Source organism: Hemibagrus wyckioides, linkage group LG01 (assembly GCF_019097595.1).
Source record: "Hemibagrus wyckioides isolate EC202008001 linkage group LG01, SWU_Hwy_1.0, whole genome shotgun sequence".
Lineage (NCBI taxonomy): Eukaryota > Metazoa > Chordata > Actinopteri > Siluriformes > Bagridae > Hemibagrus > Hemibagrus wyckioides.
In genome coordinates this window covers 9,984,648-10,056,085 of record NC_080710.1, presented here as the reverse complement: position 1 = coordinate 10,056,085, position 71,438 = coordinate 9,984,648, and the positions used below count along the sequence as shown (strand labels likewise).

The 71,438-nt window shown below is 41.0% G+C and overlaps 3 protein-coding genes across 4 annotated transcripts; 1 reads left to right on the top strand and 2 right to left on the bottom strand.

Moving 5' to 3' along the window:
• Positions 1-2,985: 2,985 nt before the first annotated feature.
• On the bottom strand, positions 2,986-8,477 carry tubb5 (tubulin, beta 5). Its single transcript, XM_058393486.1, has 4 exons — positions 8,326-8,477; positions 5,826-5,934; positions 5,506-5,616; positions 2,986-5,233 (listed from the first exon to the last, which is right to left on the bottom strand). The coding sequence occupies exons 1-4, from the start codon at positions 8,380-8,382 to the stop codon at positions 4,176-4,178; spliced, it is 1,335 nt and encodes a 444-aa protein (XP_058249469.1). The 5' UTR covers positions 8,383-8,477; the 3' UTR covers positions 2,986-4,175.
• A 3,653-nt stretch (positions 8,478-12,130) lies between these two features.
• Positions 12,131-22,267, top strand: flot1b (flotillin 1b). The gene is made up of 13 exons (XM_058400598.1): positions 12,131-12,278; positions 13,734-13,790; positions 15,506-15,581; positions 17,271-17,361; positions 17,470-17,613; positions 17,787-17,906; positions 18,001-18,096; positions 18,185-18,337; positions 18,464-18,645; positions 18,798-18,843; positions 19,123-19,260; positions 19,350-19,514; positions 20,871-22,267. The coding sequence occupies exons 2-13, from the start codon at positions 13,748-13,750 to the stop codon at positions 20,892-20,894; spliced, it is 1,278 nt and encodes a 425-aa protein (XP_058256581.1). The 5' UTR covers positions 12,131-12,278; positions 13,734-13,747; the 3' UTR covers positions 20,895-22,267.
• A 278-nt stretch (positions 22,268-22,545) lies between these two features.
• ddr1 (discoidin domain receptor tyrosine kinase 1) lies at positions 22,546-70,608 on the bottom strand. 2 transcript variants are annotated; one of them, XM_058400574.1, is made up of 18 exons: positions 70,456-70,608; positions 48,510-48,661; positions 41,059-41,161; positions 37,482-37,710; positions 37,181-37,328; positions 35,822-35,924; positions 34,942-35,128; positions 33,091-33,340; positions 32,526-32,666; positions 30,882-31,057; positions 30,588-30,789; positions 29,059-29,172; positions 28,311-28,603; positions 27,967-28,094; positions 27,646-27,843; positions 27,294-27,558; positions 27,001-27,150; positions 22,546-26,533 (listed from the first exon to the last, which is right to left on the bottom strand). In XM_058400574.1, exons 2-18 carry the CDS (start codon positions 48,607-48,609, stop codon positions 26,393-26,395), a joined length of 2,928 nt encoding a protein of 975 aa, XP_058256557.1. In that variant the 5' UTR covers positions 48,610-48,661; positions 70,456-70,608; the 3' UTR covers positions 22,546-26,392. The 2 variants fall into 2 exon arrangements, with proteins under 2 accessions (XP_058256557.1, XP_058256567.1); XM_058400584.1 differs by lacking the exon at positions 29,059-29,172.
• Between the last annotated feature and the right edge of the window lie 830 nt (positions 70,609-71,438).

Genomic DNA, 71,438 nt, shown 5'->3' with positions numbered 1-71,438 from the left:
AAGTTTGTCTTAGCCACGTAAAGTGCACAGTGTGCAGCTAGGTGCAAACAGAGCATAGACAAGACAGTGCAAAAAAGACAATAAATACAATAAAGACAACACAAAAGAACACAGGACACTTAGCGCTGAAAGGAAATAAAAGAACGTGTACTGGAATGTAAGTGAAATAAAATAGATAAAGTGAAATGATGTAGAAAAAAACGTATTGTGCAAAAATATTGTGCAAAAACACACAGCAGCAGTTGAGGTAGTGCAAATAGAATAAACATAAGTATAACTATAGCAGCGGATGACAGGTAGAGGTAGTGCAGTAAGTAATGAACAGTATAAATTATGTGTGTGTGTGTTTGTGTCCACACAGTCAAGAGAGAGTGTGTGTATCAGTGTGTGAGAGACAGAGAGTTAGTATACAGTTCAGTCCTGAGTGAGAGTGTGTGTGTGTGAGAGAGTGTAGAACAGTTCAGTCCTGAGTGAGAGTGTGTGTGAGAGTGTAGAACAGTTCAGTCCCGGGTGTTGAGGAGCCTAATGGCTTGAGGAAAGAAACTGTTACACAGTCTGGTTGTGAGGGTCCGAATGCTCCGGTACCTCTTTCCAGATGGCAGGAGGGTGAAGAGTGTGTGTGAGGGGTGTGTGGGGTCAGCCACAATGCTGATGGCTTTGCGGATGCAGCGTGCGGTGTAAATGTCTGTGATAGAGGGGAGAGAGACTCCGATGATCTTCTCAGCTGTCCTCACTATCCGCTGAAGGGTCTTGCGATCTGAGACGGTGCAGTTCCCAAACCAGGCAGTGATGCAGCTGCTCAGGACGCTCTCGATGGTCCCTCTGTAGAACACAGTCAGGATGGGGGGAGGGAGATGGGCTTTACTCAGCCTCCTCAGGAAGTAGAGGCGCTGCTGGGCTTTCTTGGTGATGGAGCTGGTGTTGAGTGACCAGGTGAAGTTCTCCGCCAGATGGACACCAAGGAATTTGATGCTCTTGACGATCTCCACAGAGGAGCCATCGATGGACAGCGGAGAATGGTCACTCTGTGCTCTCCTGAAGTCAACAACCATCTCTTTGGTCTTGTCGACGTTCAGGGAGAGGTTGTTGGCTCTGCACCAGGCTGTTAGATGTTGCACCTCCTCTCTGTATGCTGACTCGTCGTTCTTGCTGATGAGACCCACCACGGTCGTGTCATCAGCGAACTTGACGATGTGGTTGGAGCTGTGCATTGCTGCACAGTCGTGAGTCAGCAGAGTGAACAGCAATGGACTGAGCACACAGCCCTGAGGGGCTCCAGTGTTCAGTGTGGTGGTGCTGGAGATACTGCTCCCGATCCGGACTGACTGAGGTCTCCCAGTCAGGAAATCCAGGATCCAGTTGCAGAGAGAGGTGTTCAGGCCCAGGAGACTCAGCTTCTTAATCAGCTGCTGAGGGATGATTGTGTTGAATGCTGAACTGAAATCTATGAACAGCATTCGAACGTAGGAGTCTTTGCAGTCCAGCTGTGTGAGGGCCAGATGGAGGGTTGTGGTGATGGCGTCTTCCGTGGAACGGTTAGGACGATACGCAAACTGCAAGGGGTCCAGCAAGGGTGGTAGCTGTGACTTGATGTGCCTCATGACGAGCCTCTCGAAGCATTTCATCACGATTGGTGTGAGTGCAACGGGACGGTAGTCATTCAGGCAGGAAACCGTGGACTTCTTTGGCACAGGGACGATGGTCGTTGTCTTGAGGCACGTAGGGATGATGGAGCTGCTCAGCGAGATGTTGAAGATGTCAGTGAAGACATCTGCTAGCTGCTCCGCACACTCCCTGAGAACTCTGCCAGGAATGTTGTCTGGTCCAGCGGACTTCCGTGGGTTAACTCTGTATAGAGTTCTCTTCACGTCAGCCGTGGTGAGACAAAGCACTGGGTCATTAGGAGGAGGGATGGTCTTCCTCGCTGTTGTGTTGTTCTGTGCCTCAAACCGAGCGTAGAAGTCGTTCAGCGCATCTGGAAGGGAGGCGTCACTGTCACAGGCAGGTGAAGTTGTCCTGTAGTTGGTGATCGCCTGAATGCCCTGCCACATGCGCCGGGAGTCTCTGTCACACAACACAAATCCTTACGCTTGTCCATTTTTCCTGCTTCTAACACATCAAGTTTGAGGACAAAATGTTCGCTTGCTGCCTAATATATCCCACCCACTAACAGGTGCCATGATGAGGAGATAATCAGTGTTACTCACTTCACCTCTCACTGCTCATAATGTTATGTCTGATCGATGTATACCTTTACAGTATTAAAATACACTAAAAAGTAGTATTTGTTTAGAATTGAAATGCCACCATCCTAATACCATGATCAATAAACACAGAATACAGTAAACAGGTCAGTCTGTGTCTCCTATTGTACTGTGTAACATAGCAAAGGGGTCTGTGCTTGTAACAGTGATGGACATCACAACCCACCATTATTTAAGTTATTTAGGACTTAGGAAATAGGACAGAACCATGTTTGTTCTGCCAAACAGCTAAGGACAGGTTCCAAAAACAAGCCTAAAAAAGCCCACAGTTTGCAGATTCCTAGAGTTATTTTGGCCTTATTCAAGTTGCTTTGCATTAGATCCAGGCCTAATAAAGTCTAAACAGAATGTTGTAAATCTTACTAGCAGCGGTTTAGGAGTGTCCTACTTTATAACTGATCCAGTGTCCTACCCGAGACAAGTAAATCTGCCTAAAGACAAAAGCTGCTTGATATATTCACGTAGTTGATTTTCTGTCTTTTGTTTAAGTCATTGTGCATTCTCTGCTGTTGTTTATTCCTTGCTTGTAATATAATATAATATAATATAATATAATATAATATAATATAATATAATATAATATAATATAATATAATATAATATAATATAATATAATATAAAGTTTACCTTCTAATTTTAAGCTAAACCTATAAACTGTTGTTTTGCCATGTATTTGTCTTAAAGACATGTATGTGAAAGAAGCAGTCGAAAGTAGACAATGTTTTGTGTTTATTTTTATTGTTTTTTTCCCCCAGAGGCTCAGGTCCTTCCATTAGGAAATCGACGTATAAAATGTAAGGGACATTCTTAACACCTCATGATGAAAAAAAAGAAACTAAACATGCTTAAAACAAGTTTTAAAAAGCTTTGGGCTCAGATCCAGGACGCACGTTCTCTAGATTCGTGTTAAAAATTGTAGTGCCTTCTTATTTAACCTTCTAGAATCTGTCCTTTTTCTAAAGTTCAAGTTTTCCCACACGATCTGTTCTACATTCCAGTTCCACTGATGCCATCCAGGCTTTCCCTCTGCAGACGTTGGTTGGCGTCCAGGTAGGAAGACTGAATGACGCTCTCGAATCTCACCCTTGTTCCCACACTCGATTTTTCTTCATGTCGTTCCATAAAACCCTGTGACTCTTTTTGTAAACCATTTGACTGAATACTGTGAACGAGGACATGTTGAAGTGGCATCATTGTGCAAAGTCGTCCCATTGTAGTGCAACACTCACTTTAGGAGGAATACACAAACACTTTTAGAATCAGACTTCAATCTGTTCTGGGGTTTCGTTTTTCCCGTCTCCTGTAACTGATTAAACAGTAAAGCAACTTAAAATGAAAGATGAATAAAAAGAAAAAAAAAAAAGATGGGTTTGAACAATCATATCACCTTTAGGGTATCTTCCCCCATCTCTATCACAGCTTCATTATTGGGCTCGTATGTTTATCTGGTTTTATCCAGCTTGCACAGCTCTGCCTTTGGGGCACTGAGCTTATCGGCCAGATCAGTATGACTGGTTTCCCAAACTTACAGTAGAATTAAATCTAGTCTCAGTGCCAGTTTCTATTGTCAGACTACACTTAATCTGGTTAAGGAAAATAGGCCACATCATATCTTTTCTGCTGTGAATAGAGAGGGAGTGAAGACACTGGTACGATAAAGAAATGAAAGCAGATTTTTTTGTATGAATGAACTATTACTACTCGCGTTTGTATTCTGTGCTCAAGAACATTTGTTCAAGACTTCTCTGGTTGTTTTGGCCCCATTTGTCTAGTGCTAACTTTAACTCCGAGACACTTACGGTTGATTCCGCATGTGCTGTGCTACATTTATCTCCCCCTTAAATACCACTACTCCCTCTGAATCCTGCTCCCACTCCCACTCCCCTGCCCTCACTGAATCTTCTCCGCTTCTTAGGCGACCTCCTCAGCCTCCTCTTCAAACTCGCCCTCTTCTTCAGCGGTAGCATCCTGGTACTGCTGGTACTCGGACACCAGGTCATTCATATTGCTCTCGGCCTCGGTGAACTCCATCTCGTCCATGCCCTCTCCGGTGTACCAGTGCAAGAAGGCCTTGCGTCGGAACATGGCGGTGAACTGCTCGGAGATGCGCTTGAACAGCTCCTGGATGGCTGTGCTGTTACCGATGAAGGTGACAGCCATCTTGAGACCGCGTGGTGGGATGTCGCACACGGCTGTCTTGACGTTGTTGGGGATCCATTCCACAAAGTAGCTGCTGTTCTTGTTCTGCACGTTGAGCATCTGTTCATCCACCTCCTTCATGGACATGCGGCCACGGAAGACGGCGGCTACGGTAAGGTAACGGCCATGTCGTGGATCACAGGCAGCCATCATGTTCTTGGCATCGAAGACCTGCTGTGTGAGCTCGGGCACGGTGAGAGCACGGTACTGCTGGCTTCCCCTACTGGTAAGAGGTGCAAAACCAGGCATGAAGAAGTGCAGACGTGGGAAGGGCACCATATTGACAGCCAACTTGCGCAGGTCAGCGTTAAGCTGCCCGGGGAAGCGGAGGCAGGTGGTGACGCCGCTCATGGTAGCAGAGACGAGGTGGTTCAGGTCACCGTAAGTTGGAGTGGTGAGTTTCAGAGTGCGGAAGCAGATGTCGTACAGAGCTTCATTGTCGATGCAGTATGTCTCGTCTGTGTTCTCCACCAGCTGATGGACAGACAGCGTGGCGTTGTAGGGCTCCACCACTGTGTCAGACACTTTAGGAGAAGGTACCACGCTGAAGGTGTTCATGATGCGGTCGGGATACTCCTCACGGATCTTGCTGATGAGCAGCGTGCCCATACCAGATCCGGTGCCACCACCCAGGGAGTGGGTGAGCTGGAAGCCCTGGAGGCAATCGCAGCTCTCAGATTCCTTACGCACCACATCCAGGACAGAATCCACCAGCTCTGCTCCCTCTGTGTAGTGACCTTTAGCCCAGTTATTACCAGCACCACTCTGACCTGGAAAATAAGTAAATATCTAAACATCAGTAAATTTCATTAAAATAGTCAATGAATATCAATGATTTTTTCATAAACCCAGTTATGTTATTTGGCAAACTTTGTACTTTGAGCTTAAATCGGACTGAGTGAGGAACTGTGATTGACAGGCAGGTATAAAAAACCTTGTGATAGAAAATATAAACAGCAATACATGATACTGTACTTCTAAAATCTATTTTCCTGGATTATGCAAAATTACAATAAAAAGTAAATCATTTCCCCAATCTCACCAAACACAAAGTTGTCGGGTCTGAAGATTTGGCCGAAGGGTCCAGAGCGGACCGAGTCCATGGTGCCAGGCTCCAGGTCAACTAGAATAGCTCGGGGCACATATTTACCTCCTCCATTGAAAAAAATGAGAGTGAGAGAGAGAAAGAGTCAGAGAGAGAGAAGAGAGAACAGCAGTTCAATACATACAGATAACTTACTTATGTAAAACATCTAAGAAATAATGATATTTGTATCTGTATAATAAATATTAATTCATTGTGCATGTTCTGAGTAGACCTCTCACCTACATTACAGTGTGTGTGCTATTTTACAGTTGTACCTGTAGCCTCATTATAGTAGACGCTGATTCTGTCCAGTTGCAGGTCGCTGTCCCCGTGGTAGGTTCCTGTTGGGTCAATGCCATGTTCATCGCTAATCACCTCCCAGAACTATAAAAAAAAACACACAAATCAGTCCACTTATTCATACAATTTCAAAATAATAAACTCATCTCATCACTGCAGTTCAAATGACTGGTTATTTCATGACCGGGAAACATGGGGTAATAAAAAGATGGAACAAATTGACAGCGCAGCATGTGGCTGGGTGAATTCCAATAGCCCCAGCAGTGCAGTTTATGTATTGACTCCAGTGTAATTATTTATTGAATCAAATGCAATCTGTGTGTGTCTGAAATGACTGCTCTGTGTGGTTTGTGGTCTATTTGGGAATAAACCACACACATTTGGGAAGTGTGTGAAGTAGCATATAGTGAAGTGCACTTTATTATCGTTAATTTGTACTTGGTTTTAATCTGAATTACAGACAGTGCACACTGATGTTCAGGCGCCTACTGAATTGCTGTAATTGCCTCCGTTTGGAAGATTAAATGTGCTGGGAATAAATTGAGAAGCCTGTTAAGACAGACATTGAGATATATGTGGCAAAATTGCTTTGAAAGAATGAGGACATGGTGGAGGGGAGCTGTTGTGCAAGTGCAAGCCGAGACCGCCCTCTCATTATTCCGTCAAACCGCAGAGGCAAAACCCGTGCTCTGGTCAGATGCACAAATCAAACCTAACTTGCTCTGTCATTGTATATGCCAGTCAGTGAAAAATCAATAACCGTTCTTTAATGTCAGGATATTCCCACATCTCTGCGCCGCTGCTGCTGCTACGCTCGGGTTAGACCGCATTATTAAACAGGCAGAGACAAACCGTGATTTACCAACTTGCTATTCACCCTAAGTCTACGAGCAGCTGGAGACCCCATTGCTAGAGCCACGTCTTCCATCTGCTGGAGCCCGCCCCTCCCCATGCACATACACTTCAATGACTGAATGTCGAGGCACATCCACGCCCACCAATGCAGGGAATACACTGAAGGCTTTATCTTAAAGGAATTGGGTTGACCGAGCCTATTGAATATCTGAGACAAATGTGACTGGTCTTTATTTTTAAAAACAAATCGAGGAATTTATTTTGGCCATGATGCCCTGCCTTTGGTGATATAAGTGGAACATGTCTGATAATAGAAGATCTAATGTGTCAATGCATTGTCAATGGCATTTTAGGTACTATGCAAATTTTCCTAACATAGGCCACATAAAATTAGAAGAAATTTCTCTCTTTACATATGTCGACAAATGTAGCAGCAGATAAATTCCTAAGCCTGCGTCTCATCGTGGCAGAGATTTACTCCATCGGCTCCAGCTCATTGTTCCGCAGCAAAATCTAAAGCATTTATGCGCCCATGTAAAGTTCATACTAGTCCAAATGGACACAAATGACCACTATAAGTCTTCACCTCCGAGCTGTGATGAGCTTTCTAGGCTGAGAACTATTTTCTTTGTCCATGATTCTCTCGCCCCACCCTTCTCTATTCTCTGAACGAAGAGCAACAGCTTCCACTCAAATATCCACATCCCGAGAAAAACAGGCTATTGTTTCAGCTTCAGCAAGCGATAGACTTCCAATGAATGAAAAAATAAGATATTTCTATAATATTCTGCCTATTAGGTATTAATGTAAAGTACTAGTCGTATTGATGTTCCCCGCTTGCCGGTGTGACAGCTGTTTAAAGGGATGGGTGACGCCCGGCAACAGAACAAGATAAAGATGGCTCAGATGGTTTCACATCCAGCACTGTGTCTCCTTTTACCGTTCCATTTTATTTTCACATCGCTTACTATCTAGGAGGTCAGTTTTCTGTTTAGGATGTGACCGTAGTAAAAATAATAATAATAATAAATAATGAGACATTTTGTCTGTTTGTTTTTTTTTCTCCCCATGTCCACAATAATGAGATTCATGAATTAAATTAATTATATACAATTAGGTGTATTTGGGCTGAGATTTACTATTGTTTAAAAAACAATACATAGTAATATTTTGCAATGTAATGTTAGACTATTCCGAGTGATAATATTCTATATTCTTTTGATGATAAAATCTCATGCAAATTACAAATAGCTGCATAGGGTAAAGCAATTTACATATATACATATATAATACACATATATAATACACACTCCCGCACGCGCACACACCCACACACACTATATATATATATATATATATATATATATATATATATATATATATATATATATATATATATATATATATATATATATATATATATATATATATATACCTATGCATGTTTTATTATAAATATGGAATAGGGTTGTGAATGGGGAATGTGCTATGAGGCAGGAAGGCCACTCCTCTGTAGTCTGGAGCTTTTCATTGTTGCATCTCCAGGCTGCAGGTCACCTCATTACACTTACAGTCTATTCATTTATTATTATTATTTTTATTTTAAAAAGCTGTTCTTACCTTGGCACCGATCTGGTTACCGCACTGGCCGGCCTGGATATGAACAATCTCCCTCATGATGAACGCTTGGTGTAACGGTCTGGGTTTCTCGGATGTAACGGCGTGGCTCCGCTCTGCTCGCTGTAGCCGGACAAAGGCTTTATATGCCTGGATTTACTCCAGCGCGAGACTGGGTGCGCTGTGGGCGGGACCAAACCAATGCCCCGCCTTCTCACTTTCTGATTGGTTAGAATGAGGCAAACGCGGTAAAGATCAGTAGGAGTGGGTTATTATTTGTCGTTCCTCGATATAATTTGTGCCGAAATGTTTCTCCAGGAATATGGTGGAGAAAAAAACAATACACAGGGCTAGATAAAGAGTAGATACAACAAAATTCAATAAATACCCAGTGCATGTTAATTAGGAATGACATCAGAACCCCAGAAAACACTGTAAAAACGTTCTCCTAACGTTAGGATGTGGTTCCCGTTTGGTTATTTTTGGAAACCAAATAACAACGTTCTAGGAACGTTCTCTAATGTGTTCTCTAATGAGAGGTGAAGTGAGTAACACTGATAATCTCCTCATCATGGCACCTGTTAGTGGGTGGGATATATTAGGCAGCAAGTGAACATTTTGTCCTCAAAGTTGATGTGTTAGAAGCAGGAAAAATGGACAAGCGTAAGGATTTGAGAGAGTTTGACAAGGACCAAATTGTGATGGCTAGACCACTGGATCAGAGCATCTCCAAAACTGCAGCTCTTGTGAGGTGTTTCCGGTCTGCAGTGGTCAGTATCTACTAAAAGTGGTCCAAGGAAGGAACAGTGGTGAACTGGAGACAGGGTCATGGGCGGCCAAGACTCATTGATGCACATGAGGAGCAAAGGCACGCCTGTGTGATCTGATCCAGCAGATGAGCTACTGTTCCTCAAATTGCTGAAGAAGTTAATGCTGGTTCTGATAGAAAGGTGTCAGAATACATAGTGCATCGCAGTTTGTTGCATTTTGGCAGCAAAAGGGGGACCAACACAATATTAGGCAGATGTTACAATATTAGTCATAATGTTATGCCTGGTATATATATATATATATATATATATATATATATATATATATATATATATATATATATATATATATATATATATATATGCCATTGGTATACCATTGTAGCAGCAAAATTGGCCAAAGGTAGCAGGTAGCACAAAGCCAGTGGTAGCTCATGTGGCTCTGGGTTAGGCTCCGGTTATTGACTGGAAGAGCAGGGTTCCAGCACCACCAAGCTCCCACTGTTGAGCCCTTAAACAAGGCCCCCAACCCACCTTGCTCCGGGGGTGCTGCATCATGGCTGACCCTGCGCTCTGACCCCAACCATTCAAGGATGGGATATGTGAAGAAAGAATTTCACTGTGCAGTAATGTATGTATGATAAATAAAGACAACTTAAAAATACTGGATTAGGTTTCTGACTAATCTATGTTCAGTATTCAGACTGCCTCAGAGTCTGGTGGATGTAGCATTGATGCTCCAGTACATTCTCCCAGATGCCACAAGTGTAAAAAAAAAGTCCATAAGAGGTGAGGTAGAGGGTTGTCCACAATGCTGGTGGTTCTTAGAGATTCAGTGGTTGTTGTAAGAGGCATCATGTTGAGTAGAGACAACTTGATCTTTTCACTTGATCTTCTTAACTGTTCCGTTCCCAGACCAGACAGTGAGAAAGTGAGACAGCTGGTCAGGGTGCTCTCTATAGTCTTCCTGTTGAAAGTGGAGAGAATGAGGAGTATAGACACTGGTGGGATTTCAACTACTCCAGCTTGCCAACATCTGTAATATCATCAGTAGACTTGATGATGTGATTGTACTTTTGCAGCACGATCATGAGTCAGCAGTGTGGACTGAGAATACAGCTCTGAGGAGTACTGCTGTACTGTTGTTCAGTGTGCTGGTGCTGAAGGTGGTATTACTGCAATCTCCCAGTCTGAAAGTCCAGGATCCAGTTTCAGAGGGACAAGGAGGAATGTCTGGTCATCCTCCCTCTTTTCCACAATGAGTAAAAATTGTTCAGTGTTTCTGAGCATGAGGCTTTGCTATCACAGATATTAGGCAGTAGGCAGTGATGACCTGAATACTTTGCCACATATGCCATGTGTCCTTGGTATTTAGGATGTGACCGTGGATTCTTTGTGCGTAGTTGTGCTTTGTCTCTCTGATAGCCCAGGACAGATGGGTCCTTGCTGTGTGGAGGGCACAGGAACAGAGTTGGCATATTTCAGGAATAGCTCTACTAAGGTTAGTGTAACACAGGTGGGGTCTGAGCAGCTTATTATATGATGTTTCTGGAAATAAAAATGAAAAAGGTTAGTACACTTAGTACAATTTAGTGCAGTTAAAGCTCATTTGAACATTTAACAACAGCAACAGAAAATGATCTTCAGTCACTACCACACCGTTTTTAGTTTATTGTCCATCTGTTGCTGTCTTATGGTTAGACTTTTTTTTCCTTGCATAGAAATTAAATACTAATTTATAGTTATGTGATGTAAAATTCTATTACACATTGAGCATGCAGCTGATATTATTATTTTAATGGCTGTATTTCATTCATATATATCATTATTCCCAAGGATACCTAATAAGCACTTTTATCACAATTAATAATAGGAAAAGCCTAAAAATTATTACATGCTATTACATTGTTATAAATGTCTCCTAACTGTTTTTATCTTTTATGAATGTACTTTCTAATGTTTAATTTGTTTATTGAATGCATTTCTTTCTGTCTTGTTCCTTTTTAGAAACCAATATCTATATGTTTATCTATATATTATATATTATTTATTTATTATTAAAAAAAAATTAAAAAAAAATCCATTTACAGGTGAAATAATAAGAGCAAAAGAACAAAATATGGTACATGCTATTATTTACATTCTTCCCACCAATAAAAAAAAAGATATTTTCCCTCCATATTTTTTCCATGGAGGGAAATATGTTTCTGTAAATGATACAGGACTCATTCAGGTCAAATGTTGCTAATTCACTTGGACATAGGACATACTGTTCTTTGCATGATTTTTTGAATTGGCCGTTATATAAAAAATATACTGCAATGATATTAAAGACACGGCACACAGCATATGTCTTGTGTGGAGATCCTGTGTACTGTCTGTGTCTGTGTCCCCAGGCATTTCCCCCATTTCCTCCAGACTTGCGATTCTAATCAAATCTAGTCTAAGGTAATGTAATTTAACACAGACCAGCACTGTCTGAAATCCTCCTTTTTCTCATGTCGGTTTAGTTTCATTTATTTATTATTGCTTGTCTTTACGACTCCATTATGAAAGCATTTTTTTTTCTTTATATCTTCAGAGTTTGGTGGTGGTAGCAGTGATGCTTCAGTACCTTCTCCCAGATGCTGGAAGGGTAAAGTGCCCACAAGAGATAAGGTAGAGGGTCATCCACAATGCTGATGACCTTAGAGATTCAGTTGTTTGTTGTAAGAGGCATGATGTTGAGTAGAGATAACTTGATCTTCTCACTTGATCTGTTCCGTTCCCAGACCAGACGGAGGGACGGTGAGACAGCTGGCCAGGATTAAAAGGGTCTTCCAAGACAGTTTTACAAGATCTCGGGCTAGTTTAGTTTTTATTTACAGTATTCTCTTTGTGTATGTGTGCTCCTTGTTACTGTTTTAATTCTGAGGCTCGGTATAAAGCCGCCTTGTGATGCATGTCTCGACCATCAGGGGCCATCAGTGAGCTTTTAGGGGTAGTGGGCGTGGTCATGTGTGGCTGTTTTCCCGGACACAGGGCGTGGTCAGCGTGTCTGCTGTTGTGGTGTCGTATTCTCGTGACACACACACACACACACACACACACACAGCGGGAGGAGGGGATTTAACTGTCAACACTCCAGTGTTTCTACACGTTCCGTGATTGCATATTTTTGCTTCTTTTTCTAGCTCTTGTCTCTCGGTAAGTAATCCGTGACCGTCATGTTATTTAAGCTAAAAGAGACTGAAGTTAACGTATAAACATTAATATGGTTAGTTTACATTATTATTACGAGGAGCTCGCGCGCTGGTGTTTACGGCACACTGTTGGGCAGGCAGAGAAACCACACCGAGCGCAGATTGGTTTTGTTATTTTGTAAACATGGTTTTCTTTCATTGTAAACAATTCCCACAATTCGTACACGAGTATTATTGCCATGTTGTACAGCATCGTGTTTAATTAAAGCGTATTTCTTGTTGTACGCATGGCTAAGGTAGCTAGCTAACCCAGCTAATGGGTTAAGGTAAAGGTAAATGCATGCAAAAGTCCTTTATATATAAATAGCGCTCGCTACAGAAAAAAATATTACGTGATAAAGCTGGGATAAATAGTGGAAGTGAAGTGTAAACACTTTAATGTGAATGCTGCAGGGTCTAATAATTTCAGTGGAACTCCGGTTAGGGCCTTGGTTAATCCTAACACGGTTACCTACATTAGCTAACTGTGGTGGTTAGTGAGGAATGAATTACTGTGTAAAAGCTGTGGGCTGTGTTGAGATGAAACGAGGGCACTAATTGAACGGCTTCAGTTAGTTTCTGTTTTACTCGGATTTTTACGGGATGTTGTTTTTTCCTGTAAATGATCTGCCATGTGAGTTTTATGGAGGAATACTGTTATGCACTGGTTTTTGACTGCAGCTGATAGGAGCTGTACAAACAGGAAGTGGAGGGGGAGGGGAGGGGGAGTGATGGCTAGAGGGAGGGGAAGAGGAAACATGATCGATGTCATGTGATTTGGACTTACACGTATTTCACTCTCCCTCTGAACTATGACATCTGATTCTCTCAGGTTCATACTTTAGTTTAAGCCCACCTACACGAGGTTACCAAAAGTTTTGGGACGTCTGACCTTTACCTGCACATGAATGCAATATGGAGTTGATCCGCCCTTTTGCAGCTATAACACTTTCAGCTCTCTTCAGGGAAGGCTTTCCACAAGGTTTAGGAGTGTGTTTATGGGCATTTTTGACCATTCCTCTAGAAGTGCATTTGTGAGGTCAGGCACTGATGTTGGACGAGAAGGTCTGGCTCAGAGTCTCCGCTCTAATTCATCCCAAAGATGGTTGAGGTCAGGACTCTGTGAAGTTTCTCCACACCAAACTCTCTCATCCATGTCTTTATGGACCTTGCTTTGTGCACTGGTGTACAGTCATGTTGGAACAGGAAGGGGTCATCCCCAAACTGTTCCCACAAAGTTGGGAGCATGAAATTGTCCAAAATATCTTGGTATGCTGAAGCATTAAGAGTTCCTTTCACTGGAACTAAGGGGCCAAGCCTAACCTCTGAAAAACAACACCTGAATTCAATGATTTGGAGGAGTGTCCCAAAACTTTTGGTGATATAAGTGTACATTGTGTGTGTGTGTATGTGCATGCAGGTCCTGGTCTGAACATGTTCTACACTTGCGGTCCCAACGAGGCCATGGTGGTCTCAGGTAAGAACACGCTACTTCTTCACAATGGTGCTTTTACTACTGTAATCCTCTGTAAGCACGTGACCTTTAACTTCATCACAAACAGCAGTCTGACTTTATTCTTTATGAATACCTGAATAGCTGCCTTCACACAAACAGGTTGACGTCTGACCTGAAAAACAGACACTTTGAGGAACAGGTGCCACAAATATAAATTGCTGTAGTGTGAGAGCATACTGAAAATCTGGGCTTTCCTTTAATGTAAAACTCAGTGGAAAAAATGTATTTAATTAAAAGAGTGAAAAACAGAATAAGACCTTTGAAAGAGTTTGTAAATACATCATACAAAGAAAAGTAAATACAAAGAAATCATTGTAACTGGTCAGTTACATAATATTGGATAAATAAGCATTACGTATTTTGTCCAAACTCTTAGTCACTTGGTTTAGGTTTAGTTTAGGTGGATATAGAGTCTCACACAAGCTTGGCATGAATCAAAATGATGGCAGGTTGTCATGTATCTGTTCCAATTTTTATAATGAATTAATAAAGATTTAAGGAAAAATAATAAATTGTTAATGCAATTCTTCTTCATAGATGTACAGACTTATGCACTTTATATACACTGATCACACATAACATTATGACCACTGAGAGCTGAAGTGAATAACACTGATTATCTCCTCATCATGGTTAGTTATAGGTGGGATATATTATGCAGCAAGTGAATATTTTGTCCTCAAAGTTGATGTTAGAAGCAGGAAAAATGGGCAAGTGTAAGGATTTGAGAGAGTTTGACAAGGGCCAAATTGTGATGGCTAGACGACTGGATCAGAGCATCTCCAAAACTGCAGCTCCTGTGGGGTGTTCCCGGTCTGCAGTGGTCAGTATCTATCAAAAGTGGTCCAAGGAAGGAACAAGTGGCTTTACTGAACTGAGAATACGTAGGGCATGGAAGAAAAACAAAATCCATTAAAGGTAGATAGAGTTTTCACATCATTTAATAATCCCACAATGACACCCAGTAAGTGTAAATAGAATTGAATTTGTTTATCTGTCAGTTCGTGTTAGTCTATAATATAATCTGTCAGGATGTATTAAGGAGTAACTATCATTTTTGGGGTTACACAATGTCCCATGTAGGAGGAGCTGTTTGAGTATTCTCAATATTTCTCAGCATGTTTAGGGGAAAAAGTGCATTTATAATCTAAATTTTGTACTCACCTGAATCATTTTATTACCTTCCATAATTCGAAGCATCCTGTAGTGGTAAAAGTTAATGGTTCATGAAATTAAAGATACAAATCTTTGTAAACTGAAACAGTAGAAACTTTAACTTCAGAGTCTGATCCTTGTTTTGCATGATTGGGTAATGTGTGTATTTGTTTGACTGGACAGCTGGGGTTGGAATAAAACACTCATTTTCGTCATATGAAGCCTTTTGACATGCTCGCAGGTCTCCCTCCATCTAACAGTTTCTTCACTATCAGTGATGGATCATGGTGCAACTGTTACAACTTAGATTATGTGACTTTTCTTTTTCCTCCTCCTTCAACTGCAGTGATTTCACAACTGCTGCTAGAGATAAAAGGACATTGTGACTGTAGTGGGTTGATTTGTGTCTAATAGAAACATACCAGAGGTTGCAGTTAGTGTGAGGAAAGTGATACAAGTGCTGTATTAAATGTTGAGTTTGACGTATTCTCGGACCTGATCAGTCTCTTCTCTTCCTTCAGGCTGCTGTCGCTCTCCTCCTCTCATGGTCGCGGGCGGGCGAGTGTTTGTGATCCCTTGCATCCAGCAGATTCAGAGGTACAGATTCATACTGTTCTGTCCACTTAAAAATACTGAACAAAAGAATATGTCGTGAATCTGATTATTCAACCAACAAGGAAGGATCTGAGGATACATTGCACTCTGGACTGAATTGTCTCTTTGCAAGCATTCCCCTGAAACCTGGGTCAATGAAACGAAAATGGATAAGGAATGATCCGGAATAATAAAATTAATAGGAAGAGTTTGAATAATTAATTATGAAATTCAACAGTGCGAGTAATAAACACATGTATATATAACACAAAACTACACAACATTTCTGTAGTGTTCCGATGTTTCCCAGTACTGAACAAAGCTTGGAAACTCTTGACTCGACTCAACAGGATATCTCTCGTCTTGGATAGGAATTCTTAGCAAACAATGCTTAGGAACGAAGGTCATAATCGTCTTGTAAACCCTTCCAGCCTTACAAATGATTGCCATGTTAAAGGAAAAGATTTGCTTTACAAATAGAGAACTCAGCATCAGTTATTCGCTTCTCTGAGAACAGTAAAAATATCTATAGTATACTTCAGAGTAATGTTAAAAATTCTGAATAGGAAGGGTGTCTTCCGTAAACACTGCTGTGTTATAAATGTTAGTATAATTGACTGCAATGATCTCAGCACCAGGAGCTCCATCAAACACTTCAGACAGCTTTCATAATCAGATTATTTGCCTTTTTTTGGTCATGAAAAGACCCTTGTTCCTGAATCCCACAATAAAAAAGTTATTTTGTCATTTTTTGATGAGCTGATTAGCTTGTCATACATTTGACTACCATTTATTTGTGCCACATTCATCTCCAGACATGATCCATTACAAGTCAGTGACTTTATGGTTTGTCTAGCCGTCTGTCAGGTTCTCATAATATTCTCTTTTGTATTGATTTTTAAATAACCTCAACAGGAACAGGGGAAAAAAACTAACAATAAAATCCATAACCAGACAAAAAAAACCCACAGCTGTACTTGTTTAATTTTTGTGTGATGTAACCTTGCCAGTGGCCCTCTCCAGCTGAAAAACCCCCAAAAAGACTGACTTGAGAGAAGAAAAATGCAGTACACAGTTTGAGAATGGTCTGTTTAACAGCAGTTGAGGAAGCCATTAGTATTTTCTTGGGAAGAGGATTTAGACTGGAAGATGAGTCACGGCTGAGGAAGAGTAATGCTGGAGATGTAGGAGTGTATTTTTCTGAAAGAGAAGGCAACAGATCTGGAGGCTGCACCGACTTCCCAGTGATATTTGACTGGGATACACTGCCAGGATACATGGATAAAGATAATAATAGCACTTATGGAACATTTTCGACTGTAAATTTCATTTGGAAAGCACAGTAGGGAGAACCTGCACCGCTTAGATCAAGGAATGATTGGTGCATGACGGCAGTGTTCATAGTGAATACCGGCATCGTGTATTACCACATGACTCTTTTGGAAAAACTCAGCATGCATGTGCACAAATAGGTATCCAGATGTTACGCAAACTACCGCTGGAGGTTGTCAGGGGTTTGTTGGTCCAGAGTTATTAATTAGCTATTGTTCTTTAAAGCCACAGAGAAACATGATCGTGTTAATACAATGTTTAGTGTGCTTCTGCATTTTAGGTCATTATCGACCCTCTTGCTTTTGGATTTAAAATCAGACTCTCTCTCTGTCTCTCTCTCTCTCTCTCTGTCTCTCTCAGGATATCTCTGAATACTCTGACTCTTAACGTAAAGAGTGATAAGGTCTACACCAGGCATGGCGTTCCCATCTCAGTGACTGGCATTGCACAGGTCAAATGTTCATACATTTTTCATAACACACACACACACAGATTCTCTTTCCATGCACTTCCCCATACTGTAGCCTGTGATGTGTGGGATTTGGTTTATGCCTTGCAGGTGAAAATCCAGGGTCAGAATAAGGAGATGTTGGCTGCAGCCTGCCAGATGTTCTTGGGGAAATCAGAGACTGAGATTTCCCAGATCGCCCTGGAGACACTGGAAGGCCATCAGAGAGCCATTATTGCTCACCTGACTGTGGAGGTACTGAGACTACTCGCATCACACACACAGTGGAGGCATGTGTTGATATATGATGGTGTCTAAAATGATGACCTTATTTGTATTATTTAGCAACAGTCATTTTATAGCACTTATTCATATTCTCGTAAGTAAACAGTGCGTAAATTGTATGTATATTTCCTGATTTGCTGCAGGAGATCTATCAGGATCGTAAGAAATTTTCCGAGCAAGTGTTCAAGGTGGCTTCTTCCGATTTGGTCAACATGGGCATCGGTGTGGTCAGCTACACGCTTAAGGACGTTCATGATGACCAGGTGACGTCCACGTGCAACACAGCCCTATCTATACACTCGCACTTTTTAATGGTTAAGATGTAAGCTGATGCTGTCTGTGCTGTTCCTCTTTAAGGACTATCTGAACTCTTTGGGTAAAGCTCGCACAGCCCAGGTGCAGAGAGACGCCCGCATCGGTGAGGCTCAGTACAAGAGAGACGCGGTGATCCGGGTACGACTGCTCTTCCTTTTACACCTGTAGTGTTTTCAGTTATTTTCATGAACATTTCACTATATGAAATTGTTGTGTGTGTGTTTAGGAAGCCCATGCCATGCAGGAAAAGGTTTCTGCACAGTACAAGAATGAGATTGAGATGGCGAAGGCTCAGAGGGACTATGAGCTGAAAAAGGCTGTCTATGATATGGAGGTTAACACTAAGAAAGCAGAGTCTGAGATGGCCTATCAGCTTCAGGTACACCAGTCACATAACCCACTTTCCCATACTCAAACCTAATATAAACAATGGATTTGTAAATTAGTTTCAAAACATATCAAGGGTGATGAGAAGTATACTATTTTCCTTTTCCCCTTGCAATAGGTCGCCAAGACAAAGCAGAGGATCGAGGAGGAAAAGATGCAGGTGCAGGTAGTGGAGCGCACTCAGCAGATCACTCTGCAGGAGCAGGAGATCACCCGCAAGGAGAAGGAGCTGGAGGCCAAAGTCAAGAAGCCAGCTGAGGCGGAGAAATACAAGCTAGAGAAACTCGCAGAGGCTGAAAGGTTAGCAAAGCTTTAAAAAAAAAATCAGCGTGCATTTTCTTACATTTTCACTGAACCTCCCTGTATTTGTTATGGCCCAGACCTGCAGTCAACATGGAGCACAACTAAGTGCATAAGTCTTCTTTTTCTTCATTTTCTTTTTCATCGGACAGGCTGCAGTTGATCATGGAGGCTGAAGCTGAGGCTGAATCTATTAGAGTAAGTGTTTACTTTTTATCATGAAACATTCCGTATGTTTTGCAGTCCATGCAGTATAGGCTCAAGATTCTACAAATATTTTTTCAGACATTGCAGACATCTTTTCTACAATCATTCAAATCACGTTTCACATTTACCTTTCAATAAGATACAGATAGAAAGCAGGATTTTTTAAGAGTAAATAGGAAGAAAGGTGGAGTCTGTAAAGGTGAAAAAATCTAAATAAAGATCTCTGTCTCTCTCTCTCATCCTCTCTCTGTCTATCGATCTATCTCTCAGATGAAGGGTGAGGCAGAAGCGTTTGCCCTGGAGGCTAAAGGCCGTGCTGAGGCTGAGCAGATGGTCAAAAAGGCTGAAGCTTTCAAACAGTACAAGGAGGGAGCCATGGTGGACATGCTGCTGGAGAAACTGCCCTTGGTCAGCCAGCTAACATGTTAATTCTGTACCAGCAGAATCAGACCATCAGACTTAGCAGAGTTTAACATTTGTCGTGTTCTTTCTTAAAGATGGCAGAAGAGATCAGCAAGCCTCTTTCATCAGCTCAGAAAGTCACCATGGTGTCCAGCGGAGGATCAGAGGTAGGAGCAGCCAAGCTGACAGGAGAGGTCCTGGACATCATGGTCCGTCTGCCACAGACCGTGGAGAAACTGACTGGAGTCAACATCTCTCAGGTGAACGAACAAACACCACACACACACACACACACACTTAGTCTTAATTAGAAATGCTTATGCACTAAAGGACTGGCTATATTGCAAATCATCAGTAACTAATAGGCATTGCTATTACAAAACCATTAAGATTGAGCCTTATAGCATGCACTCTTGTTGAATAAATGAAGAAATAATGCTGTAACACATGCATACAGGAGCACACACAGTGAAAGACAAAGTGACAGCACTGCAAAAAATATACATCAAGAGATCAAATTTGTCTACTATATCTTATTACTGGATCACAATAAACTAAAAATGTATTATTTTTTTGTTAAATATTTTTACACATTTCCATATTTATACATTTATGTATGTTATTTATTTATTATGTTTTATTGTAATTAAATGAAACCTAATTTTACTATTTTTAAGCTTAAAATTTTATATATTTTTTAAATGTATTTTAGCAGTGTATTCGTTTATTTATTTATTTATTAATTATGTATTCATAAGCTTTTGTTGAATCTAGACAAGTCACCAGTTCTGTTGTTTATCCCTTGGTGGGAATTCTACCTCGACTTCATGATGCGTGCTTAGCCGTGTTTACTTCTAGTAAAGTATTTTGTTTTAAAAAAGAAAGCTTTGTAGCATTTACTCTGTATTTATTCAGTATTTACTCTTCCTCTATATTTACTCTTTCAATGCTTTGATGCTGTTGTTTTTGACTCATTCACCTTTAAACCATTGTTATCAAGAAATAAGAGGATGTCCAATGGGAAAAATGTAACCTTATTTGTATATATTTTGTGGGCGGAGCCTCACAGCTCCTACCTGTCTTCCTGTTTGTTCCTAAGCTCAGTTTACCGCCTATGATGCTTCTTCCAGTGTTCACGTTTTTGTTTCTCCAGGTTCTCCAGTTTTAAAATCCTAAAACATGTCAGTAGGTGGATTGGCTAAAAAACATTGTCCATAGTGACTGAGTGTGTGCTTGGTGCCCTGAGATGAACTGGCGTCTCATGTAGTGTGTATTCACTCTCATACCCAGTGGTGTTGGGATAGACTCCAGACTCCTCATTTTCTTCTTTATAATGGGATGCATTTTAAAAATGAGTATAAAAACCACAACTGCATTTAAAATAATTTCTGAATAGAAACAGAAGAGAATTTAACAGACTGAGAGGATGTATGTGGTTGTTAGGAGGAAATAAACAGCATGGTTAACCTTCAGAAGGGTTAATGCTCTGCGTGCCAAACACCACTTATTTACACAGTACAGTTCAGCTGCTCCGTGTGTTTGTACAGTAGGTTAGAGATGCTCAAACTTTGGTCGACGAAGGCCAAATAATAAACCTGCGTGTTGTGTGTTAACAGGTTTCCTCGACCCGCATGGGCTAAAACGAGACCGTGAAGAAGCAGACAGGAAGCCGTTGACTAATGGATGCTGTTCGCACCCCTCCTCATGTTTCGCTTGCATGCTCTAAATGTTCTAGTTGTTGGAGCCTTATGATAGCTGTAGGCATGTTGTTTTTTTTATTACTACCCTGTATCTATTTTATGTGTTTTTATATGTGAGCATGAGAAACTTTCATTTTGTATGGAAAAACCCGACCCAGGCTCCAAGCCAAGATATTCAGGTAATTACTGTTAGTTGAGTAAGAGTGGGCATCATTCCTATAGCATTACTGTGTTTATTGTAAGCATGCACCTGCTCCTAGTTATTGAATCCCAAAGTGCATTTAACCAGTGTAATCCTCATATACTAACTTTCTAACTGTTACTGAAGCCACTGTCTGTGTGCATACTACTAATGTCTTTCTAAACCTCAATACTTGTTTAAACCGTACTCACCAAGATTCAGTTCTGTTTTGTTACTACAAAACCTTTTCTTTTAGCCAAACTAAGGGAGTATGACAGGATATAACTCCATGCTTATTACACAGCTATCAGTTTTTGTCCCCCTTTAGTGAAATAGTAGCATGTTAAACAGGTATTGAGGTTTGTACAGTCTGACATGTGAACAATGTGCTGAAACCAATGTGAGCGCTCGTCTTGCCTTTACACTGCCCTCCTCTACTCTGTTCCTGCTTTACTGTTCGTTCACCGGGAAACAAACGTTTCGTTCTTAAATGTCTAACATCAGTGACCAAAAGTTAATGATAAGAAAGGAAAGCAGACGAATGAGCTCTGCAGAAATGTTGCAGAGAGCAATTGAAGTGTAACAGAGAGAGAGAGAGAGAGAGAGAGAGAGAGAGATGAGGTGGAGGGGAAAGTTGGCCACATCTGAGTGAAGTCTGTTAAATGTAGGTCAAGTACAGAGAGGGAAATTTTACTCATTCTTCCTAAACCTCAGAAAATGTTTTTGTTAGTACAGAGAGAGAGAGATGTTTAATTTCTCTGTTGAAGTGTAATTTGCTAGCTATTGATGAATTAATGCCTGATCCATCTGCAGTGTCTGCCTCCTGTTTATCACCAAGTGCCTAAATACACCTTTTGTTTCCGATTCAATCTAACCTCTAGGTAGCATGCAAGCATTTTACACCACAATCTGTACAGAATTGTTTTGCTCTTCTTATTGTTATCCTCTCAGTACTGCCACTCGCTCACCTCGTAGTGTCTGTCAGTTCTTGCATTTTTGTTATTTATATCATCACATAGTTAAAGACGTATGTCATGTTGGCACTGTATTGTGGAATATATGACGATATATATAAGAAATCGATTCAGTATAATTGTTCAAGTTATGTGAAAATAAAAACTAAATTCAGTAACTATGCTGGGTTTTTTTTTGTCAGAAGTGATTACTTTATTAAAACTACAAAAAACACTGAACAGTCAAGCAAAGCTCAAAGAGACAGACCCATTCAGAACCATTCACACCAACCATACCAAATATCAGCAAAGAACATTATGTCCCATTGACTATTTACATATCCTCATATCCCTTTACATTAAAGAAACAGGAGCACAAGGCACAGCTGCGAGAACGCTGCCTGAAATCTTGAGTTATAAAAATACAAGTTTTAGTTCAGGATTACAGTGTATCAAAAAAAAAAAAAAAAAAAAAAAAAAAAGGACGTCTGACATGGCAACATAACCATTTGTGTGTCACATTCTTCTCCATCTGAAGGGTACAGGATGTAGGGTTAAGCTGGTGGCTTTAGACACCTCAAACTCCGCCCACCTTTTCTCCCACACCTCACATCTGTAGGTTACACACAGCCTGCACATCTGTCCCATTACTAAATCCACTCACTGCCGAAGTGCCACAAGAGAACAATAATAAAAAAGAGGAGGGAGGGAGGGGGACGGGACTGAAACCAGCATTCTGATCTACTTCTTGTACTCATTCCCACTGAAAATGAACAAAAAGATGTGTAACGGCTCTGCTATCGCCGAGCGTCATATTCTCGACGTCACAGCCGACAGTAAAGTGCAAATAAAGCCTCTTGTAGCGTTGGATGACCATCACGGCATAACAGTCCTGCATCTCTCGATAAACATATTTACACTCCAACTAAACACGGTTTATTGACCATATCAAGCAATTCATAGCAGGTTTTCAGAGATCTGGTCAGTCAGTAATTCATAACAGGTTTTCAGAGATCTGGTCAGTCAGTAATCTCTGCTGAACTCAGCTCAGAACTTTCACATTCACTGGCTATATTGGGCAGTATGTTATAGTTATTAACCAGTAAACGGTGGTGTAAAGAAGAAGGATGGAGTCAATGACTGTATATAAGGTGGAGGATGATTCCTGATTCCTGCACTGTGTTGTTTTGTAGCTCAGGAGATGTGGAAGAGTTCAGCCATATTGAATACAACGAATCTCTACACGGATAAATGAGAAACAATTCCAAGTCTAACTGATCAAATCACCATTGTCAGGGTCCACCAGTTGTGTAAGGTGGGTTTTTTTTTTACACTGGCCATGTTTGCTGTGCTCTGAATCCGAGTGTGATTGTTCCTGTGACTCCTGTGGCGCTGGTTTCAGACTCACATGAAACTCTTGCTGCTATTATATGTGTGCATTCTTGTTTCATTGCTTTTCTGAATACAGCTCACTGTGTCCCACAACACTCACCTACCCCTCATGTTACATGTGTATGGTGGCAACTAATGAATTCATCACCAACTGAAACACACACTCAGGTTACTTCCTGAAAAAGTGCAGGCCCGAGTACAAGCTGCCTGCCTTCACATTCACGGGAATCACAGCACAGTTCCAGTGCAACCGAACTCACACCACCTCCTACAGGGAGGCTCGGGTTCTACACCGCACCGCGCTTCCTTGGTCCACGTGACAGCTTTCACATGATTCATGTGAACCAGTGCTCCGTTTCAGACTACACTAACAGAGGGAAAGCTCCCTAAAACACATATTATTGTTATTATTTGCTTGTTATTAGAATGATGTTTAATTTATTGTTTGAATTACTGAAAATATCAGCTTATTATCCTCGCAAGGTGATTTAGGAAACTGCAATGAAGGTTATTATAAGAGCAGGTGATCGCAGTATAAGATGAGGCTTTGGAGTATCAGTGCTCAAATATGATGATCATCATTCCTCTGTCTTGAGATAGGAGCAATCTCAGTACTATATTCGCAATCTGGCCTTTTCAGTCGGTGTGCCATTCCTTTTTATACACAGATGTCAAGCTTTGTGAAGCTGTCGAAGCTTTTCTGCCAACTGTGTTGAAGAATAACAAGCATGTAGTTGCTTGAGAGCCTCCTAGTGCTCAAGAAGCATAAAACTACAACTCCTACACACTGGATAAAAAAGACCAAGAAAACAAAGCTGATGGAAACCAGGTCAAATATGGGATTCTGGAAAAATCTATTCCATTTTTTTTTTTTTTTAATCATAGCCTAGACTTATTAAAGCCTAGCTTTAATTTATATACAATGGCTGTCCAATTTATTAGGAACATTCATGCAAATACTTAATCAGGCAATCATCTGGCAGCTTCAAATCCACTCCATACAATCATGCCACTAGAATTCGAAAGTTTCTTAAAGTTCACATCAGACATTAACAACTAATTAACAACTTTTTTTCAATAGTTATTATTTGTCCGGTTTGGCTGCCCGCTGTAGCCTCAGATTCCTGCTCTTAGCTGATAGCGGTGGAATCCTATGTGGTATTTTGCTGTTGTAGCTCAATCACACATCCAGGTATGATGTGAGATGCTTTCTGAGATGCTTTTCTGCTCACCCCAGTGGTAAAAAGTGATCATTTGAGTTACTATAGCCTTCCTGTCAGCCTGATTCTCATCAATGAGCCATTTCCACCCACAGAACTGCTGCTGCTCACTGAATGTTTTCTGCAACTCTATAGACTGCTGTACAGGAGAATCCAAGAAGATCAGCATATCTGAAATACTCAAACCAGCCCAAAGCCTCAGAGATCATAAGTTTCCCTCATTCTGAAGTCTGATGTGAATATGACCTGAAGCTCTTCTTGCAGGATTGCACTGCTGCCACATGACTGGCTGTCTGGCTATGAGCAGGAATGCACAGGTGTTCCTATTAAAGTGCCGGGAGATATCCTTTTCTATGTTAGACTTTATACTGTTATTAGTCGTACCAATGTTTTGTTGCTTTTATAGGTCAATGATATAATGATGTCTGATATAATAATTAGCGTTTCTGTAATTGTCCAGACTACTCAAGATGACCAGCTGACTAGACCCATGTTGGAAGCTTCATCCTCAATGCCATCATTATACGAACATCAACGCGGAACCTGACATTGACCTGACCTTCTGGACACGTTCTACCAAACATAACATCTCTACCTGTAAGTCATTAGTGTATGTATGTGTACATGGACACATCTTTAATTAAGACTCTGTGTGTGTGTGTGTGAGACTGGGGTACAACATCAATTACGGCCTGCCGCTGGACGTCATCAGAGAAATTTTGTGGTCCATCACATATATACAGTCATTGGGATGAGCCCCATCCAGCACTGTACTCTGTAAAGCAACAGCTCTGTTTAATCTGGAACAGAAATGAAGCTGTGACTTGATTCCCTGGGCAAAATTTTCCAATGTTACTCATGTCTCATGTCTACATAACTTCACAGCAGGTAACGAAAGGCTAAAATGTTTGATTTTTGGAGAATGTGTCCAAATGGTTATGGAGCACCATGTCTGTGATTTTACGATGTGAAAATAAAATACCTCAAAAAGAAGCACGTAATTCTACAAAAAAAATGAAAATCCCTCAACCAAGCTTACTGAGTCCTGCTTACTGAGTTACTCTGAGAGAAGTGCTGTAGCCTTGTGCTTCGGATTTAGCAATTACACATCAACCACTGAACCCAGCAAAAAAAGGCTTGAGATCGGAATGAAGAACCCCTGAACCCAGCGTGAATACTGAGATTAGACAGAATTCACTCCTAACTACCAGATAAACATTTCTATGCGTACTGCTGTGCTTTCTTGTGCTATGTTTAAGTACATTTTTATTCGCTGGGAAGTTTATGCGTGTAATAACATCAACTAATTAGTTCACAGTCTACATAGTTTTCAGCAATAGAAAAGCCCTCCACCTTGTAGTGTAACATGTTTTTTTTTTTTTATCAGTGATCAGTAAGAGATTTAAGATGAACTGCAGATTTGTGATTAGTTCAGGATTACAGATTAACTAACATTAGGTTTAGGGTGTAGGGATTAGGGTTCTAGGTCTGAAGCAGGGTCAAGCACGAGAACCGAACCAGCAGCATCTCTCAGCCCTGACCTGCCAAAGGTAAATTACGCAAATTTACATAAGAGTGCTTAGCTCCGCCTACTTCTACACCAACTATCACCTCCACCAGCTTGTGCAGGCTACAAAAAACGGCTCTCGTCTGCGAGAAGGAGAGATTCACTTGTCTCGTGCGTCCGTCTCTTTACACCATGTTCATGGCGTCCTCGGTGAGGAAGGAGTGGATTTGTGTGAAAGAGGGTCGGAGTTTACAGTCTCTGTTCCAGCAGCTCAACATCAGCTCGTACAGGCCCTGGGGACAAACCGCCGGCCGAGCCAGATATACCTAATACAGAGAGAGAGAGAGAGAGAGAGGGAGGGAGAGAGAGAGAGAGAGGGAGAGAGAGAGAAAAAGAAAAAGAGAGAGAGAGAGAGAGAGAGAGGGAGAGAGAGAAAACGATGGAGAGAGAGAGAGGGAGAGAGAGAGAGAAAAAGAAAAAGAGAGAGAGAGAGAGAGAGAGAGAGCGATGGAGAGAGTGAGAGAAAGAAGAAAGAGAGAGCAAGGGAGAGAGAGATTGAGAAACAGCAAGGGAGAGAAAGATTGAGAGAGAGAGAGAGAGAGAGAGAGAACAAGGGAGAGAGAGATTGAGAGAGAGAAATCAAGAAAGAGATTGAGAGACAGTGAGACAGAGAAAGAGAGAACGAGAGAGAGAGAGGGAGAGAGATGATTTAAACTTTGTTCTAAATCTTGATATGGGTTAATGAGTTTGTTTTCTGTTGTGTGTGTGTGTGTGTGTGTGTGTGTGTGTATACCTGTCTTCCTTGGTCTCTAAAGAACTCCCCTGCATTGTCGATGACCTGCTCATCAGTCATGTGACCATAGGGCTGCTCCTGACACACACTCAGCATCTCCCACAGAGTCACTCCAAACGCCCACACATCACTGGCTGTAGTGAACTTGCCCTAATAATCATCATCATCATCATAACTAAACTCTAACTCAATTTAAATCATTCAGCTATAATGGCATAACATAAATGAGCAAATAGATTAGTTAATGAGTGATTATCTCATGTCAACACACACCAGTGATCACACACACTCACCATGAGAATACACTCCCAGGCCATCCATCGGATAGGAAGCACAGCCCTCCCCTGGATCCTGTAGTAATCTCCGGCGTACAGGTTACGGCTCATGCCGAAGTCGGCGATCTTAATGTGCCTCTCTCCTGTCCTGTCGTCTCCTTCGCCCCGCTCTCCTCCGACCAGGCAGTTTCGTGTAGCCAAGTCTCGATGCACAAAGTTAAGCGACGCCAGGAACTTCATCCCAGATGCGATCTGGCTCGCCATGGAGATCAGGGCAGGGTAGCTGAAGCACAGAACAAACAGCGCAGTTAGCCTATATCTTACTAGCTGATATGCAAAACACAGATCAGTGATGAATTGCTGGTTGAACCTGATGGTTGGCATGTTGTGCAGTGGCCCGGTCTTGTCCAGTAGCACTCGCTGGGAGAGATACTGGTTAAGGTCGCCACTCTCCATGTATTCAGTAACCATGCACAGAGGGTCACTGCTCACACACACCCCCAGCAACCGGATTATGTTCGGATCTTTCAGACGAGACAAGATCTTCACTTCTTTCAGGAAGTCGTTCCTGCAGGATGGCAGATGGAGGCAGGTTATAGCAACAGCAGTGTGAGTCACATACACATTAACTGTGTAATCTTGTGCTAGAAGTCAGGCTTTATTAAAAAAATAAAGAAGAGCTGAGTTTAACCTGGCGTTTTTTGAGGCATCGGGCCGCAGAATCTTCACAGCTACCAGCAGAGGGCGTCCTTTCCTCACATTGAAAGGGAACTCGAGATTCGGGAGGTCTTGAGGGTTTTCTATCTCACACAAATGAACCTAAGAGGATGTTTGTGGACATACTGCTGTTAAGAGACATCCAGCTACTTCAGACTTTGTGAAAAAAGATCATGCTGGACACTGACTACTGAGCTACACACTGTCGCTGATTCAACATTAATCAACTACTGTTAGTGTTTTAAATATTACACTAAAGCACTGATGGCTCTTTGATAACCGTATTGCTTCTGTGCTGCTCTTGCAGGATTGCACTACCTCTCCAAACTGGCCCTCTCCAAGTTTTTCTTTGAAGAGGAGGCGTTCCCGCTGTAGCTCAGGAAGGGGCGGGCACTCCGTGGGCGTGGCCGAGAGGGCAGGGACGGCGTAGGTGTTATTCCCGCTTACACCCTGCAGGCTGATGATGTCTGCTTCTGCATAATGAGGCACACTGGGCCCGCCCCCTGTGGCTTCTGCATAATGAGCTCCCAGGAGTGGAGGCGGAGCTCCGGGGTACGGGGGCGGTCCTTCCTGAACGGGCAGCGCTTTATCATCCATATCTAGACTGCATGCTGCACAAAGGCAGGATAATGGAGAGAAAAAGGATGACATATGGTGCAAAGTGAAACTTGTTAGCTCTAAAGAAAATTATTTTAATCAACAGTTCGTTAATATTTAATAACTGTTTAAACCGTTACACGTGAACATTGAGTTAACATTCTCACAGACCACTGCACAGTAGTGATTAGACAATGTACATGCTGTTGAAGGTTATGGCTTTTTATGTTTCTGTGATAAGGGGATGAGATCATGGTGTACTGTGTAGTAATCTCTCAACACACAGAGATGTAAGGTTTTTACAGACACACCTGGGATCTTCATATTCTCTTTGTACTGTGACACATCTCACTCAAACACTTCCTTTCCCTGAGAACCCTTTAACTGTCCTCCCTCCGTCCGTCCGCTACCTGGACGGTTTCTCTATTTATCCGTTACACTGTGAGGCAGAGACGTGCCTCGCTCTTACCCTGGGGCAGGTTTTGGGGTTTAACAGACTCTCTGGAGCAGTTTGGCAGCCTGTTGGGGCCATATCTCAGGTCAGACAGGAGAAGGTGATAGGCTGGGTTGTTTAACAGCAAGGCTGGTCAGACACACACACACACACACACATATAGACATACACGTTCACAGAACACGGTACAATACCACAATGCATGACACACAAAATACAATGCAACACAAAAACAAAGCAACAAACACGATTTAGCAAAACATACAAGCCACGACACACACACACACATAAAAAAACACAAATAAGGTAATGGTTAGGGGAGATGGGAGGCAAGTAAGGACATAGATCAGATGCAGGGCCAAGACAAGGAAGCAGGCAGGGTTACTGTTATTCATACTGCAGGCAGTTAATCAACATTTCATCAGTATATTCAGTCAACACATATACACTCACTCATAATGATCCTGATATACTGAATGCTCAGGATATCAGAAATTGTGGTGGTGTGTGTGTGTGTGTGTGTGTGTGTATAGACACATCTAATAGCAAACAGAATGATGCTTCTTTTTTTTTAAAAAATCCCTTCATCTTTCCAGCAAAGACAGTGAATCTTTGTATCTTGATTGTAAAGTGAACTTTGGTTAAGAAATGTTCATTTCTCTGTCTGTCTGTCTGTCTGTCTCTCTCTCTCTCTCTCTCTCTTCTAATTTGGTCTCCTTTACACTAAAACAGAAGACATTCTATAATCACACTGAACATGAAATAAACCCTGGAATGAATCTAGGCTGTGTGTTTATGTGCATACTTAACCCAGAACAGGTCTCTCTGTTAGAGTCAGTGGTCATTCTTCTAGAAATGCTCTAGACCTTGTATTGTTCTGCTGTTATATACAGCCCCTCGGACATGTTCAAAAGCGAGATTTAACACCACAGCTATGCAAAAATGCACGATATATGAGCTTGGATGAACAGAAAACATCCTTCTAAATTCTGATGAAACCTAAGCCCCGATGTTGGGTTTCTGTGTCTGTGCAATAAGACTGATGATTTCCACCATCAATTAAGCAATATGCTAACTCTGCAGTCTGCTGACAAACTAGAAAAGTCTGTCATAATTCTAAGATTTCTCTGTTGCACACTGGCTGCTCCCATTCCATAATATCTGTGTAATAAACAACTGGCTGTCCAAATTGACTATGATGTCCTGTTTATGATGCTCTAATTTATTAAACGTTAGGCGTAGACGCTGATCTCCTGAAGTAATATAACTCATCAAAGTTCAAGCAGAGGAAAATGAGTTTCTATTATACCTTTAAATTTTAATAGACAACACCAGCTCTTTAATGCCTTTTTTAATCTATAATAAATGTCTCCTAATAAATAATTTGCACAGATTTATAGTTCTAAAATAATTATAGATAGCTTCTTTAATACACTTTTGTCTAATCAATTATATGTATGAAATGTTAAGATTTTACAGTCGGAAGAAAAAATCAATACACAAGGGTTAAATTTTCTTCTGCTTCTTTTTCTTCTTCTACTCACCTGTGCTGTCCCGCTGCTCTCTCGGGCGTACCACAGTGCTGGGCTCCTGGTACTCTCCATCTCTCTCGGGGTCATCCGGGAAAGTGTGTATGCGCTGGTAACGACTGGAGTATGTGTGTGTGTTTGTGTTATTGATCACCACGTTCTCTGTCGGAACCGACAGGTGAACTCGCATCTCGTCGCTGGAGAGGCTGCCCTGGGCCTGCACACACACAGACATGTGTTTTAAAACAATTATTTTACAGATACCTCTATCAGGCATACTAGAAATCTACCTGGCTACGAAAAATCTACCTTGCCGAGAAGCTTCTTCCAGTACTGCCTCCATAGAATACCAACGATGACAGCCAATAACAGCAGTATAATGCCCACTAGGCAGCCAATCAGGATAGCAGTGTTGCTGCTGTCATCCTTAGCCACAGGTAGCCCTGCCCTTGGAGTGATGGCAGCTAATTCATCCCCAGCATCACCTTTAAAAAAATGGAGAAAAAAGCATACATATGTATAACTGCTTGCATTTGAAAACAATGTTTCGTGCAGTTTTATGCTACTCCATCACAAAGCCAGTGAGAATGAACTCAGAATGTTTGCACAGTGAAGCAATCAAAACTCTACCTCTTCTTATCTCCCCTGTGCTGTGACTCAAACCAGCTCTGGCTGAACGCGGTGCTTTCCTAAACTAAATAAACACGGCCAGCCGTGCCTGCACATGTCTTTATACATTTGTATGTGGGACAGAAATCTAATATGAAGAGAATATCAGTAACCTAACACATCCGGGTAGTGTGACAGCGGTTTTACAGACACATTAACAATCCAGAATACTTCAGACTCTTGAGTGCTATTGTAGTGCTCTGACAGCCAAATCACAAGAGATTAATGGATGCTAAAAGTCTCTAGCCGACCACAGTTATGTACACAGCTTTATCAACACACGGCCCATTTCTCCTCCTCATTTCACCTTCAGCCTCTTTCTGCCTTCCTCTCGCTTTCAACAATAGCTTAGTTGTCTCGAGTGGAAAAGATGACAGCTGGAGAGAGAGAGAGAGAGAGAGAGAGGGGTATGAAGGGAAAGTCTGGGCATTCAGCCACCCAACAGACGCGTGTAGTCTATCAGCTCTCTGATCCTCAACAACCTATTTTTTGTGGGTGTGGGGTTGCACTTGACTGTAACGTGACTGTACACAACTCCGCAGTATTACTCTCAACTTTCCTCTTCTACATCAGATATGGCACAGCATGCCTGACTATTCCAGTGTTCATTTCTGTGCTTCTTCTGCTTTCTCCCCAGGATTAATAGGCCATATTGTGCAAATATGAATCTGACCATCAGATTATTATTGAAACAATATCCATCAGATTATATCCCCCATACAATTTAAGTGTATTAACTCAACAGATAAAACACAGCCCAAGGCTTAGTAATGATGGTGTCATTTTTACATCGCTACGCTTGACGTAACTCAATAGTGAAAAGTTACAAGAGAACTATAATTAGAAACAATAATAAGAAAAGGCAGAATAACATTAGGGTGCCTACGCACTTCTTTCATACTACTTGCCTTCATAATATTTGCTATATTAATAATAAGCTTTAACGCTCATGAACTAGAATTTTCTAAACAAGGAGACAAACAGTGAGAAAGAAAATCCTAACTGTCTGCAAAAGGAAAGGGAACAAAGTAGTATAAAGACGAATCCCCCAAACGGCTTCAAACATTAAGCCATTTTACTAACATTCTAAATGTATTGTTGAGCTAAATGCTTGTATAAGCTGAATACGCCAACACCTTGTGTAGCGAGGAATTCATTTTGTATTGATTTAGCCTTAAAAATCGATGCCCTGGCTATTGCATTGTGGGTCTGTGTAGGTACAACTTTAACACACACACAGACACACAGGCTTATTAAGATTGTACTATTAGAACTCTGACTCACCCGCCTGGTGCCTGCTGGAATTGGTAGTGCTGGGAAAGATGGAAGAGGTCAGAGGGGGCGAGGTGACGAGAGGAGAGCGAGAAGTGAGGGAGGGAGGAGCCGTCGCTACAGATGGTAACGGTAAGCCACTATCAAAAGGCTCTGAGAGGGGGGAGAGAGAGAGAGAGAGAGAGATACAGAGACCAAAACAGAGAGACAGAACGAGAGCGAGAAAGAGAGAGAGAAACAAAGAGACAGAGAGAGGAAGAGATACAGACAAACAGCACAATTACTGTGAATTCATAATGAGATTATGAGAAATCATTTTATGCACAACATTGTGTGTGGCGTTGTTACAAGTATATGTAAAGTGTGTGTGTGTGTGTGTGCGTGTGTGTGTGTGTGTGAGAATCCGAGTGTGCTGTGGCGTGTATGTGTACAAGTGACATTGTGGTGAGTGACAATTTGGCCGCATGGTGTGTGTGTGTGTGAATGGTATGTACTGTATGGGAGTGTGCACATGCGAGCTGTGTGTGGCATGCTTCTGCTGTGTAAAATATGTGAGGCAGCATTGTGGTGTGTGTACCAGAGTAAAAGTTGATCTCGCTGATAAGCAGCCAGCGGTCAGAGAAGGTGAAGTGGCAGCGGAGGATGTGCGCAGGCCGGCCTTCCAGAGGCAGTGTGACCGTACGTGAGGAGGGGTCACGCAGGTCGCTCAGGGGCACGTGCATGCTTAGAGGCGGCTCGCTCCACGGGCTCAGCAAACTCGCCTTAAACTCGCACAACACCTTGGAGAAGACGCGCACGCCCTGCGTGTGCATGTTATTACTGTGGACCTGCCAAACACATACACGGAGATACGTACAGGGATTAGAGCACTGGAAAAATACCAGCAGGCAGCAGGAGTGCAGTACAGAGAACCCAAACACTGAGCATTGTGACAGGCTGCTTTTAAACATGATTAACTTTGATCCGTTTGTTAAAAGCCCTGAGTTCTTGTATTGCACGTGGGAGTGGCAGAGAAAATTTCATGACCACAGAAACAACAATGAAACCTGAACATTGGAAAAAATGGAGAGGGGGGAAAAAAAGGCGGGAAAGAACGGAGGGACCGAGGTGATGGAGGAGACACGAGGGAGAGAGCTGATGAGATGACGACAGCAGAGAAAAATCAAAACCAGACGTACTCACATCTCTGCCTGGAAGTGAAGTGGGAAAAAAATAAAAAGGCGTGAGGAAAGAGGAGGGAAACAGACGACTAGTGTGACAGGTTAGTTATTAACCCTGCGTGTGTGAGGTCAGTTTAACTAAACAGGTTCACACACGTATATATACACAAAGTGAAGGTTCATTACAAAATAAACTGATCACATAACCACAAGTTGTTAAAATCCTTTTTTTTTTTAGATGTGTATGAGAGGCAGAAAAACCCCTGTAGACAAGGTGAAGTGCAAATTCTTAGGACTGAACTCAGGAATCTGCTGGGAGGGAGCTTTAAATCTCCAGGGGGAAAAAAAACAAACAACTGAGTGAATCCCTCTTGCTTTGTCAGGCTGTTGGGCAATATCCTGAGTTCAAATACAATAATCCCAAAGGCTCCAGGGAATGTGGCTGTGCATAGATCATAAGAAAATGGTCAAAAGAGGAAGCAAAGCTGTGAGAGCTGAATGAGAAATAAAAAAAATTCAACAATAGAGTAGTATCATGGGAATTGTGAGGCTTGTGTGAATGGACAAAGAAAATGTCCAGTTTTCGTGAGCCTGTGCCCAGTGGAGCCTTATACTGTCTGACATAGCTTTTTTTACTGTTGCAGCCTCCAGGTTCAGCATGCTGTGTGCCCTGAGATGCTTTTCTGCTCACTGTGATTATAAAGAGTGGTTACTGTAGACTCGAGTTTCCTGTTAGCTCATATCAGCCTATCCAGTCTCCTCTGACCGCTCTCATCAACATGGCAGAACTGCTGCACACTCTACTGGGGATGAAAATCTCTGGAGAATCTGCCAATTTCTGGCATCAATGACGATTGCACTGCCAATGTCTCTGATTCACTGATTGACATGAAGAAAGACCTGAAGCTCTCAACCAGTATCTGCATGATTTTATGCACTACGCTGCTGCCACAAGATTGGCTGATTCGGTAATTGCACAATTGTTCCTTATAAAGTGGCTGGTGAATGTATGTGAGCAGTAGGAATGCAGGGCATGTGCATTCAGTGATATGATCAAAACTGTATACAACACATACACATCAGATAAAAACACAAAGACTTAACAGATATGAGAGATGTGACCCCCAAATGATAATGCAGCCTTTATGTAAAGGTGTGTGTGGTGTGTCAGTGAAAAAAAATGATCACACACTGAATAGTTTCAATCATGAACATAATCTGACCCCTATATACATCTTCTCTTTAAACACACACACACACACACTCACCTGCATGGTGTGAAAGAGGCGTGGTTTCTCAAAGTGGAACTCTATATCGACTGTGGGTTTGCCCAGTGCTTCACGGCTCCAGCCAACATAGTCGTAACCCGGCCAGACCCGTAGCTCCTTAGTTTCCGCAAAGTCATCTCCTCCTAACACCCCGTCACATAGCTGACCCAAACCTCCAAACAACACCCTGTGGTGAGAGAGAGAGAGAGAGAGAGAGTGAGAGAGAGAAGCCAAGAATAAATGTGAAAGCCAAACTTATACACTACCAAAGGGAATTGAGTATACACAATCTTGACACAAAACATGGGCAATTCCCATGGACACATCATCCAGCGAGTTAAACACATACACACACAGCTGCAGCACTCACATCTGGCCTGGGTCAAAAAAAAAAAAGCCCTTAGCTCAGCTAATGCAAACATCTCAGGCCCATTAAAAACACATCTGGGAGTGCTTACACCTCACAAGTACCAGCTCTGACACACACACAAACTGACAGTCCATGATGACAGTGGGTGAGGAAGCTGTATTTAAAGAGGCTCACATTTATCATGAGGTATGAAACCACACAGGATGAGGAGAGACGGAAAACTGAACATTAGGTCAGTGTCTATTATATGAGTGAGAGTGAGGAAAGTGAATGAAACCGCATATGGTCATACAGGCAAGTGTTTCAGACCTGGATTTTTTTTTAGTCCTACTCATAAAGCAGTGTGGGTAGAGGTGCAAAACAACGCGCGAAAACTTGCTGTATTACAGGATCCAAAAAATCCAGCGCCTTTCGTAGCAGCTTTGTAATATTGTCCAGCTGCTGTTTGAAGTCACCTCATCCATCACTACCTCATTTGTGTGTATGTGTGTGTGTGTGTGTGTGTGTTACCCTGCTTCCACGCTGCCGTCATAGATGGAGTCATTGAGATAAACAGGAGAGCCGGAAAGGTACATAATGTGACCCATTGGTGCAGTGTAGGCCTTCAGTCCATCTAAACCAAGAGAACATTACACACACACACACACTCCAGTGAGCGTCAAATACACAAGTGCACACTATGCAAGTATCTTGTAATATTTTAATATTTGAAACACTAAACTGAACAGAAAGTCAGATCAGTGTTGCAGTCTGTATCCTACACGGTCCAGTGATGACATGTCTGAAATAATTTAACAGTATAGATATTTGAATGGTAAATTCAGGCTTCTAAGCCAGTGTAGGGGTAGATTGGTTGCATCTCTCTCTCTCTCTCTCTCTCTCATCCTCTCTCATCCCATGAACTTACATCTGACAACCCGCTCCAATCCCCATGAGACTTAAAGCTGACAACCTTCAACAGTTTTTTAGTCCTGATGTACCTCTAAATCGCACACCACAGCAGTGCTGCTCACTCAGCACCAAAATACTCCCAGATGTGGTGTTCCTTTCCATATTTTCCCCCTGACTTAATGTGGACATCGAATACCTGAATAGTGATTTCAGTATTAGAATAGCTTATTCAAATATCCGTGCACGCACATGCATGCTATGCTTTTATTTTACCTAATAGGGTCAGACCCAAGTTCCGGTTCTGAATCTGGTTACCCTTATTGCTCCCTTCTTCCTTTTTTCCAGTTATCATCTGAGCTGACTTATTATCATTTGACCTGGACTACTGTTGAAATTTCTTTTAACGACAAATGGCAAAGGTGTCATTAGAAACATTTTTTTCTGTATTGCATTTTTCCCTTAATTTAGTCATGGCTATTTCCCACCACCAGCGTTTTTCCGGATCATACGACATGTACCAAGTGAGGAGGGTGAAGTCCTCCAAGTGAAGGCAGCTTTTTGACCTGTTGCACACTTGGAAGCAAGCAATACCCATCCTATTCCAATTCCATGATTGGCTAGTGTCACTGTGATTGACAGGTGGAGCAGAGCGTGCCACCCCTCCCATCCTCCTACTGAGCACAGCTGTGGCTCGAACTCACAATCTCTGGACAACTCCATCTGTTATTCATTCGTTTTTCTTTGGGGCTTCTTCATGGTTTTATACATTATTCTTCTAAAATAGTAGAAAACCGTACAAATAATGAAAGCTGATCTATTAGCAAGTGTGTACAAATGTTTGCTTGGTGCCGCAGGGTAACATAATGATGTTGTACACTCGACCTAGTTATCTCTTGCATAATGAAGACTTTTAATCCTTGTGTTTTTCCTGAATTTGAACGTTTGTGCTCTTTGGTGGAATAGTGTTAATAAACTTACCGCTCCACAAACAGCCATAGAGCTCGACCCTTAGACACACACTCATCATGCGGTCAGCCAAAGGGTAGAACCGGACCATTCGTGCTATGATTGGAGGACCCAGATCCTTTAGAACCACTTCATACGTGTTTTCATTGCCCAAGATCACCTGAGACATACACACAGTAGAGAAGGGTCACTTAAAGGTGTATCAAAGTAGTGTACACGGATTTCAGCATGTTAGACGTTACATATAGCATATTAAGATAGAGAGTAAAACAGAGGAAAAAACAAACAGAGATGAAAAACATTTCTGGCTGACCTCCTGGCCCCAGCGGTCCTTCCAGGTGATCCATTTTTGGCCATCCCGGGAATAACGGAGCCGGTAGCTTCGTGCAAACTCCCGTCCGTGCCCGTCGGCATGGCGACCCTGCGTGCCCACCAGTGACAGAAAGTGCAGCTTGTGCAGGTCCACCTGCAAATACTCTGATGGATTGGGAAAGACCGGACCTAATGGACACCACGCACCGTCCCCCTCTCCTGTGCTGAGCCTGAGAAACACAGAAAGAGAGTTTCATTAGCACATGTATACCGATGAGTAGATATTTCTGATGATCTCAAGGTACACAGTTTCCTAGTTTCCTCTGCAGGAAATCTACTACCTTGTATGGAAGTAGCTGAATATTAAAAGCAGGGGTTCTGTAAGCTCCAGACACTTCTTACATATAACATGCTGAACATTACACATCAAACTGACACACAGGATCTTGCCAGTCTCCAGCTGGTCTTTTGCAATGTTTGTCAAATGATTTTATTGTGATTTTTGGCCAAAATTAGTGTCTGGCTTGTGAGATCTGTCTTCAATAAAAATGCCAAAGTGCCAAGGACGCATATCAGTAAAACAGGGAATGCTGCCAGTTATATTCACTCATATTCCAAACACTCAGAGGCCAGATGCAGGTACGCGAAGAGGCACAATGCACAACGCGCCCACAATGGATCTGTCATTAACGTTCAATTTACTAAAGCTGTAGTTCAACACATAAACCGTGCTAATAAATGTGTCACACATGAAGCGCAGATTGCGGTTTCAAAATGGTCGCCCACAGAGCTGTAAAAAGCTCGGCACTAAAGAAAAATTGCAAACTTAGTAAGGAGATATAAATCTTAGAAAAGTCTGAACAACTGAAAGTTGTGTGGAGACCATCAGTGCAGAGGATACGCCACTGCTCACCAACTGGTTTTGTTTTAATAAAAAGAAAATAAAAAGTGATGCTCTCCCTCCCACACAGAGATGTGCCACTTGGGCAGCATTTTAGGTTAGGGCGCCTGCAGGTGCTCTAACATTTCATTTACAAATATGTAACTGCGGCAAATATTTCTGCTTAATTACTTTCATTTCTTTGTTGGATGTGAAAAAACTGCATGTGTTCCAGATGTAGACTTTGTGCTATGAGCAGCGTTGCCAGATCCTGGGTAGCATGAAAAAAGCAGCACAATAAAAAAGCATTATTATAACATACAGAACCCTGACGATGTACACAGATGTACGAAATTATTGGAAGTGCATAGCTAATGTCTTCTTATTTTTTGTTATACGCTAAAGACATTTAGGTTGAAGATCAATCAGATGAATCAGAATTTCAGCTGATGTTTCCTGATATTTACATCTAGATTAGAAATTTGTTTGCACTAAACCAACAGTCAGTGCCATCACCAAGGCAGGAGGTGAAGGTATCACAATCCGTCATTCAAAGAAGACATTACGAGCAGAAATATAGAGGACACACCACAAGATGTAAACCACTCATCATCAGTAAGAATCAGAAGGCTAGGTTTGAATTTGGGAAGAAATACAGAAACTTGCTACAAAGGGTAAGATTAACTTCTATCACAGCAAGGGAAAATCCAATGTGTGAGAAGGTAAGAATCTGCTCATGATCCAAAACATCTGAGCTCTGTATGTTTACACTGTCTTGTCTTTGCACTGTTTGCACCTGGTTGCACACGTTGCACTTTATGTAGCTAAGACAAACTTCCGTCCTAGCTCTGTGGTGTTGTTCTGTTTGTAATTATATGTTGTATGTTGTTTATGTAGCATCAGTGTCCTGGAGACACGTTGATTCATTTCACTATGTACTGCGTCAGCTATATGTGGTTGAAATGACAATAAAAGCTTCTTGACTCTTGACTCATCTGTGAAACACGGTGATGGTAGCGCCATGGTTTTCGGCTTCCACGGCTGTTTCTGGAAGAGGTTCACTAATCTTTATTGATGACGGTAACAGCAGAATGACTTCAGAAGTCTACAGAAACATTCTGTCTGCCAATTTACAGAAAAATCCATCCAGTCTAATTAGGAGGAAGTTCATCATGCAGCAAGAAAATGACCCCAAAACACCCTGCCAACAGAAACAAAGGACTTCATCAGGGATAAAAAAAAAGGAAGGTTTTAGACTGGCCAAGTCAATCACCAGACCTTAACCCAACTGAGCAGCATTGTACCTCATGAAGAGGAGCCTGGAGGGAGAAACTACCTAAAACCAACAACAACTTAACGAAGTTGCAGAACAATTACTGCAAACAATAAATATTGCAACCAAATATTAAATGTTATTTATTTTAGTCACTGATACATTTCCAATTTCTCCAAATCTTTTGTGCTGACAAACACACAGGTATGAGAGTAAGAAGTGCACTTTGCATGTAGCTACGTGAAAAGTGTTTTAAAAAAAAAAAAACAAAGCATGTGTTTATGCTTGCAAAACATTTTTCCCTGTAACACATGAGCACACATTGAAACTGGGCACAAACAGCTTGAGTGCATAAGACTTTCTTAATGTCTGTACGGCTCTGCTGAGGCATGACTCCTGCCTGCAGATGATCTGAGGCTGAACTGCAATAACAATCCTGATGGAAACCCAGCTACACTTTACTTACCCAAATGCCCCACTCATACAGATGATGGATTTCCTACAAGCTGCCAAGACCTCACACTACCATACCATATGTACACACCTGGTGTGAGAGTCTGCTGAGGATTATGATGTGCTAGGACCGACAGAAACATATTAAAGGGGCTATTAAGAATGTGTCACTGAAGTGGCAATTCATTAGGAAGCTGCTGAAATCTGAGTGATAACTAACTGAAGCTTTCCATATAAGTTCCTTCTTGCTCACCGCTGCATATATTAGTAAAGTTGTCTACTAACACTATAGTATACTACTGCATGCTGGAGGGAATGTGAGCAAATGTGGACGAGGGACGAGTGTCACTGGGATATGAAATGATTAGCAGGATTTAATCTACAGCTTCATTTCTAGAGCTTAAATCAGCCTTTCCCTGGTATTTAAGTTAGTACTTACGATACATAACAGTGCATCAATAGGAATCTACTGAAAATACAAGTGAGAGTTGTTCTGTATCCCACACCGTAATACACTACCTCACTGGTGGAGACCCTGAGAACCTTCCAACAACCACATGATCCCTGTAAGGCTCGCCTGCTCCATGTAAATACCCCTGGCTGTCTTACACTCAATATGAGCTTAATCACAAACACATGACCAGCATGTTGGCCAAGGACACACACACACACACACACATACACACACACGCTGGCCGGGTTCACAGACCCCCACCCTCCCACCCGCAGACCAGACTAAAAGATCTCTCTTAAAATAATAAAGGAGTGTGCGTGCATTTTTTGGCTTGTGTTGTGTATCAAGTAAGTCTACCCCAGACAGGCAGTGCAGTAATGCCATTACCTAATGTGCTATATCAGGACACAGTTCATTACTAACATCTCACGTAATGCAATAGTGTCGCTTAACGTGAGTTATAGAGAGCACAACACCCACACACCCTTACTTGCATACACACACACACAGACGCTTACCTGCCATGTTTAGCCTCTGTGGAGTCAGACCAGGCGCTGGATGCTGAGATATCTGAATCTGGGATCGTTCCATCCTCCATTCCCAGTGCATAACGGCACGTAGCTGTGTGTGTGAGAGAAAAAGAAATGGAAAAAACAAACAAACAAGGTGGTTAATATGATTGTGCCTTAATCAGATTATCTTTGAGGGAAAAAATATTTTCTCTTTTTTTTTTGTTCCAGTCCTCAACATGGTAAGATCTGCACTGCCAGGTTCATGGTCACCACATACACTTGCTCTATTATTCCAAGTTATTTGCTGCTCTCCCAGACAGTCGCATTATTGGACCATTTTTTCCAATAACAGAGAAAAGGCTGGCTTTGAGACATACAGGCAGATGCTGCTCAGCCTCATGATGATGATGATGATGATGATGATATTTTGATATTCAGATTTTCACATTCAGCCTTATCCAAGTTGCAAACAATGACAAACATATCTTGAATCTAGACAAAATGAGCTACAATTTCTTATTATAAGAATATAATAAACCTAATATCAGATCTAATAACAGATCTGATATTTACATTTCTGGCATTTGGCAGAAGAGTGTTTTGAAGTGTCTATCAATGAATACATTAACACTGGTTCAATAGGTCACATACTTAGCCTAAAAACTGTGTTGGGAGGGTTTTTATTTTTTAAACCAATCTACAACACCACATAAAACAAACAGGGAAAATAAGAGCTGGTTTAAGTGTTTCAGGAAGAGGTAGGTCTTCATCCGGCGTTTGAAGACGGTCAGTGACTCAGCTGTCTGGACATCTAGGGGAAGTTTATTTCACCACCTCGGTGCAAGAACAGAGAAGAGTCTAGATGTATGCTTACCTTTTTCTCTGAGAGATGATTAATCCTAGGTAACTATTTTTAAGCTTTTTTTTTTTTTTCATATTTTCTTGTTCCATTGGCTCGAGTTTTTGGCTAGTTTTAAGCCTTAACTTTAAAAAAGAAGCTGCCAATATGACAGTATAATATGACATAGATAGGTTTAATAATCTTACATTTGGTTTACTGTAATCTTAAATTAAGAAATAGTTTTAAGATATTTATGTGTACTGTCAAAGAAATTTATTTTTGCACCGTACCTTCAAATCTGTTCAGAATCTGACCAGTATAATTGGTTTCAGACTCCTCATAACTGGAGAGTTTGGACAGCATGTGTTGGACAGCACACTTTCATAACCGTGTTTACTTCAACATGATCGCATTCATTTCAGCAAAAAACAAAAAGACAATAGACTCTGGACCATTAAAAAATGTTTTAACAATTGATTTTTTTTTTTTATGATTGTTGTTGTTGTCGACGTTACGCCACATGGCAACTGTTGTCACTGTGTGACTGACGTGAATCTGATTAAATTCATCTTTTTTCCCCCAATGATATCCGATCCACCATTTTATACTGCCATTCGCCTGACACTCAATCCTCTGTAATTGTATAAAATAATCGCATTTAAAAAGAATTGAGATACCTATCCTGGGTATGGATTAATGGGCTTGAGTTTGGTTCTGCACAGCTGAAACTAATTCATTGGCTGTGTTCATTTCGGTTTCGTACAACAATTTCATGAATCCGAAGCAGATTTGTTCTTACATCATTCTGAGATCATCTGTTCAGTGTGCTGTATAAGGAGCGCAGTGTGGTCACATCTGATTTGTGAAAGTGTCTACAGAATATGATGTACTGCTCCCTTAGCTCCCTTATCTGTAAACTGTAATCTGTAGCAGCAGTTCGATGACGCGTCTACGCTCAGGAGCACACGGAGAGTGAGAAAATAATCTCAGTGTTTCTCTGAAATCCTTTTTACAGAGACGTTACTAGCAATAATGATAATGATAAAGGAAAGTATTCAATCAGTAGCAGGTGTCAAATGTGATAAGTGCTACCATTTGGATGAAATACACCGATCAGGCATAACATTATGACTACCTGAATAATATTCTTGGTCCCCCTTTTACTGCCTAAACATCCCTGTCACGTCAAGGCATGGACTCCACTAGATCCCTGATCCCATAACAATAAGGAAAGATTTACTGACAGGATTGTCCAAAACATTTCATTTTCCTTCCATTTCTTAGTTCTCAGTGGCTAAAGCGGAGGTCACGCTAGACTTGCAGCATGCGAAATTTCTTAAGAGATCACTGTGAATATGGATCACAGGATGGAGCGACCCTTCTATAATCAGTGCTTCCTTCATCTCAGCTTTTCTGAAAAGGTCCAGCCATGATGAGTCGATGTTCTACTGGTCTTCACATGAGACGAATTCGCATGTAAAAAAGCTTAGACCTCTGGAAAGCGGTCAAATGCGACACGTCTTCGCACTGAGCTCACACAGCGTTCGCAAACAGATAGATAGAAGTCGATACAACAAAAAGAGCAGCGCTTGCTAGTTGGTGTGATTTGTTATATAATTGGTTTGATATATAATTAGTTCCATAACTGTTCATAGTGCCAATAGATTCATGAGGTAATCCGTGCATTCTTAAAATATTCATAATGCAATTTAATACAATAAAACCTAAGCAGTGTGTGTGTGTGCATTCATAAGGAGGGAGGGGACTCAGTTGCTCTCCATGAGTCACTGAATAAGAATGTTATGGATGAGAGACAAATTCTGCCCCTGCTGTGATGCGCACACACACACACACACACACACACACACACACACACACATCTCTATTTCATTACATCATCACTCTGCTGCCAATAAAACTCTCTCTTCCAAACACGCACGCTGCTCAGTCCTGTCCCGTCCCCCTCTCTCCAGAGTTCTTGGGGTGTATTCCAATTCAAGCATGGGAAAAGTTCTCCTTTATTACAAATTACAACATTAAGGTCATAGTAAAGAATTTTGTTAAACTGGACACAAAATACAGGAAACAACCTGATTAATCATACTCCTGTCTTTAGCGTGAGGTGAGTTTGGGTTGTATAATATAAGCGCTGCTTAACTTTGCAATTGGCAGCAAAGGTTTTTGCTTTTAGACTCTGGAGCCTCTCTGGTGTCTCTTTCTCTGTGTCCACGCTTTGGACGTTGTCAAGGTGAGGATCTATGGGGCGTGACTGATTGAGAGTGTAAAAGCGGGTATTTGGGACATCCTTAAGGGCTTTATCGCATTCCCGGATGTTGGCTGGTTTGTGTGATTTCATGGTGTCTCATGGTTGAACAGAGAGTCAGAGCAGAATGTTATTACTCACACAAACACTAGCATGGATTGTTCCTATGAGCAGGAAATAATAAATAATGATTGGTGGCAATGTGATGGACTGAGAAAACATAAATCTGATTTCCCCTTCAGAGGCATATAAAGTTTAAAGCCACTGCATCTCTGCACTTTATCAAAACTGAAAGTACACAACTGGGGATGACTTTTTAGTCTTACACCACTAAATATTTACTACACTACATGCACTCACTACACAAGAGTGTATTGAAAAGGACGTTATTCATACGAGTAACTATTTTATATATATGTACACACCAATCAGCCATAGGATTATGACCATTAACCTATATATATTATCTGTCTATCTGTCTATACATACAGCTCTGGAAAAAAATAAGAGAGCACTGCAAAATAATCAGTTTCTTATGTTTTTTTTTAATCAGTTTCTTATGTTTATGTTTTTTTTTTCTTACAGGTTCATGTATTGGTGAGATGAAGAGTTTTGTTTCATTTTTTGTGAACTGCTGACAATATTACTACTAAATTCAAAATATAGCTATTGTTATTTAGAGTGTATATTTAAAGGAAATGACAACACATCAAAATAACCCAAGATCATGCAGTATTTGCAGAGCTTTAATAACTCAAATAAAACAAAATGCAAATAATTTGTAAACAAGTTGTGTTAATGCTTTGGCTAAATAACATAAAGAAATCAGTATTTGGAGGAATAACCCCGATCTGCATGCGTTTTAGCTCCATGCTCTCCACCAGTTTTTCACATTGCTGTTGGGGAACTTTATACCACTCTTTTTGCAAAAAAGCAAACAGCTCAGCTTTGCTTGATGGTTTGTGACCATCCATCTTCCTCTTGATGACATTCCAGAGGTTTTCAATAGGGTAAATCTGGAGATTGGGCAGTGGTCTCTTATTTTTTTCCAGAGCTGTATATATATATATATATATATATATATATATATATATATATATATATATATATATATATATATGTATGTATTAAATATTAAAACCACCTGCCTAAAAACAGCTCCACCTGCAAAAACAGCTCTGATCTGTCGAGGCATGGACTCCACTCTCTGTAGGTCTCTGTAGATGTGCTGTGGTATCTGGCACCAAAACGTTAACAGCAGATTGTTTATGTAAGTTGTATGGTGGTGCCTCCATTTATTAGATTTGTTTGTCCAGCATATCCCAAAGATACTTGATTAGATTTGGAAATTGGAGGCTGATTTAACAAATTTCTCATGTTCCTAAAACTATTCCTGAACTGTTTGACTGTGTGACTGGGAACATTATCCTTCTTAAAGAGGCCACTCTCATTAGGGATTACTGTTGCCATGATGGGGTGTGTTTGTCTGCAGCAATGTTTAATTAGGTGGTAAGTGTTAAAGTAACATCCACATGAATGCCAGGACCCAAGCTTTCCCATCAGAACATCACACTGCCTCCACAGTCTTGCCTTCTTTCCATAGTGCATCCTGGTGCCATCTCTCCCACAGGTAAGTGATGCACACACACCCAGCCATCCACATGATGTAAAAGAAAATGTGATTCATCAGACCATTGCTCCAAGTCTGATGCTCACATACCCATGGTGCTTTCTGCGCTGGACACGGATCAGCATAATAACTCTGACCAGTCTGTAGCTATGCAGCCCCACACATAGCAAGCTGTTATGCACCTAACTTTTTCCATCATAGTCAGCATTGACTTTTTCAATAATTCGTGCTACAGTAGCTCTTCTGTGGGATCTTTCTAACCAATGTATAACCTGGAAAACTCCATAAGACCTGCTGTTATTGAGATGCTCTGACTCAGTTGTCTAGCCATCACTATCTGGCCCTGGTCCAAGTAACTCAGATCCTTTTCCTTCGAGAACAGACTGCTCACATGCTGAATAAAATATATCCCAGGCCTTGACAGGTGCCACTGTACCGAGATAATCAGTGTTACTCACTTCACCTGTCAGTGGATTTAATGTTAGGGCTGAAAAATACTTTTATGCTGCGTCCCAGTTCACATTCACCTACTTACACTATACACTAACAGTATGTAAGATGAACACCAATTGCATATCACCCCTAGCTAAAAATTGCTATTAGAACTATTTCACAGTATAATGACCTGAATGCTATATGGGTAATCTTACCTATGCTCACACAGTGCATTATGGGACTGACTAGACTGACATTTCTAGCAAGAACTGCACGTGTACCCTGGAGGGTTCTTCTCATGTAGAACCTGTTAATTTCAATAAAGCAGAGTTGTGACAAATGTCAATAGAAATCAAATTGAAATGAACCGTGCTGAATTTTTTTGTTTCCCTTGGAACTTCTCCTTCATGCACATATCAGTGCAGCACTATTATATTCAGATGAGCTAAGGCAGGAAAGAGGAAGGTACCTTCTGCTTAAAAAGAATGAAAACAATGAAACAGTTCTCATAATATTCATTAAAGCTTTCTAGACTATGCAAGGATGGCAAAATCCTTCCGTTTTCCTTCCAAGCCGTACACGGGTACATCCACAGGTCATTCTTTCTTGTTAAGAAGATCTCTTTTTGAATATTCTGCCAACATATTTCTTTCAAAGCTCCTTTGGTAGGATTAGCATGTCAAAATAGCAGGAGTATTTTCTGCTTTGGAAAACTTTGTCCTTTTATTCTTTCCTGTTGAGCAAAATCTATTCGTTTCATTTAAACTGTCGATATCTGGCAAACACACATACACACACACACACACACACACACACACACACATAAACTGAAAGACAGATACGCTGACACACATACACAGAAAGACAGACAAACAGACACACACAGACAGACAGACACACTAAAAGACGGACAGACATACACACAGAAAGACAGACAAACAGACACACACAGACAGACAGACACACTAAAAGACGGACAGACATACACACAGAAAGACAGACAAACAGACACACACAGACAGACAGACACACTAAAAGACGGACAGACATACACACAGAAAGACAGACAAACAGACACACACAGACAGACAGACACACTAAAAGACGGACAGACATACACACAGAAAGACAGACAAACAGACACACACAGACAGACAGACACACTAAAAGACGGACAGACATACACACAGAAAGACAAAGACGCACACACAGAAAGACACACACACACACACACACACACAGAAAGACACACACACAGAAAGACACACACACACAAACAAAAACACAGACAGACAGACAGACACACAAACACACAGAAAGACAAAGATGCACACACAGAAAGATACACACACACAGAGAAACAAAAACACAGACAGACACACAGAAAGACAAAGATGCACACACAGAAAGATACACACACACACACACACACACACAGAAACAAAAACACAGACAGACACACAGAAAGACAAAGATGCACACACAGAAAGATACACACACACACACAGAAACAAAAACACAGACAGACACACAGAAAGACAAAGATGCACACACAGAAAGATACACACACACAGAAACAAAAACACAGACAGACACACAGAAAGACAAAGATGCACACACAGAAAGATACACACACACAGACACACAGAAACAAAAACACAGACAGACACACAGACACACAGAAAGACAAAGATGCACACAGAAAGATACACACACACACACAGAAACAAAAACACAGACAGACACACAGAAAGACAAAGATGCACACACAGAAAGATACACACACACACACACACACAGAAACAAAAACAGACAGACACACAGACACACAGAAAGACAAAGATGCACACAGAAAGATACACACACACACACAGAAACAAAAACACAGACAGACACACAGAAAGACAAAGATGCACACACAGAAAGATACACACACACACACACACACACACACAGAAACAAAAACAGACAGACACACAGACACACAGAAAGACAAAGATGCACACACAGAAAGATACACACACACAGACACACAGAAACAAAAACACAGACAGACACACAGACACACAGAAAGACAAAGATGCACACAGAAAGATACACACAGGAAGGATAAGCAAACCTCACTCTAAAATCTTTAAATGAAGCATGAATTAAAAACAGTCACTTTAAAGTGGGCCCTTAATTTCCCCTCATCACACACACACACATCTTGAGGCCTCACGCACACCTTTTGCAAATTCATTGTGACACACAAGTAATGGCAGTGCAGAATGAATGCCTCTTCTTACACGAGTCAAAATGCCACTCATGGTCCTGTGCCGCCGTCAAGGAGAGCGGGAGGGTGCAGAGGAGGAGGAGATGCAACATTGGCTGCAGCCGTGTTGCCATGGCAACAGCAACACACCCGGTTACCTGTCTGGAGTGACTACCCCAGACATGCCTAAGGGGGAGAAAGAGAGAGAGAGAGAGAGAGAGAGAGAGAGAGAGTGAGAGAGAGAGTGAGAGAGAGAGAGAGAGAGACAGAGAGAGAGAGAGAGAGAGAGTGAGAGAGAGAGAGAGAGAGAGAGAGAGAGTGTTAATACCAGTCCTTGACATCTTGAAGACTTGTATCCATGTAGCATGAGTTTTTTTGCTGTACACACACTGGCAAGATGAAAACAGGTTCACTGTGTTAACAAATTTAATTATTTTGGATGATTTGGAACCCAACCCAAGGAACCCATATGTTCTACCCACTTGGCCTCATGTCATGAAGAAATGCCCCACATCAGTCTCACTTTTTCATAATGGGCAAGGTGATCCAACAACAGAATACTGATATTATGTAAGGATATTATGCAAGGATATTAAACATGGCAGGGTATGCTATTAGAGGAAAATAAACCACAGTCAGAATGTTTACATGACTGAATCCAACCTGATTGTAGATTTCAAACCTAGAGTTTATATTTGAATCCGATTGAGAAAATATTCAAATTCAAACATTTATATCAGATATATTTTCCTATTTACAGGATTTCTAGATCTACACCAACCCTTTTAAGGCTGATCAAAATTTCAGGTCAAGCTCAATCAAATGGGCGGCCCTATACATGTAGGCTTTTCAATCCTAATGAGCAATCAATCCGATTACAATCAGATTATTTGTCTGCATGTAAACGTTATTGAGGTGGTGTGATACACCTGGATGAAACGTGTTACCATGCCAGTACCTTTGGATCATTTTCCTTTATACCACAGCGTGGTTGAATTCACCGATCCGATTAGCCAGAACAGTACAGTTATACACTGACCAGGCACAACATTATGACAACCTGCCTAATATTGTGTTGGTCCCCCTTCTGTTGCTAAAACAGCCCTGACCCATCGAGGTCTGGACTCCACTAGATCCCTGAAGGTGTGCTGTGGTATCTGGCACCAAGATGTTAGCATCAGATCCTTTAAGTCCTGTAAGTTGCATGGTGGGGTCTCCATAGGCCCTACCTCGCAACTTACAGGATTATAAGGACACTTATAGGACTTAAATAATACTTTTAATAGTTATTGACCACTGCAGACTGGGAACACCCCACAAGAGCTGCAGTTTTGGAGATGCTCTGATCCAGTCGTCTAGCCATCACAATCTGGCCCTTGTCAAACTCGCTCAAATCCTTATGCTTGCCCATTTTTCCTGGTTCTAACACATCAACTTTGAGGACAAAATGTTCACTTGCTGCCTAATATATCCCACCCACTAACAGGTGCCATGATGAGGAGATCATCAGTGTTACTCACTTCACCTGTCACTGCTCATAATGTTATGCCTGATCAGTGTATGTTAGTATTAATATGCTTGTTGTATCTATAGTTCTAACAGCTCACACATAGTGACTTGTATGGTACATGCCCCACATACATTTCAATTAAAAAATGCACTGTTTAATAAAGTAAATCATATCAACATTTATTTAGTGTTTATGAAAAGAGACTCCTTTTTAATGGCTGTGCCACACATCCTACTGACTTTTACAAGGATCTGCAGAGCAAACAATCTACATGCAGGAAACTCGAGCTAACCAGAACCAGAACAAAGCGTGGTATTTAACAAAGCAAACCCTTCTCGGTCTCGAGTGTCAGCTCTTTGTAACTGAGTAACAGAGGACTTTGCACTTTCCACTTTCTCTGTAACTTTCCAAGCTGTGCTTCTTTGTCTTATTAACTTCAAGAGAAAAGTAAAAAAAAAAAAAGAAAAGAAAAAAAAGAGGAACTGGTGAGGGAACAACTGTTTAAAGCTATAAAAGTAATGCAATGTAAGCAAACATGTCTTGCAGATCTTCCAAAACCATTAAATATAATCATAAATATATACAGTTTCAATATAATTGGTTAGAAATGTGTTGTTTATTAGTAAATAGAGAAGAGTAATCACTGGCAAATGTGTTATTCTGTGGAATCAGAGGAATAAAAAAAGCACGGTACTGAGGCGTAACACACCACCATGCTGTGAATTATTTCAATAATTTATATCCATATTTTACGGTTATATTGTATCGCCCATTATGAATACACAGGGAACCGATTAAGGGCATGTTTTCTTACGTTTAGTATATCTGGGGACAATAAATCACCTTAAACCGTGACCTTAATTCACTCCTGTTTTAAATATATTCATGAACAGCAGAGACTCGGTGCCACTTGCTAATGCACTGCATATTAAATTCCCATTTACTATTCCAACGATAACTAAATATATGAAAATGAACGTCTGAGGCTTCTTCAAATATAATAATAAGTGATGCATTGTTTTCTTACTGCTTTTGAGGACCAGGCTAATAACAAGCTCATGTGCTTAATATGAGCTTAAATAATTATACATTTAATTACATTATATTAAATGGCTTAAGATCTGTCACGGTGTCTTCCTACACTACAAGTAACCTGATGGAAAGTTTTTAAAGTGCTTAAACAGCATCTTTAACAGAGACGTGAGTGCTGTGGATTTCTTGGACACAAAGGTATACCCGAGTGTGGAGCAGTGAAGCGAGCCTGTAGTGAAACTGTAGCACTTCTGTTCAGTGAGAACTGAGCACTTTCTCATTGCACTCATCTTATCACTGATACAGCCCTTGTGTTTGGTATTAAAATATGATCTTAAATTGTAAAACTCATCACAAGCTTAAACACAGATATCTAATCTGTTCAGTATGGACTGCTGAACAGAGAGTTTTCAGACCTGTAGATCTGTGCTTTGTTCCAAAACGGCGAGATAAATTGTGAGTGCTGCATTTTCTCTTTGGCTCGGTTCACTTTCACACAGCAAAATTTCTAGAAAATGTGTTTATGGAAGTCAGATGTAATTAAACTACTGCACCTTTTCAACCTGTTCTTATGTTCTGGGGTTTCACTCATGGAGCTGCTCCAACAAAGAGGATAGTCAGCAGCTCAGCCAGATTATTGTGACTTTCCTTATAACTGTAGTTTTATTATTTATTGGTTTCAGCATTTTATGTTTAATTTATTTGTTTCAAATTTTTGTTGCTTTATTTTTGAATTGCCATGTGCTCACCCCCTGAATCCTTTGTCACCAAATATCTACCAGACACACTAACTCGGGCTTCATGTTGCACGCCATTAGCTAACCAAACAAGCTAAGTAGCACGATACGTAACGCAGTACCTATCATGCATTGTTAAACTGATGATTGTGGTCTCACCAAAAGTGAACAGTGCCAGAGTTTTTGGTGTGGGTATGAGTATAACTGCCGTGTTCATGTATATCTAAAGGAATCAAACCAAGTGACACAACGCAGCAGGTTCTGCAACAAACACTCCAGGTGTGTAAACACACTAATTTTGGTATAAGTATTAATTCAATTCAATTCAATTTATTTGTATAGTACTTTTAACAATGCCTCAAAGCAGCTTTACAGAAGAATAGAAAAATGTATCCCTAATGAGCAAGCCTGAGGTGAGAGTGGTGAGGAAAATCTCCCTGAGATGATATGAGGAAGAAACCTCATAGAAGAGGAACCAGACTCAGAAGGGAACCTCATCCTCATTTGGGTGACACTGGACAGTAATTGATGTAAATTTTGATAATGTCCTTTTTACAACAGCAACCAAGAGCTCTTGAAGTGTTAGTACTGGTATCGATAAGGACAAATCCATGAACTTGCACTGAAAAATTGTATAAATGCATCCCTAAAACACCTGTTAAAATGTGATGTAGGGAACAGTATTCGATACAGATCACTACAGCAGGAGTACAGTACTCTTCGAATAGTAAATAGGAGGATTAAAGAGGTCATGGCACTTTTCATCTCATTTAGTTATATAATAAACACTGCCTGTCTTATTACTTATGTTAAAGACGTAGTTGAGAAAAAGGAAAACATTCCTTCTGAGTGTGTGTGTGTGTGTGTGGGGTTCACTCGAGCAGCAGGAACAGGTGATACTGTCTCGCTGCATTCAAACTTGCAGCCTTTAGGCTTTCATTTAAACCCCCTTTAATTCAGTTGAGCACCGCGCCCTGCCTCCCATTAGCCTAAGTAGGAGGGTTCATTCATCCTCCTGCGGCATAAACACAACTCATACACACATTACACTGTGATTACACAGCATACCATCTGCTCTCTTGTCTCAGCCCAGTAGCCTTGACGAAAGCAGAGGTTCTGTCACAGAGGCACTAAGCATCAAGGTGTTTCCCTATTTACAAAAACCAGTCAAAACAAGCCAAATAAATCTGGGATGTGTGGAATGTCCCAAAGAGAGAGAGAGAGAGAGAGAGAAAGAGAGGATGGGGAGAGGGAGGTGACAGTTGTCACTGTGGAGAGTGAAGGGTTTGTTGTGGAGTCTCTGAAGGAGACAGCTGACGCACAGCTGTGCAGACACAAGGGCATACGGAGAGAGAGAGAAACAAACTGAAGGGAGGTGTGGAAAAGAAGCGCTGATCACTGTTATAGGATACACTGAGAAGGGAAGCATGTACAGATCCCTGCTTAATGGACTTTGGGGTGTTAGAGTGTGAGTGTGGGTATGTGTATATGTGTGTATGTGTGTGTGCTTTTGTGTGTGGATGGGTGTGTGTGTGTGTGTGTGCAAAAGCAAGTGCAGCTGTCTTGTGCCAGAGACAGGCGGTGGCCAATACACACACACACACACACACAGGATGCAAGTGTCTCCAAAACCGGGAGAACAGAGAGTGAGAATATGTGGAGAGCAGGAGCCTCATGATTCAGTGCTGAAATGCAAGCTGTGCATTTATTACCGTTGGCTCGCTGAATCTGCACACATCCGTTAACAATATGGTCAGCTATTGAGTAACCCTAGCAACCCATTACCATTCTCAATGGGCCAAATCCACAAAACACAGACAAGGATTAAACTCTATATTCCTTGATTAGCTTCTCTTTTTTTCCTATTAGACAATTAAGCAGAGAAAGACTGAGAGAGAGAGTGTGTGTGTGTGTGTGTGAGTGAGAGAGAGAGAGAGAGAGAGAGAGAGAGAGAGAGAGAGAGAGAGAGAAAGCATTAGCATGAAAGAACATACACAAGACAACCTACACAGAAAAAAACAACATTTGAAAGAAACTTGATGAGTAGACATGATGGAAATGAAGAGTGAGGCTCCAGCTGGATAAGAAGCTAAAGTAAAGTGATGAGACAGGCTTGGAGACACTCGAGCTCTATTTATGAGTCAAAACTCTTTTGCCTAAAAACACACGGCAACAATACAATACAGCTGTAAGAAGACTCTGCCAAACAGCCTCCACCTATGCAGTGTCTCAGCGCCATGAGGCCCACTGAGGGAAGAGTTTCAGGAATGATCCAGGATTTGGAACAGCTGCAGAAGTGCGCTCGCTTCAAACACAATACGCCCAGCACATCGCGCTTCTGTGTTGTCTAGTCACTTCTGAGGGAATTTCACACACAGGTTTTATTTAGCCATGAAACCTTCATTAGCCAAAAAAGCTGGAAAAATGCCATGTGAACCCACGCTTGTCCACGAGTTGAGTACACACTAGGGCTTTCCCCAACTAAACATAGCCTTGGTCAACCAAAATGTCAGAGTAATGAAAAAGGTTCTGCATCACAGCAAAAGTGTAGTACTGAGAAAAAAAATAAGTAGCTACAATTCTCCAGTGTAGGTGCAGCTTTTACACCGAGCACTCAAAATCAATTAGGTAAAGGAAACTGACCATGGCAGCGATTACTACACTACACTACAACTCAGTTTAACATCATTTATACCAAATATGTGCAGTAGTTTTTTGTTTTGGAGAAATTTGTTTTGGAGAAATGGGTTTAAAATGAAGGGAAGAAGTCTGAGGTGTCAGCGCTTTGTAACAGACAGAGTGCTTTGCAAAGTCTCTCAGCGACCGAAGGGGAGTTTACGATTTCTGTTTTTTCTGGAAAATAACAAGAGAGAGAGAGAGAGAGAAAGAGAGGGAGAGAGGGAGAGAGAGAGAGAGATGGGGGAGGTAGGGAGAAAGAGAGAGAGGGAGCGAGAGAGAGAGAGAGAGAGAGAGAGAGAGAGAGAGGGAGAGAGGGAGAGAGAGAGAGAGATGGGGGAGGTAGGGAGAAAGAGAGAGAGGGAGCGAGAGAGAGAGAGAGAGAGAGAGGGAGAGAGAGAGGGAGAGAGAGGGAGAAAGAGAGGGAGAGAGGGAGAAAGAGAGGGAGAAAGAGAGGGAGAGAGCGATAGAAGGGGAAAGAGAGAGAGAGAGAGAGAGAGAGAGAGAGAGAGAGAGAAAGATAGAAGGGGAAGAGGGGGGAGAGAGGGGAAAATAGAGAGGGAGGGAGAAAAAGAGAGAGAGAGAGGTGCTGGTGTGGAAATGACTGAGGGAACTAACTTATCTCCTGCAGCATTACATTTTTACTATTAATTGCTCAAAAGTGTGATGCGTCATTCGTTAATAAATAAAACATCATAATCATATCATGTGCATCACAACACTGCAGCATGAATTATTTATATCTAACTGCATCTTCAGTTTATTATGTGTTATATTCTTAAACGGGGCTCTACTAAACTCCCCCACAAATACTCTGTAAGCATGTAACTGTGAGTGATGGAGCAGGAGTTAAAGCTACAGGTAAAGTACTGATATTCACTTTCTGTAGGACGAGCTAACAGACATGGGCATGAAGCATCCTAGACACAAAACACAAATCATCCCACTGAATCCTACCTTATAAAAGTAAAGAATTTCATAAACAAACACGAACCTGCATCTGACCAGTTAGAGTCTCAGTGATAATGAATTTAACACCGCTTCCCCTGAGGCCATCCTGTTACAGCTGCTTCATATTTACTGAAAGGGTGTGTTCAAGGTTTAGTGTGTTTAAGTGATGATGTAATGGAGCTCAAAGTAAAGGAAAAAAAAATACTGAACACTAATACAAACCCTATAGCTGAGCGAGTGAAAGAAAGAAACCAGAACAGAGGGTAGAGTTCATTCAACATGACTAGCAAGGATAAAAGAACAATTTTTTTTTTTTTTTACTTTTTACTCCAAGCGCCTTTTATACACAGCCTCCTGCATCCAGAGCAGCAACAATCCCTGTGTGTGTATTAGAAATAAACACATTAAACACACAGCGAATGAAAGGAATTCATCTGACACCTCATGTCTACTCAAATCAGCCCCAACTGCAGAACAGACACAATCATAACACACTTCTCCTCAGCAAAGAAGCAGTGTCTGGCTCTAATCGGCTCTGCTTTATTGTGGGATAAAAAAACCTGGCTTATTTTTTTGTTATCAGCGTTTGGAAGAGAATTATTACATCTACTGTTGCATTTCATCAAGTCCTTTTCTAAACTGGCACGCTTTCATCCTTTTGTCTGCGAGCCATCAAATCTTTCAGAGAGCAAAACAAGCACTCGGAGTTCCCTGAAGCCGATGAAACTCCTGCTGACATCCACACCCAATTACAACAGATCTTGGCGATCTTTCCATGTTATGCTACTGCTTCTATATTTCAAGCGGTTAAAACTACTAAAAGATTTCTTCAAAGCGTTAAATACAAAGCAGATATCATCTAGCTTGCTGAGTAGGTAAAGAGGAGTTCGGTTCTTATCACTATAAAAGGGCTTTACACAGTTAGTTCACTCTGATTATAAACACAACCCTGGGTTATCTCTGTTCAATAAACAATAACAATAAATCCTGGCGATTCATAATCTCACATTTCACACTGTACGTTCCTAAACCCTCGCTTAATCTTCTTATTATTAGCATAATTGCTGCGTCAACAACCATGTGTGAATAACAGCTGCAGTAAAGAACAGGAATCTGAGCCTACAGTGTGCTCTGAAGATCAGAAAAAGAGCATGTGAGGTGTTCGATGAGCCTACAGGGTTCCCTACCTAAGCTCTGTAGGCACTTTTTAACCGGCAGCCCTTATGAGGGATCAGTTCTGGCGGCTGGTGGAGTGAAGAGGAGGCTGTGTGATCTTTTGACCTCAGTGACTAAAGGCCCTGGCTAATCACTACCTGGTGATGAACATGAGTCAGTAATGTAACTGTGTGAATCACTATATGCTTGTTGTTTTAGTGTTTTGTAATCCATTACTACAATCACAGCAGCATCTACTTAGCTTGAAGTGATCACACAAGCGTTTGAGGCCTTAATCAGGCTCACAGAGCAGCACACAGGCTAATCACAGCCATCGTCTTTCGCTGTCACAGTCATTATCTAGCTATCTAACTCTAGAAAGTCTTTCGACGCCACAGAGATACTTGGTGGAGTTTTATAACAGTAGCTTAACCGTATTTTTACAGAAAGCTAACCTGAAGCTGTAACCTTGTAAACTGAAGCTACTTACAATCACAGCTTTACAAATTTACTATGTAAAAGACAACATTACACTTAAAACAGTGATGTAATATTTGGGATACGTTTTGATCTTACATTTAGGAGCATTTTTATTGCTTGATTTTAGACTGACTTTATTATTTAGCTCTATTATGTGATCCAAGCCAATATGTGAAAAATATATCCTACCACGATATTTCAAGACATTTCCACAATGCAACAGGAACCAATGAGAGTAAAGTAACACATAGTTCACCTGGTATGAATGCTGCATGGCTATGCACTTTGTTAGCCATAATTTAAATTGTGGGGGAGGGAGGGAAAATAATAATAATAATAAAAAAACACCTAAAAAAATGTGGAAAGCATCATCAAAAATATTTTTCAACAAGGCATAAAAAGATAACCATGATATATCAGAAAACTGTATCTTAACAATTTATCACATTATCAATATATCATCAAATTACTCAGAATTTTTCAACTAAATAATATGAATAGATATGTCCTAGTACCGAAGGGGAAAAAATAAAAATGAGATAAATTACTTTTTTGAAATAATAAAATAAACAAATAAAATAGATTGCTAGATAAACAAACAAATAAGCATGTGTGAGAGTATAAAGCTCCCACAGGAGAAATAAAGATACTCCTGGAAATATATATATATATATTTAATATTTAAAGCAGTGTGCAAGATTAGGTCTGGAAAAATGTTTTAAATATGTTGCCACATACATATTATATGTGTACATTATGTATGTATAGTCATACTCCTTAAAATGTGACAGATACAAACGTGTGTGTGTGTGTGTGTGTGATGCCACAATTGTTCAACCAAGTGTGCTGCTATTATTGGCTGTTTCCGTTTCCCTGAACAGCAAGACACCTCACTCACCTTTTAACCCCAGCGCTCTGACCTTCCCTGGAGCTTCACATTCCTGCTTCCAGGATCATGCACTGTTCTTCTCACCGATCTTTTATGTAAGAAAACATTAGTTTAATGCCAAGCTGTGACTCCAGTGTGTGTCAGTTCTATTGGCGTGACTCAAGTATCCGGCCGAGCTGCCCATCTCTAGAGATTGTGTGTGAGTAGCAGGAAGACTAAGAGTTACTCACGTTTGGAGCAGAAGAGAAGAGTGAGCGCATGGAATAGCGGAATAATACGAGGAAGCCTGACTCATTTCAAAAAATGCGTGAGAGGGAAAAAAAATATAGCTGTACTGAAAAAAAGAGAGACAAAAACAAACAGCACTGACTGGAGACTGCTTGAGTTGACTTTCAATCCTGCATTCACCTGTCACCTGCTCTCACACAGGAGATGATTTATCACAGCAGTCCTGCCGAGTGCAAAAGAGGCAGCGATTCATATTCCAGCCGAGTGTGTTTGTATTTCCTGCTGATTTATAAAGCCACGCTTTCTATTTACCCATGTGGCTGCTTGATCAGATACGCTGCTAAGAAGAACGATAGGAACTGGAAGAAGCATAACAGATGGAAGTGAGTGGAAAACACACTGGCGGTCATATTTCTAATGTAAAATAGCTATCACACAAATATGTGATACATCCCAGGCCCAAGAAGAGAGTTGTAAAAATGAAAAAAAAAAAAAAAGGTGAGTTCAGATCAGGTTGTGCAGGAACTGCTTCTGCTTTCTGGATTGTAGAAACCGTAACATGTTAAATAAAGGAAATGGCTGTGAGAAAAACTGCATATGGACCGATACTAACCGTCAGTATTCACCACGGGAGGAAAAAAAGGAGTTTCGGATAGAAACGGGTCTGCGCTTGTCCGGTAATGAGTTCTCACCTGCTTACTGACAGTTCCCACAGCACACCTGTGCTGCTTTTAACGGAAAGCTAAATTTATTACTATTCCCACACACCAGTGTTTCAGCTGACGCACACAGAAATTTGGATTCCTCACTTGCAAACTCCTGACATGGTAACACACACACACACACACACAACTGGGTATTACTGTTGGAGTGTTAAATTAAACACATTGTCACACATTCTGTAATGTTTCTAACAGGAATGTAACGATACAATGAACCATACTGGATTATTCTATATGAGGCTCTTGATGCGGTACGTCTCAATATCAAACAATGCCCAAAACTGCTAGATTTTATAGTTATGTTGTCTTTATTTGTCACCTAAACATTACTGCACAGTGAAATTCGTTCTTCACGTATCCCATCCTTGGAGGTTGGGGTCAGAGTGCAGGATCAGCCATGATGCAGCACCCCTGGAAAAAGGTGTTGCTCAAGGGCCCAACGGTGGCAGCTTGGCAGTGCTGGGGCTTGAAACCAGATCTTCCTGTCAACGGCCCAGAGCCTCAACCACTTGAGCTACCACTGCCCCCATATTGTATGTATTATGTTAGGGGTGCTTAGTACTTAGCATGTTTGTCTCTTCCCTGTAGCCATGAGGTGTTTGCACAATTTCCCCATGTTTCAAAGGTTTCCTCCTTGTACTCCAGTTTTCTCCCCACAGTCCAAAGACATGCTGTAGACTGTATGACCGGCATCTCTAAATTGTCTGTAGTGTGTGAGGGTGTGTGAGATTGCGCCCTATGATGGATTGGCTTTCAGAATATTCCCAAGTCAAGCAGCCTTCATATGTCATGTATACACAGTAAAATTGAAAGTATTGGAGGGTTGGGGTCAGAGTGCAGGGTGAGCCATGATGCAGCAACCTATCATGGTTGGGGTTTGGGGGCCTTGCTCAAGAGACCAAGGGTGGCAGCTTGGTAGTGCTGGAGCTTGAACCCTGGTCTTCTCATCAACCCACCTTGTCATCTACCACCTGAGATAGACTCCAGGCTTCCTGTGACCCTGTGTAGTATAAGCGGTACAGATGATGCATGTATGAATGTTATGTGTAAATAATATTTATACTTAATTAAGTCCAAGTCGAGTGGTGATCTTCCTCAGAGAGGCTGGGAGCAAAACCAAGTAGTGATAAGCAGGATGGTGGTACTCTCTCCCCCAGTCAGTCACAGTGGCACTAGCCAATCGTGTGTGTTTGTTACACAGCCCTGTGATGCAGCATGAGCAGCAGTTTGGAAAGATGCAGTTAACGGAGACTGCACAAATCTCAGTGGAAGCACATGATAGCTGTAAGTATTGGACGCGCATTTAGGGATAGAGAGATCTGCATGACAGTAGAATGGGAAAGAAAAAAAAAGCCCAGTGTTTCAGACATGCCCACTTAAAGTCACATAAGTTTGATTAGCCATGTCTAGCTTTGAGATAGCGTCAGTCAGGAAAACACTGCTGTAGTGAGTGGGAAATACCCGACACTGAACATTTAGCTGATGTTTGTTATCAGCAAACATCTGGACAACTACAAGTCACACTTAAAAAAGATTTAAAAAAGGTTAGAATACTGTGAAAGATAACAATAGCTGAGCAGCAGATCTGTACTTTTTTGTTCACTGATATGAAAGCGTGAGACAAGCCGTCATGGTTTATGATAGAGTAAATATACAAATAAGAAGGTTGCACCAGGGTTTAGGAACGCACAGTGTGAAACGACAGATAAGAAATAAGCAGGATTAACTGTTAACCCCAGGTAAAGTATGAGCAGTGTGTGAAACCTGAAACAAGATTACCCAGAATTCTGTTTAGCCAGAGTTTACAATCACCCATAGTGAACTATTTCAAGTGTATAAAGCTCTAGATTCAGATAAAACTGTATAAAAAATCTCATGTATTCTATCCAATCCAATTTCAGTTTTTATATATTAGGTGTTTATATGCAGGGATAAAGACAGAGAAAACACTGCAGGAACAAAATGGGGACTGCTTGCAGCTTATAAGCGCATTATGACTAAACATCACAGCAGTGTAGTATTTATGCCACCTGTACGGTGTAGGTAACCCTGGCCTTTGAGGACAGATGAAGTATGTGGCACGACTGTGTGATTTTCACAAAGACTGGTGAGAAAACTGTCCATCCATCTCTCTCTCTCTCTCTCTCTCTCTCTCTCTCTCTCACACACACACACACACACACCCAGTAACACACAAACACACAAAGCACCGTGCTTTGGAAAATATGAAAATATATGATATACGTTTACTGCCTCAGGCTCTAACTGATCTTGAAGATATGATTGTGTTTGGGCCTAAAGGTACAGAGAGGGGAGTGTTTGTGAGAAGATGGTGGAGAGGTAACTGGATTTATTAAAAAGAAAAAGAAAAACCAGTTAACAAGATAAGTCATGAGTCCGTTTTGAATCAGAATTCATTATGGAAATCTGAGAAGTAAAAAAAACCTTGTATGGCTTTTTAGGTTTATAAAACATTGAAGTTGTAAAATCTCTGAGAGGAATTAGGCTTTTGCAATCATTTATTAGTAAAAAATAAATGAATAAATAAATTAATAAATGTGTAAAATAAAATCAGTGCCATTACTTTTTGGAATTTTATCTGTAAATTTTATCATGCTAAGAGATGTTTTGAAATGACATGCTTTAAAAACAGACCAAATATCTGGTTTATTACAATTTGTTAACTAATTCAAACTGACATGCTAGAAACACTTCAGTAAGAGGGAGGAGTTTTGCCATTATCATTACTATACATTAAATACCGTGGTCTTGTTTAAATAAAATTATACTGTGTTTAAATTTGCTATAATTTCTTGTTATAAATATGAATATAGTCCTAATAATCATAATCATAATAATAATTACAATAACTTTCAATTTTCAATCCCACCTTACTTGGATTGAAAGAGCCCCACTGGTTCCTTTTCAAAAAACCCTTTACTTTTCGCCCCTCTTTATATACATGTAAATGTCTGGAAATCCATCCATCCATCCACCACCTATACCCGCCTAATTAGGGTCACGAGGATCTGCTGGAGCCTATCCCAGCACACATTGGGTGAAAGGCAGGGGTACATCCTGGACAGGTCGCCAGTCCATCACAGGGCCACATATAGACAGACAACCACACACACACATATGCCTCATGATTCACTGTAGTAGATAGAAGAACATAAAAGAGAGCTGTTTACATTTTACCTGAAAATTAGTGGCAACATTTCTCAGAAAATATTTGCCATAGCCTATATACTTAAAGAAAAGCTTGACGTCATTTCCCCGCAGGCTTCAGCAGCATGTCAGAAATATAGAAGAAAAAGAGCTGCTTAATGACCAGCATTCCTCCTTTTTATTTCCAGGAAGAAGTGAGCACGGATGTTCCTGCTGCTTTTCATTGGCTCCTGTTTGTATTAACGTCCACCTAGCTGAACTCGACATTCATCTGTGCCAGAAGTGAATTTCTTTCTTTTTTCCCCAGAACGTCGCATCCTTCCTGCTCCGAGATAATGGGCTTTTTCAGCAGGTAAATATTTGCATTTAGGCTGATGGTTCCTAGCTTGTGAGTGGCTGGTTGCATGAGAAATCAATGCCTCTATATCTTGTGTTCATTAAAAAGAGAGTTTGTTTGTATTTGCTGGTATTTGACCGACTGAGTTCATTAGGAAACAAAAAACAGACGAGGCAGGAACACACGTTACGTGAGATGCTGGAGAAAACAATGGTATATGTGTGTGTGTTGTGGGGGGGGGGGGAGTTCAAGCTTTGGGTCCTGACCATGAACCTAGTGGATACATTCATTTGATAACATGCAGTACTGCAGATTGAGGTACACCTAAACTAACAGATTGTATAAATTGCTCTATCCATCAGGTCACTGTGTAGGTGTACAATTACAGACTGTATGCTGCATGTCAGTCCATTGCTACTCCATCCAGCAGTGACATAAACCACCATGGAGGATATTATGTGGGTGTTGGATTATATACAGAACAGCAATCACAGTGTTGTTTATAATGACGATAAGCGCAGTGTGAAAAGCCCTCAACAGACTTTCTTACTGTTTTATGTATAAAAAAAATTGAGCAGCCGACATGCTCTGATTTTTCATCTGATTTCTACAATCCAGAATTGGAAATGATTTCATTGCTTATTGAGTCTTACTTAAACCAGTGCTAACTCAGAAACTACACTGACCTGTAAGTTCCTCAAGAGCCCTTGGTTGCTGCTGTAGAAAGGACATTATCAACAGTTATATTATTTACTGTCCAGTGTAACCCAGATGAGGATGAGGTTCCCTTCTGAGCCTGGTTCCTCTCAATGTTTCTTCCTCATATCATCTCAGGGAGTTTTTCCTCACCAACATCACCTCAGGCTTGCTCATTCGGGATAAAATAATAACTTTAAAATAATAATTTTTATTTTTCTGTTTCTATACTTCTGTAAAGCTGCTTTGAGACAATGTCCATTGTTAAAAGCGCTATACAAATAAACTAAATTGAACTGAAACTATGCTAATATCACCTGTTTTCATTTGATCATATATTGTGATATTGTTTGACTGGCTGCCTAATAAAAGCGAGGCCTGCGCCACAGATCTGTCAGAAGCTTACACACCCGCCTGCACGCACAACCGCCTGACATTGACAGAGATGTTCAAAATTGACTCGGCTCACCACCAGAATGGTGACAAAACTCTTAATAGCCATCAGAACCACTCTTTATTAAAGAAGTAAAATGTACTGCAGTGTGAGTGCATCAGGTACAGCTCTGGGGTTTGTTCACTCCTCAGTGTCGCTACTGGGAGAAAAAGGTGACCTGTGCAGGATCATCATCATTCTAAACCCTGCGTTTAAGCCAGAGAAGAGGAAGGTTTCACACTGGTCATTTAAAGCAGGCTTTTTACACAGGATTGTGAAACTCTGCTCTAAAACAGGACTAGCGGCGATTCTGCAGTGATAATAAGTTGTACAGTGTGAAGCGTTAGAATGTTACAGATACACGCTTAACAACAGACCAGCATGTGCCTTATATGTGCTTCGTACACAACACAATCATACAAATCCTGCGTATTGTGTAAACAGCCGTTGAAGGGAAAATTTAAGGGACAAAATAAAAAATAATGTCAAGTGGTAATGGAAAACTTGTCAAGAGGAAAGAGGTTTATTTTAGGACAAACTGGATGCCACAGAAAGCAATAATAATAAGAGTATTTAAGAAACTGACTCTTGTGGAACTGAACACCTCAACTACACAACAAACTTAAAAATGCCTGCTCATTGCTGTGAAATGACATGAGCTATTATTTAACACGGTCACAGCACTGTATCGATCCAGTCATGGTTGTTGACACCGTAAATATGCAAATATGAAGAAGGTCCAGGGTTTAGGAATGTACAGTATCAGATTATGAGCATAAGCAGATATCCCAGGATTAGAGTTTACAATCATCCAGAGTGAACTATTTCAAGTGTGTACAGCATTATTCTGAGCTGAAATATCATCCTGAAGAAAAGGACCAGAGTTATTACCTTTTTTTTTTTTTTTTTTACAGTGTCTGTATTTCACTGTCTCATACAGCTAATAATAAGAGTGAGTAAGAAATCGGTACAGTGTACTGCTTCAGTATTTCAGGGTCATTATTAACCTCAGCACAGCATTAAACACAGTCTAAATCAGGTGATGAACATTCACCACCGTAATGACGTCACAATAACTTCAGAAATTTGCTGGGTTTATAAGTAAAAAAAAAGAAAGAAGCTTTTTATACATTAAAATGTAGATTATCGGGTTATCATCTTCGTGAGAAAGCAGTCTTCTACAAATTTGTGACTAATATCAATTCCCAGCTCTGACTGAGACCACACCCTGCATGAGTGCGTGTGTATGTGTGTGTGTGTGAGTGTGTGCGTGTGTGTGTGTGTGTATGTGTGTGTGTAATTGTAAACACTGAAACAAGAGCACCGAATGTGAGATTTTCTTCCTCTTTGATAATATGTAGGTATATCACATTAATAATCATTAGATTGCTAGAAGGTTGTGGGATAATTGAATAACCATCAAGCTGACAGTGTTTTTATCGTCTCTGGATAAATGTTCTTTGTTTTTATGACAAAATCAGCAAAAATGTAATAATGAAATGAATGAGGATGGATGGCATGGATCTGTCATATATCACGTATAGCTCCTACTGAGCAGCACACACATAGCTGTAATAATAACGTGAAATAACACGTCAGGCACTGTCATAAATCTACAATAAAGTGTACAGATGCTGTAGATCATTTTACAAATATTATGAAAAATATACAGACGAAATGTTTTAAGCCATTGTATCAGTTATTTTATACACTTTCGAAAGGGAGGGAGGGAGGGAGGGAGGAAGGGAGGAAGGAAGGAACATAATCATGCCACATTTTGACTAATCTTACCTCGTGCACCTTCAGCTCTCGTGAACAAGACTGAGTGGTGAACATACCCGAGGCACTGAAGCACTTTTTCTTGTTTTATTTATAACATCCATATGATAGCACAGTTCATACCTGCTTAAGAGTTCAGTAGATTATCTACATTTCACACAAGAGAGCAATGTAGCCCCACAGCAATAAATAAAAACATAAATAAATAAATAACCCAGACAATATGCCAATGACAAGTACGCAATAATGCTGTAATTCTATTTTTTTTTTCCTTCACATGAACCGTGGTATTTCTATACAGTGGATTTCATTGTTTTCTTTAAGCAGGTTAAAGTTTTTACACTGCAATATTACTAAAGACAGCAATATGAGCATTTTCATTTTCTTCTGTTCTGTTTTGTAACGCTTGTCAGTCAAATAAACCATGTGTCTAATTCATGCTACACAACTTGTGTCCAATACCAAAGCTCAAATGTTCATCACGTGACATTTGACTAGATTCAGTCATAACCCAAATCCTATGTAATATAGCTTTTCAGGAGTTTCACAGATGTTCTGTTACAGATTGTGTACTCATACTGACTCTCATGACCCACTCATCAATGCGTGTATGGGGTTTACGCAGTAACCTGACAATCTGATTGGATAATCACTCCTGAAGCCTTTCAATTGCTTCATATTTTACATGGAGATGTGACATGGAGATTTTAAACATACAGAAGTGGAGCTTAATGCTGTGTTTGTGTGTGTGTGTATATATATATATATATATATATATATATATATATATATATACATATATGTGTGTGTGTGTGTGTGTGTGTGTATGTGGCCACAGTGAGCTGAAGAACTGCAAGAGCAGAAATTTACTAAACTCAGTATAGAAGGATGCCTCTGAGCTTCAAGTAAGGCTTTAGCTCTTCATGCGCAGCACTAATCTGTAATTATTAACTCAGGCTCTGTTGTGCTACAGAGAAAAGGAAATGTTCATGATTACAGAGTTTACTGGCTTTAATGCGAGGCTCGTGTGGCTACACGTGCAATAAGTTCAAACAATTTCAACTGTCAGATACGTCGACGCACGGAGCAGTCAGTACTGATAAGGTGGAGAGAGAAGAAGCGCTGATGGGTGAATGATTTACGGCAGCAGCACAGCAGAGGCAGGAAGCAATCGAGGAAGCGAGGGAGTGTCGAGAGGAGGACAAGAGATAGAGATAGAGCTAGAGCTAGGATGAATTATGACGAGAGACAATGCACTAGGAGATCATGAACTGCATCAACCTGAGAGGAGGAGGGCAGAGACTCATTTAATGCCTCTTTACGATGTAGATATGAGCCCGAGAAAACTGCTACGTAAGAAATGACTCACTGAGAGCGCTCTGAGAACATCTACACTGCTGAAGTCACCAAGGTCTCTCGCTCTTTTGAGCCTTTGATTTGATTCTGTAAGTTCCACACTGTCGTCTGAAACAGGACGCAGGAATGACATCTGAGCAAACCAACAAACCTTAGCGTGCTAGCTTAACATCGAAAACAATAACAAGTTTAATGGCATCCTTTTACTTACTCTTACTGATGAAGAATCCTCAACTGTGTATAAAGACAAAATCATGTTTTCGCTGTCTCCAGGTTGATATCGGAAATGCGCCGATCATAACACCATGACCTTGTAGAAATTCCACTCTCTTTAGAATGAAAAAATTCAGACTATTATTTTCGCCAGCCATGCAGTTACTAGAATAAGGAACGATGTGCGGACATCCAAAAACACACAGATGAAACACATTTGCAGCTAGATCACTGCGACTCTGGAGCAAGACCCGCCCCCCAGGTTCTGAAGAGAATTTAATTGGACGGTTACAAAAATCTGCACAAAAATGTGAATCTAGTTTGTTTCCAGTATTGACAAAGCAAACTAAAAACAGAAATAGTGTTGTATCAGTGTCCATAAGTCTAAGGGACAGGTATAGAGGGCTCTGAGACACCCATTTTGATTTCAGGGACACTTTAATCACCATAAGTTAATGAAATTAATGAGACCACTTATGGCCTTTTACAAGATCTGGAACATATAGGGACAAAACTATGACACCATAACAGATCCCAATATTTTCAGCTTAAAAAGACGTGGCGTTCACACATACAGCGACTCAGAGTTCATTATCAATGAGAGCTGGCGACTTACAGCGGCATGAGCGACAGCAACCTTTGGCGACTAGATGTGGGCGTGTCCAGTGACACAACAAAATTGAGAAAAGTTCAAGTTAATGCAAATACGGAGCGACTTGTTGCAGTGATGACCAATGGGAGTGAAGACAGTCGATGGCAAGTGATCCAGTACACTTCTTCTTCTTCATCTCGTACGATGAGGATGCTGATACACCCTGCTGAATTTTATTCACAAACGCCAAATCTCCATCCAGAATGTTTACAACAGCAAGAAAACTGATTTCCAATGCTTGTTGTTTCACCCACTCACAACTGTTATTACTATGGCAACCATAAGTAAGAACTCCCACAAGTGACAGCGACTGGAGACTTCTCAATACACTGTGTGAACGTAGCATAAAGCGTCTGACAAGGAAAAAAATCTGAACTTCTTGCTCTTTAGTTCTAAGCCGTTAAAATCTTATATTATAATTCAGGAGCTGCTATGAATCACGCAGCAGTGAAACCAATAATAAAAGTATGCAGCTAAGAGAGAGGAATGTCTATCCTGAGCAATTAAGAGACTAACTAAACAGCGTGATATCATTAAACCTCAGGTTTTCATTTACCACTCTTTCAGGTTCGGTTCCTTTGCTCAACTTATCTTTAACACAATCCCTCTTGTTCTCGGTGCGCTGACCTCCGGTGACCTGGCCCTGAGCCGGTCAATGAGGCAGAAGCTCCTCACACGCAGCAGCCACCTGCACTTACTCATAAACCGTCAGCCCGTCTGCTGCACACGTTGTACTCTTGAAGAAGCCACTGAACGGGATAGAGACAATGCGAGTGCCTATACGAGTGCTTTTCACAACTAGGTGCTATTATTACGCCTAAGTGATCCCTTAAGAGTTGTAAAAAAAACAGTGACTGGACTCACACACGGCTCCGTCGGAAAATCACTGCCTCCTTTCCTGAGAAGTTCTGGAATTTCCCCAGGAAAATCAGTGCAGTTCGGATAAATCGTGAGACACTCTGCTACACGGTGATAATGTTACTACACGCTAATAAGGCAATGTCCTGGAATCCCGGATAACCATCAATGATCACATTAAGGTTTAAGGTTTAATCTTCCAGAATCTGAATGTTTCTTATTAGTTTCATTTAGTAGTTGCTGAATAATATGCTTTATACCACAGCATGGACTTTTTTTCTATAACAGCAGCTCTGACAATCATCCCGACTGAAACAAAACAAAGCTGCATCCCTATTAATGCACTTGTTCTAAAATATTATATTATTCTATTGTATTAATCTGTAGTATTCTATAGTAACAGCTCAATGATAGGTACTCGAATGAAAGCCAAGCCAGGTAATCTATACCTTATAATCATTGATATGGTGATTTTTAGTGAACCATTTATTTAACATTTATAGAGGGTGTCAGTGCTGGATGTTTTCCACATGTTTTACTGTTTCTTTTGTCTTATTGACTTCTAAAGAAAAAACAAAGAAGCTCCAAACAGAGTGAAAAGAAAGTTATATAATGTTAGAGATGACAGAAACTAGCTATTCTCACAGACATCGCACAACTTTGTGACAGTTAGATGTTCGACATGTTGTCCATTAATCCATTACTAATCGTTGCTGTTACTTTGTTGTAAAGTGATCAACTTTGGGCTGGTTAAAGTGGTGGCATCTGGATCTCATCAATCCGCATCACACCAGTTTCATCAGTGCTGATTATTTTCCTAAACAACAGCACAGGTATGTTTTATTTGTTATTTAAAGTAAGTGACTGAGTAATGCACAATGACTGTAAGTATTACTTAAATGATGTTGATAAACATTAGGGCTGTGCTAATAATTTTGTGTTTACTGGCATCGTCAGTGTTAGACTGGTTTGGTCTGGAGATCCACTGATATATATATATATATATTACACCAGAAATCTGTGTGATGACTGACACAATCCATAATGTGTTACAGCAAAGGTCACATGTCAGTACAGAAGTAGTGACTGATGCTAAGAGCACGGATATCGGTTCAGTATTTTTATTTTTACTGTGTGTGAGCCAAAACGATTGTGTTTGCTGGGCAGTTATGGCTCAAAAGTTAAGGTTTCTGGCTAATGATCAGAAAATTGGGGGTTCAAGCACCAAGCACTTCCAGTCTTCCACTGTGGGACCCTTGAGCAAGGCCCCTAACCCTCTATGCTGCATGGATGCTGTATCATAACTGACCCTGTGCTCTGACCCCAACTTCCTAACAAGCTGTGATATGCAAAGAAAGGAATTTCACTGTGTAATGATGTATATGTGACAAATAATGGCTTTTTTCTTCTAAGCTATAAAAATGTCACAATTCTTAAAGGATTTATTTGTGAGCTCAGAGCTCACGAAGTCATCAAATACCGCGATCAAATGATATCGCGATGAGAATGAACGATATATTGCTCAGCCCTAGCCTGCCTAAAGTCACACTGGTTTTGGTTACAGGTGGATAAGACCTGTGTCTGCGTCAGTCACTACAAAGCCATGCTCCATGAATTATGACAACTATATATGAGAGGTTTTGTGAGAGGAAGAGGAACTTTTACAGTTTTACAGGCAAACAAACAGCGCAGGATCTTCGTGGCCGCCATCCAACACGTCCAACACACACACACACACACACACACACACCGAGACACACTGACGCCGAAAAACCGGGCAAGATTTAAACCACCACGCTCCTCAGTGCTTCAATAATGTAAAAAGATAAAAACTAGTAACAAATGAGTATAGCAGTCTGTAGTTCCAGGAAGTAAACTTTAAAATCTAAAAGAAAAATAATAAAGACTCCGAGTTCATTTCGGCACGTGTGATCTCTTTTCTTATACAACAGCAACAGTTGGAGGAACAACTGCTCAGTAGATCCCTAAATCCGCTGAAGGAGTACATAACGAGTCTGATGAAGATATTTATAATCCCGAATTACACACATAATCAGACTAACTGTACGCGCGGATAAAAATAGTGATCCTGTGTTCTCATTACTTACCGAAAAGGCAGGCAAGAAGAAGCTTTGGGATCTGGTCGCCGCTTGAGAAAGTTTTTCCTGTTGGTCCTGCTTTAATCCCCAATTCTTCAGTTTAGTGTATAAGATCAGGTTAAAATCCAACCGTTATATATATATATATATATATATATATATATATGTATATATATATATATATATATTTTTTTTTTTTTGCGCACACACGCACACACACACAGGCGCGCGCGCGACTAAAAGCAGTGCCACTTCACTCTACTGTAGGAGACGGGCTAAAAAAGAGAGAGATTTAAACACCTGTGTACCCTTGCAAAACAAACGGAGTTTTATTTATTTACTAAACTTCAACGATCATGCGTAAAATACTTTTCTTACATCAATTCCTCAACCGATAGTCAGCAGTCCACCAGCCGCTCAAGGCTTTCCGTCCCCTTCTCCCGGAGACCGCTACCAGGTGCTCATTTGCATAACCTGATCCCGTGGCGTCCAATCATCGCGCGGCGATTTAAATATTCGATCAGCTGCTCGGCCAATCAGAGGCGAGCTGAGGAAAGACCCCGTGACCTGGCAGCGGGCTCTTGTAAATGATACTTGACGTGCGCTCGCGCCCGTGAGAGAAACATTTTTTACAGGAACAGCGAGGTCTGTTGAGGGGATATGAAATATCAGATTACCTAAAAGGAAACAACAGGATTCACCTTGTTAACCCTTTCATGGGTTAAGGATAAATAAATAAATAAATAAATAAATAAATAAATAAATAAAATCTTTGTGCTTGGAGAATTGTTTGTGAGGGTTGTCTTTCATCAACTAATTGTTTATGTGTATATACAGGGAAAGATTTGACAAAAAAGTCAACCAAAGTACCATCCTAAACTGAAGATTTTCCTCTTTGTTGTTTCAAAAGAGTCCATTATTACAGAGCAGGCAGCTGTAACTGTATACAATTACCTGCCCGAGGCGGTAAAGACAGTGATTTAGACGCTTCA

Coding starts and splice junctions, on each gene's coding strand:
- tubb5 (XM_058393486.1), bottom strand. CDS start 8,382: ATGAGGGAGATTGTTCATATCCAGGCCGGCCAGTGCGGTAACCAGATC. Junction 5,935..8,325: donor GTAACCAGATCGGTGCCAAG/GTAAGAACAGCT, acceptor TTTTTTTTATAG/TTCTGGGAGGTGATTAGCGA. Junction 5,234..5,505: donor ACCCGACAACTTTGTGTTTG/GTGAGATTGGGG, acceptor CTTATTTTCCAG/GTCAGAGTGGTGCTGGTAAT.
- ddr1 (XM_058400574.1), bottom strand. CDS start 48,609: ATGGCAACACGGCTGCAGCCAATGTTGCATCTCCTCCTCCTCTGCACC. Junction 28,095..28,310: donor GAGAGGGCCAGTTTGGAGAG/GTAGTGCAATCC, acceptor ACATCCTCTTAG/GTTCATTTGTGTGAGATAGA. Junction 26,534..27,000: donor TTAGAGACCAAGGAAGACAG/GTATACACACAC, acceptor TCTCTGTATTAG/GTATATCTGGCTCGGCCGGC.
- flot1b (XM_058400598.1), top strand. CDS start 13,748: ATGTTCTACACTTGCGGTCCCAACGAGGCCATGGTGGTCTCAG. Junction 18,338..18,463: donor AGATGGCCTATCAGCTTCAG/GTACACCAGTCA, acceptor CCCTTGCAATAG/GTCGCCAAGACAAAGCAGAG. Junction 18,646..18,797: donor AAACTCGCAGAGGCTGAAAG/GTTAGCAAAGCT, acceptor TTCATCGGACAG/GCTGCAGTTGATCATGGAGG.